Genomic DNA, 72,089 nt, shown 5'->3' with positions numbered 1-72,089 from the left:
TTATTATCATCATTTTTTTTCATTTTTCATTTTTTTTTTCATCATTTTTTTAATGGTTAATCGAACCTGATGTGGGTTGCCTACGTATCATGTGGGAATATGAATCAGATCTTGCGTAGTTCGGGAAGATCATGAATAAAGTAAATAAACTAACTTTTTTTGATTTTTTTCTTTTATTTTTTCGAAAGAAAGACTTATAAAGAAGAAAGGGAATATTTTGATTTTGATTTTTCTTCAGCATTTTTGCAAAGAAAGACTTCTAAAGAAGAAAGATTTTTTTTTTTGAATTTTTTCTGGAATTTCGAAAGAAAAACTTCTAAAGAAGAAAAAAAATATTTTTGGAATTTTATTTTGAATTTATGAAAGAAATGCTTCTAAAAAAATAAAATATTTTTGAATTTTGAATTTTCTTTTCAATTTTGAAAGAAGAATGAAAATATTTTTGGATTTTTGGAAGAAACTAAAAGAAAATATTTTTGTATATTTTTTAAAAAAAAACAATTAGGGTCTAAGAGAAAGGCTTTCTAAAGAAACAAGTAATGAAAAATATTTTTTTGGATTTTTGAAAATTGGGGTCTCAAGAAAAAAGACTTTTCTAGAGAGGAAGTAAAGAAAAATATTTTTGGATTTTTTTAAAATTGTGGGCCGGAACCGATGAGGTTTGCCTACGTATCTCACATCCAGTGAGAATCAAACCCGCGTAGTTCGCCCATTTTGGTGGAACAGAAAAATATGACTTATTTTGAAATGAATTTTCTTTTTTTTTTAAAAATTTCGGCAGAGTTTCAGGATATTTCGAATACCTACCTCTCACTCTCTTTTCTTTTTTCTCCTTTTTTTTGATTTTCTTTTTTTTCTCTTTTTTGTTCATTTTCTTTCCCTATTCTAGAAGCCAGTCAACATGCAAGCCGAAACAGACAGATACGCAAGTAGCACGTAAGATACATCAGGATGGTCTTTTAATTTGGGTACACTTGTCCTAGATGGACTCAACCCCTGTGTTGAGTCCCCAAAGTCAAATGCACATGATACAAACAAATGTTCCTAATAGGGATCCGGCATGAGGCTGAGTTATTCTAAACTAAAAACCTAGGTATATTGTTCTAGACTTGTGTACCCGAGCGGACAACTCGAGCCGAGGAGGGGGTTACGTACCGGGAACCAAAAGGCCATCCGGCTTTGTAAATTGTCTGAGCCTCTTTCTTGTTTCAAAGTATGACACTAACAGAATAGGGAGTCATGCCAGCGTGCACATCCCCGAAGTTGCAAAGAGAAGGGTTTCGTAGCAATTTATATATAGTTCAGACAATATCAAAGCGGTAAAAAGAAACACTTAGCACATTAGGCCCAAATACGTAAAAATCAGATAATAAACAAAGCCAACCATAATAATTATTCCAAGCTCGAATTCTGAACCCTGAACCAGAAGTTCTGGGTTATTTTCCCCAGCAGAGTCGCTAGAGCTGTCACACCTCCTTTTTACCTACACCCCCGGGAAGGGTGTATAAGGGAGTTTTTCCAACTTAAAGTGACAATCGAAACGGGATTATTTTATTAAAAATTCAGAGTCTCCACTTGGGATAATTTATGGTGTCCCAAGTCACCGGTTTAAAATCCCAAATCTAGGAAAGATTGACTCTGTATCACAGTCCGCGAACCAGAAATCCGAGTAAGGAATTCTGTTAACCCGGGAGAAGGTGTTAGGCATTCCTGAGTTCCGTGGTTCTAGCACGGTCGCTCAACTGTTATAATTGGCCTATTATCTGATTTTAGTACATGTTTTAACCTATGGTGCAATTTAAACCTTTAACCGCTTTTATTTATTTTTAAAGAAATTTCAATGTCATTTAAAATATGTTTTGAACCATGTCACATAAATGCACCCGTAGATCTTGACATATTCTATCTAACATTGTTGAGATTTAGATTTGGGTCACATAAATGCACACCCGAGTTTAATAATTAGGCATCATGACTATGCCACGGGAACCGTACCCATAATCACGATGGTTTATTAATCGCGCCTAAAGCAAGCTACGATATTCATGATTATTTTCCTAAGCTAATTTGAGATTATTGAGGCCAAGAGTTATGGAAGTCAATTATGAGAGCAAAAGGATTTATCTTATAAGGATATATTTGTAAGGCGAGGTTGTTCAATTTGGCTCACATTCTTTCAACTAACCCATCGATATAACTTGACAACAACAAACTTCACCTTCCTAAACAACCTAACTACTTAAAGTAAAAGAAAACTAAAATCATATTAAAATTCCATTTTATACTACTCAACATACATTTTTATCATACTTAATTGTTCAGGCATTTAGGAAATAAATTGAATACTCCAATTTCTAACGTAAACTATAAAACGTGATAGGAAAATATCGTCATATCCAAATTGGAATTCAGTTACACTCACCAAGACAAACAAATTCACACTAAGAGCCAAACTAATCTGACAAACTAGGTCCAAATCCCATTATCAAACATTCATTACCATAGATCAAATAATGAAGCAATTAATATCAAGAAAAATGAATAAATTAAGTGAGTCACAACGTAAATGTATATTATCACAAACAAAAAAAAAACAAAAAAAAGCATTCATCAACCTGATGAGATAACATGGATAAAGGGTGGACCTTGAATGTCTGACACTTTCTTCAATATTCAAATAAATACAAATCCTCCAACGAACAACTCACCAAAGAGAAAAGTCACAGGGACCTTCGACAGGAAATAAAATCGGCAAACATGAATCGCGTCGGGACCTCAGACGGAACTTCGGACTGACCGGAAAACCAAATTAATTGACGAAATCCCAGATACTAGGGAGTAAATAAAGGGCTGATAGCTCAAAATGGCACTGACAATATCATCAAATGCAGTTCAATTGTCCGATAATACCTTTCTAATTTCTCGACCCAATCCTTATCTCAAAAGTTCAGTTCCAGCTTCAAATTTATCATTTTTCTTTCCTCAGGTAATAATTTTAACAAACTCCATATTGGAGATGGAACAATTGTGGCTGACCTCTCTTTTTGTCTCAAGTGAAAGAAAAACGGGGAAGTTTTTGGGGTTCTGTGGCTCTCTTTTTTGTTTTTAGTCTTGTAAGCTAGATTAGGAATTGAAAACTTAGGGTAGGGTTTCTATAATTGGTATTTTATATGGAAGTGGGAAGGGATGATGGTCATTGGATTAGAAAGAAATAGATGGCTAGGATTAAATCTTGCACTTAAGTGGCCTAATGGGTTGGGAAGAATAGGCTAAGGGTAATTGGGCTGGACCATGTCTTTTTGTGTCTCAATTTTGGACTAAGAAGACTCCAAAAATTATTATTTAAAACCATAACTAAATTCCCTTAATATAAAATAACTATACTACATGATGCAAAAATAAATTCTAATTAATTAAACTAAACTATATTAAAACATGAAACTATTACATATTTTTTGTATTTTTCAAGATTATATAAAGATAAAAATAAGATACTATTTTTTGTATTTTTTTTACCTTTACTTTATGAAAGGTACATAAAATAAAATATTTTTGTAATTTTCATTTTCTTGTAATAAAATAGAGTAAAAGAGTGAAAATGAGTTGAAATAGCTATATCGGGCCTAAATTAAATATTTACGTGCTAAAATATGAAAAATCTTGGGGAGGGTCAAAAATTACATGTCTACATTGTCGAAGTAGAATCTCGTCGTGGTTCGAACGAGGTCGAACTTTCATTGTTGGAGATTTGATCGTATTCCCGTAGGAAGACATCACATGCCGACTAGTGGAGATCCAGTTCTGTACATACAATGGAGATTTGATTCCGTAAATACAATGGGGATTTGATTATCTATATGTAGTCCCTTCATTACTTCGGTCCGGATGTCATATCGAAGGGTCGAGGTAATGAACAACATGTCGTTCCTTAAGGTGTCCCCCCTTGCCGCCTTGTTAAAAACTTCCCCGGGAAAACCCGATTGGGACAAAACCCGGGTGAGGGAAAAAGAGTACGACTTAGGTGACGCCTTCTTGTAGAAGTGGAAGTACTTGAGATGGCGATGTTCCAGTTGTTTTGGAGTAGTTTTCCCTCCATTGTTTCTAGCTGGAACGCTCCTTTGTTTGTTGCTGCTACGATTTTGTACGGTCCATCCCAGTTCGTTCCCAATTTTCCCTCATTAGGGTCTTTTGACGCTTGTGTTTTGGCCTTGAGGACGTAGTCGCCAATTTTGAGTGGTCGCACCTTGGCTCTCTTGTTGTAGTATTTTTCTACTTGGTGCTTCTGGGCTACCATTCTTATGTGGGTCATGTCTCTTTGTTCTTCAACTTCATCCAAATCTTGTAGCCTACTTTCGTCGTTGTCTGTTCCGCTATCATTGGAGTATCTCAAACTGGGTTCCCCGACCTCGACGGGTATAACTTGGTCGGTCCCGTAGACCAATGAATATGGCTTTTCTCCTATGTTGGTTTTTGGCGTAGTGCGGTATGCCCATAATACTTCTGGTAGTAGTTCGGGCCATAGCCCTTTAGCTTCCTCAAGCTTCTTTTTCAATATGTTAAATATTACTTTATTGGAGGATTCGACTTGACCATTGGCGGCATGGTGGTATGGTATGGAGAGTATTCGTTTGTGCGCCACTTTTTGAAAAACTCAGTCGTTCTTTTTCCGACGAACTGAGGCCCGTTGTCGCAACTGATTTCTTTAGGGATGCCAAAGCGGCATATAATGTTTTTCCATATGAAGGCGGTGACCTCTTGCTCACGTATCTGAGTGTATGCACCTGCTTCTACCCATTTAGAGAAGTAGTCAGTTAAAACCAAAAGGAAGCGTACCTTACCTCGTCATGCTAGGAGGGGGCCAACTATGTCCATTCCCCATTTTATGAACGACCATGGCGAAGTGACGGAATGAAGGAGTTCTCTTGCTTGATGTATCATAGGGGCGTACTTTTGACATTGTTCACATCTCCTGACATAGTCGACGGCTTCGTTTTTCATGGTGGGCCAGTAATACTCGGTGCGAATGAGGCATCGGACGAGGGTGCGATTTCCCGTGTGGGCACCATAGTGCCCTTCGTGCACTTCTTCCAGTACTCCCCTTGTTTGATGTGGCCCAAGACATTTGGCTAGGGGGGCGCCGAACGTTCTTTTGTAGAGATCGTCGTTTACTAGGTTGTACCGGGCTGCCTGCACTTGGAGTTTTTTTGCTTCTTTTTTGTCTTGCGAGAGCGTTCCATTCTACAAATAGGCTACGGAGCGGTTACGTCAGTCCCAAGTTAAGTTTATAGAATGTACCTCGATGTGGTCTATTGCGGAATGAAGGAGGGTGACCACATTTTCTTTGTTGATATTCTTGGTGGCCGCAGCTAGTTTAGCGAGGTCGTCTGCTTCAATATTTTGTGCCCTAAGTATTTGGTCGAGACGACATTCATCGAATTCTGGCAGTAGTTTGTAGATTTCTGACTGGTATCTTTGTAGCCTCTGCTCTTTGTTTGGAAAGTCCTGGTGACCTGATTCACCACGAGTTGGGAGTCACAGTGGAGGACGAGTCGTCGAGCGCAATATTTGAGGGCTAACTTCAAACCTGCAATCACAGCTTTATACTCGGCCTCGTTGTTAGTCACCTCGGGGCATCGTATGGATTGGCGAATTACTTCGCATGTAGGGACCTTGAGGAAGAGTCCTAGTCCCGATCCCGAGGCGTTAAAGGCATCATCGGTGTAGAGGACCCAGAGGTCGGTATGCATAGAAGTGCTGAGTGATTCCTATTCTACCTCGGGCAATATTTTCGTGCTAAAATCAGCGACGAAGTCTGCCAGCACCTGCGACTTGATGGCAGTTCATGGTTGGTACGTTATGTCGTGCTTGCTTAGTTCTATGGCCCATTTGCTAATCTACCCGATAGTTCGGGTTTGTGTAGGATACCCCTTAGAGGGAAGGTTGTCACCACTTTTATGGGGTGACCTTGGAAGTACGGTCTAAGCTTCTATGAAGCTATGACCAATGCCAGAGCTAATTTTTCAAGGTGAGGGTACCTCGTCTCGGCATCGATTAAGGTTTTGCTGATATAGTAAATCGGAGATTGCGTACCTTTATTTTCATGGACTAAGACTGCGCTTACCGCAACTTCGAAAACTGCTAGATACATAAGTAGGCATTCACTTGGGTCCGCTTTGACGAATAGTGGTGGTGAGGATAGATATGTTTTCAGCTTTTTCAGGGCGCCGATGCATTCCTCATTCCATTGCAGCCCGTGGTCTTTCCTTCGTACATTAAAGAATTTATGGCATCTATCCGAGGATCATGAAATGAACCTTGATAGGGCGGCTATTCGTCCTATCAGTTTCTACACCTGCTTTTTGCTGGTCAGTATTTCCGGTATTGCGTCGATGGCCTTGATTTGATCCGGGTTGACCTCGATTCCCATTTGTGACACTAGGAAACCGAGGAACTTTCTAGAAGTCACGCTGAAGGCGCACTTTTCAGGATTCAGTTTCATTCCGTACTGCCTTAGTATTTCGAAGGCTTCCTTCAGGTGACCAATGTGATCTTCTTTCTTTGCCGACTTCACTAGCATGTCATCGATGTAAACCTCCATTGTCTTACCGAGTTGCTCTTTAAAACATTTTAGTGACTAACCTTTGGTACGTGGCCCCTGCGTTCTTAAGCCCGAACGACATCACCTTATTGCAGTATGTACCTCGGTGAGTGATGAAAGTAGTCTTTTCTTGATCATCTTCAGCCATGAGAATTTTGTTATAACCGGAGTACGCGTCCAGGAAGCTCAGCAGTTCGTGTCCCGCTGTTGCATCGATAAGTTGGTCGATATGGGGTAATGGGAAAGAGTCCTTCGGGCATGCTTTGTTTAATTCAGTGAATTCGACACACATTCGCCACTTCCCGTTCTTCTTTTTGACCATGACCACATTGGCGACCCACTAGGGGTATTTTGGTTCTTTGATGGAACCGTTGGCGAGTAATTTATCAACTTCCTCGCCGACTGCCTCATTGATTATGGCATTGAACTTCCTCCTTATTTGTCGTATCGGCGGATAGATTGGGTCGACATTCAGCTTATGTGTGGCGATCTCCCTTGGGATTCCTGGCAAATCTGAGTGGGAAAAAGTAAACAAATCGGCGTTGTTAGTTAAAAACTCACGATACTCACCTGGCTCCGAGAGGTTATGCCCAACATATGCCTTTTTGGTGTAGTCGATGTTTTCTAGCTGGACGGGGTCAAGATCTTCCATGTTTCCTTGCAAGCTTCTACAAGGTCCGGATCTTTGATGGCCTCTACTTGTATGTCAGGTTTGGTGCCCGACATGGCCGATTGCTTTGCTTCTGCACTTGCCCCTTTTAGCTATTTTTTGTGTGTGCAATCTTGGACGATCCGTAGCATTCTTGGGCGGTACGTGGCTCGCCTCGGATACTGAATATCCCCCATGCGGTGGGAAATTTGATGACTTGATAGAAGCTTGAGGGGACGGCTAGCATGGCGTGCATCCATGGTCGTCCTATGATGGCGTTGTAGGCCGTTTCCTGGTTCATGATGCGGAATGTTGTTTCCAGGGAGACCCCTCCTGCCAGGACAGGTAGCACTATTTCTCCAGATGTCCGCTCTAATGCATTATTAAAACCCGTTAGTGTTATGTAACACAGTATTATTTTATCCTCGAGCCTCATTTGCATGAGAACTCGCGGGTGAACAATACACGTGCCACTTCCGTCATCCACCATGATTCTTTTTACATAGGTATCAGCAATGCGTAAAGTTATAACTAAAGCATCATAGTGAGGGAAAGACAAACCGTCAGTATCTAACTTATCGAAGATGATATTATCTTCAAGGTCATCATACCGTTCGTGGGCGACTGTCTGTTTGAGTTTGTGTGTGGTGGTGAACTTCACATGGTTGATTACCATGTCATCACCACCCCCAATGGTCATTTGTATGGTACGGGCTGGTGATGGTGGCTTTGGAGGCCCTTGAGATGGGTCGCGCCCTCGAGCGAAGTTGGCCCTTCCTTTATCGCTTAGCAGTTCTTTCAGGTACAACTAGTTCAACATCCTAACTACTTCTTGCCGCAGACCTATGCAATCTTCGGTCTTGTGTCCTCTTTCTTGGTGGAATTCACAAAGGACGTTCGACCTCCTGGTGCTTGGATTCGATTTCATCTTTTGCGGCCACTGCACCTTCGTGCCCAACTTCTCCAGTGTGTACACTATCTCTAAAGGGGAAACACAAAAATTATGAGCAAATAGTAGTGGAGGCATACCTCTTTCGTTGTGGAGGGGTGAAGCATGTCGTGGCATGGCGTCCGCATGCCGTGGAAGGGGCGGGTTGGATGTTCGGATATAGGGCTGATGCCTTTCGCAATTGAAATGTGGTGGTTGATCTCTTCGCCCGTTGTTACGTCGATCTCTCCTCGTCTTGGTCTGGACTGATGTTAATTATTGAAGTGGGTCGTTCAGGTCATCCTCGTCTGCCCTCACCTCGGAGCAATAGGCATTGTGGATCTCTTCCCATGTGGTAGGGGGTACTTCATGAGTCTACTGAGCAGTTTTTTGGTTGCCTTTGACCCATTCCTATTTAACCCATTTTGAAAGGCTGCTAATGTCATCCCTTCTGACACGTTCGGTAGACTCATCCTTACTCTGTTGAATCGGGCCAGGAAATCCCGAAGTCCCTCCCCCGTCGTTTGCATGACGGCGAAGATATCATTGACCCTAGCCTTAGCCTTCTTCGCTCATGCATGAGAGGTAGCGAATTTATCCGCCATCTCTTCGAACGTCGATATCGATCACGCTCGTAGCTGGGAGTACCATGTCAATGCTCCACCTGTCAAGGTCTCACCGAACTTCTTTAGCAGCACAGACGGTTCCTATTCTTTTGATAAATCATTGCCCTTTACTGCAGTAACATAATGGATTAAGTGATCCTCCGGGTCCGTGGTCCCGTCATATATTTTTAAGTATAGCAGCATTTTGAAGGTCTTTGGAATAAAGTGTGGAGCAGCCCCTTCGCTATAAAGTTGTTCGACGAATCGGCCCATATCGCGTTTTGGTAATAGCTTCGGAGCACCTGGTATTTTGTTGACCCTCTCCTGATGTTCCTTCATCTGGTCGCATAACGTTTAGTTCTTGTTTTCCATCTCTTCCATTTTCTTTAGGATGGCCATAAATGCACCGTCACCTGCATTAGTAACAGTGTGTGTGTCACCTGCTCGTGTAGCGCTTGGCTCATCGGCGGTAGCTGAGATTTCTGTAGGTGATATGTCTTCGACATCTCCTTGAGTGGGTTTCTCGAGCATGTTGCTCAAAGCACTTGTTAACCATTCTTCAAGTAGCTTTTTGACTGTTGGTGGTGCTTCCCCCACCGTGGATGTTGAGGCTCCCCTTTCGCGCAAGATCGTTAGATCTCCGTGTGGAAGAGGTGAGATCTCCCCCTCCGGTGTAGCTCTTGGTGTTGTATTCTCATTGTCTTCTCTAACGGCTTCGTTGAGGGAGTTCAGGAGATTATTCAAGACATCTGCTACCGCCTTCAGCCTCGCTTCCTTTCCCACCATTGTTGGTTTTTATGAGGTTTGAAGAAAAGTAATTATCACTTTCAGGAATCTAGATGAGAACTATGATTTCAGCTATAAAAATCCCAACAGACAACGCCAAATTATTTTACTCAAAAGATGTTAAGACCTTTTTGAACAAATCAATCGAAGATGAAGGGGTAAATTGTAGCTGAAGCTAATAATCTCTAGAATAATAATAGGTAAAAAGAAGAGAGTTGCAAAGTTTCTTTTCATTCAAGATTGGTAAGTTTCCCGGAGTCCCGCTTTACAAGGTCTTTTTTTCCCCTTATATACTAGAGAAAAACCCTTCGGAATTGTAAGCAACCAAATACAGGGAAAATTCGGCGGAATATTCTTAATGGCCCCTAATGGGATTACACTACTACATGGGTCGTGCAGTTTCTTTTTTCGCCCTAAGGTCGTCTCCCTTGGGATGCCGATTCGAAGGTACTTGGTCGTTTGTCGTGCTCGTCATAGGTTGAGGTCGGTCAAATTTGGAACCATAAAATAATATCTATTAATTAATCATAGTTAAACGCTAAAAATTTATTTACAAACACCTATCAACTGGGGCAAACCTATGTATGATTTATATATTTAATAATTTTGTTTTTGAAAAATTAAAAGGTATTCATTAAACTGATCATTCTTAGCCAGTTGTAGCCCCACCCTTGATCATATATCTATTAATGTACTCTTTCCGGTCCACTTTAATTAATTTTGTGGCTATTTCATATATATTAAGGACTTCATTTTTTGGTATTAATTAACAATGAAATTGATTATATTAACCTTAATTTATTCATTGGAAATATAACAAATACTTTTAAGCTCTTTACTCTAAGGGCAACTTTAGAAAAAAAAAGTTAATTCTTGCTTGATATTCAGAAAAATCAAATATTATGAACTACAAAAGAAGCCAAAAAATTAATAAAATGGACAGGAAGGAACATATGCAAATAAATTTCTTGGCAATACATAGATGGCCATTGGGGTGAAAATAGCACGGGCTAGCTAGTTTCCGGACTGGTAATTGAAAAATAATTAGCGTTTGCAAAGTCATTAAAAAATAATAACTATTTTGCTGCAACACGAAAAGTTCCAGCATAATATACTGGAGATTGGTGCACCTATGTATGAACTTCCAGCATATTATGTTGGAACTCCAACACAAGGAAAGTTCCAATATAATATACTGGAGATCGGAGCACATGTGTATGAACTTTCAGCATATTATACTGGACCAATATATTATGCTGGAAGTTCACATGTAAAAAATTCATGCTATAGTATATTATGCTAGAATATTTTCCGGATGTTGAACAGTATTTTTGTTCAAATTTATCTTCATATGAAAAGTGGTTAAATTTCGATTACTTTTGAAATTATGGCTATTTTTCAATTATCACTTATAAATCTGGGTATTTTTGAATTTCACCCGATATTATTGGAGCAGAGTGGTGGGGGCCTCGGTCCAATGGGCGGTGAGTCGGCCTTCTTTGGACCACCCAATACGAAACGACCACATGACACTGCGCCAGCTCAATGTTGTTGCCTTAAGATTCTTTTTGGGCCCCCATTTTTTCTCATCAACAATTGCTGACAGGATAACTTTAAATGGATGAATCAGCCTATCATCTCCACTTATTCTTAAAGACAGTCAAAACTCAAATTTAAATTTCTTTGACTATCTTCAATTGCATATACTTTTCTAAATTATTCGATTGAACGAGAAAACAAAAATATAAAAAAGACACTACAAAGTGATAGGGTGAGAAAATAACCAAATTGTGGGGCTTTCCCTTGCTTGTTCTAATGCACCTAAATATTCTTAAGTGATTAGTTATTAGTAATCAAAGATAATTTATATTTTCTTTTGTTTCGCATGTGCTTGGTATCTGTTTTGAGGCACTGAGTAATCCAGATTCGCTTAAGGCACATTGAAATAGAAAGCAGATTTTTTTTATTCCTAAGGCTCGAACCGTGACCTCTAACTAAGGTAGAAGAATCTTATCCATCTCACTACAACTTGGATGGAAAAGATGATTTATACTGTTTGTACTATAAAAGATATACTCATTCCGATCAATGAATTTACTAATAGATGGTAAAAAATAAAAGCTCAAATCTCAAAAGAAGAAAGGAACAAAAACAAGTCGTATCAACTATCAAGTTGCAAGCCGTCCATCTAAAATTGCGCGGCCTGCTGAACGTGACACTTAGGCACTAACGTCTTTTTCTGAACTGGACATACTTCATGACTTTACTTGGATATGGTTGCCTATTTTTGTAGTAGAATGTTTGGTTTGAGTCAGGGTAGGGGCTGCGGATAAGTTTTTCTCCTTTTGGCATGATTGATTAGCAGCCCTATTTTCCTTCCCCTACCCTATTATATTTCATTTTCATTTTTACTACATATAGTAGGATTAGTCCCGTAAGTAAGCTAACATATGAATTTCGAAAATAGGTGGAAAATGTAGACAAAGATAGAAGCACATGCTAGGTAAATAATTGGAAACATTAGATATCAATCGAATGTCACCTTTGGTGTGCGAGTGCTATTCAAGCCCTCGTAGTCAGAAATTCCGTAAGCTTAGAAGATAATATCAACAAGATATCACTACCTAAATCAGTTAATTGTAGCACTAAACAAGTCAAGGAGCAGTGCATTACCAAAACGTAAAGCACCAATTACAAACTCAACCAGTAATACTATAAGTTCGGTAGCAAGTTCAGAATTTATAAACTTCAAATCCTAACTCCGCCTCTACTGCTAGAGTAAAAAAAGTTTAGACGATTCACCATTTTATCAAGTTATCAATTAGTACATATCATTGAGATTTTTCTGTAATTATTTTTTAAGTTATCCAATTGTGTAAATACTTTTTAAAACATAAGTATATAAAACATAAACTCAATACATTATGATATGTACTTATTCGATCTTTGAATCATCAAAGTGGTGAAATGTCTCTCTCACTTTTTCTTGTTCTTCTATGCATTATTGCATATTTAAGGAAGAAGGGAAAAAGAAAAAAGAATAAAACACAAACAGCTGAAATATTGCTATTTGCTTACCTTTATCCACCTAAAGGGGCGGCGAAAAAAGACAAACCATCTATTTTGTTTTTGATCGGTTTGATTGAGACCGTTCGTTGTTTAAAACCAATTACTTTTGCAATTTTGCACCAGCTCTACACATGCATGATGCATTCCGTTCCAATTCATTGATCCTAGTCATATTTTTAAACTTTATCAATTATTATTCTCGATTTTATGTAATAGTAATATGTACGATAAAATAATTTTTCCACGTCGATGAGTGACATGGAACATGGGACTTTCCTCTTAGTACACATCATCAATCTGTCATTTTGATTATATTAAGCTTAATAAGAAAAGAAAAAGGCTTCAGTTCTAAGAAGAATTTGGAGGTGTGGCCCCCGGCTTTGATATAGTGATGAGGGCATAGGCATAATGTAGACGCACGTCACAGGTTTGAATCCTATCACATGATAAGTGAGACTTGTTCAGTTGGTAAAGCACTTTCACTCACGACCGTTAGATCCTGAGTTCGAGTCACGCTGGAGGGGAGTGTGGAAACACTATAAATCCTCCTGAATTGGGAGGGATTAAAAAAAATCCTATCTCAGACAAAAACATGGTAACCCATTATTTATCGAGTTTCCCATTCCAAAGGATTTCCCTTACCTTGAGACCAGGAGTAAAATTAGCAAAGTTTTGCCTTTTTACCTTAGTTGACATCTTTTAAGCGCAAAGATGATTATGCCCTTTTATTACCTAGTTCCTTTTTGTCTCCCCCCCCCCCCTTACTCCTCTTTCCCTGTATCACTTACCTTTTCCATTCGTCATCTGTTTTGGGAAATTTGTCATGATGTTCGAGGACAGAGGACTCACTTGATACATCACAGTTCTCGCCTTCTCAGCTCAAACACAATAACTACAACTCAAATCCAAACAAATTTAGATTGACTTGTAGGGGAATTTAAGCTATTGTCAACTGCATTAAAATTCAAGCTAAAGTTTTCCAAGATCAAGTAATTCAACCGAACCAATTTTTAGGAAAACAGATTCAAACCATTGTGAACTCTGGCAATAAGACAGCTGACCACCTATCTAAGGAATTTTATGAAGGCATTACTCTCTTTAAAATAACATGTTGTACTATAAAGGAATTTATAACCAGACTTGTGACAAAGTAAAAAGTAATGTGCTCCTGGCAGTTTCTCCTTGTCAACTGCATAATCCTTAACAGTTATTGCGAAATAATTATCCGACTGTTTGATGACTAAAGCTATACTAGAGGGGCATGTGACTACTCATCACTCAAAAGGACCACCCATCTATGTCCAACTCACAATATTAGTAGGATTAACAAGTGGGGTTTTGTCATTTTCTCTCTACTGTACAACATGGTCATCAATTGATGATTATATAGCTATTATAATCCTACATTAACATATTGAGAGAATGTTTACTTATAGCAATGAGAATTTCCGATCCAGTCGAATTAAACAAAACACTCTCTTGTAGTCTTTAAGGAGGGGAAAATAAAGCTTAATACTACAATTCCGTGATCGGCTGCATAAGGAATGGAAATCGAAGCTGAAATTCTACAGAACAAAAGTGTAAGTTAAACTCACTTGTCAACCAGCTTTACTTTATGTGAGCATGCAACTTCATCGTCTTGTGTGTTTATCATTCTCATGTAGCCGCAACTGTTACTGATTCTCCTATAACATATGGCAGTAGTCAAGCTTGCTTTATGTGTAAAAAATTTGAAAGAGGAACCTTTACGTTTGTTCCATAAGGATTTACAGGATTACGAAGTCCCTAAGAAGTATAAATAGAGGGTAGTAGGTATCCTATTGATCAACTATAGATCTTGTATGAAGTATTCTATTCACTAGAGCACTAACCATTTGCTTCAAAGTTCAAAGTTTGTCACTAAAGAACCGGAATTAAGGGTATCCATCTTCATGTATGATTATTGTCATGCAGTCCTGAATACAAAAGAAAGTGTGTTTTATAGTTTTCCCTATCACCTAGTAGAGATTTCATGCTTCCAGGAACTGTATGTTGATTATGTCTACAAATTAGTAGATATTCAACTGCTCGAATTGTTTCTTTTGCAATAGAACTCACAACTTAATGTGGGACTTAGGAGTTAGAACCCTGCTAATTGAAGAGTATCCTGACCAAGCTGTATGTTCATATAAAGGTTCGCGAACAACTTTAGCTCTACATGAGATTCATTCTTGATACACTCCACAGTAGTTGTGATTCGCTTGTTAGGCAACAAAGGGTTGGATCCAGATATGTGTATGAAGGTAATATGATCCTAAAAGAATTAGTGCAGAAACAAAGCAATGCAGTTTTTTGTGCTCAACAAGATTTTGTTGAATAAATTAGTACTGAAAAACTTTGACTCTCCCCAAACGACCATAGTTACTCATAAAAGAATATCATTCAAAAACTTCGAATTAGCACGGAAATGAATCAATGCAATCTGATACAAAAATAACTCTTCTTAAATAAATAGTATTGAAAAACTTGACTCTCTCCAAAGGACAATAGTTATTCATCCAAAAGTGCTATTAAATAAAAAAACTATGCATGAAAACTTGGTTCAGTTCTATCTCTGACACACCATTTGGACCCATATTAGTTGAGAAACCAAATCCCCAAACATGTGGTTTTGCAACAAATTAGAGAGATGTTTTGATGTGACTAAAAGGATGAAGAAAGGGGTTCTTCAATACAGCTAACCGGCCTTAGTATACTTAAAATCAAAAAAAGGGTAAAATACGAATTAACTCCAGTTTTGGGATTGAGAAACCTCTTGACCTTCGAAATATACACAAGTGATTTAAATTATGCACAGTGACATGTAAACAACGCGGAATTGATACCTATTTTCTTTTTCCATTTGCTGTATATTTTAAAAAGAAGGTTCTTATGGTCTAAGGTGTGGTCTTTTAGGAGGGAAAAGGGCTTAGAACCAAAACTCGTTCCTCATTTTAATTGGGTGAGACAAACTTCTTATCCTGGAAAGAAAGCTGCACACTTCAGCACATACCAGGAGGAGATTATGAAAACATTTTTCAAATCAGTCTTCTCCTATTCTTGAAACTTTATAAGAACATTGGAGATAAATGGTGTAGCATGAGTACTTGTCATTGACCTCTAAAATTCTCAATAGGTGACAATGCACAGTGAAAAATTTGATTCAAATAAGATAGCTAAAATTCTTTGTCAGATCAAGCTAATATTGAAATACGAGATCCTACCGGTAATTTGTGTGTACAATTTCAGAAGTTAAGGAACTTGTTCCAAGGTCATATCTGCAAGTAAGCCAACTGAAAAACCACAATGTATCTTTCTTTAGGAGACCCTACCAAATCACTTGCAAGAAATAAACAGTACTGCACGTGCCTTCCAAAGCTTATTAGGAGTAACAACAACAACAACAACAGCCACCCAGTATAATCCCACTTAGTGGGGTTTGGGGAGGGTAGTGTGTAAGCAGACCTTACCCCTACCCTTGGGTAGAGAGGCTGTTTCCAAATAGACCCTCGGCATCCTTCCCTCCAAGAACTTCTCACCTTGCTCTTGGGGAAACTCGAACCCACAACCTCTTGGTTGGAAGTGGAGGTTGCTTACCATCAGAGCAACCCCTCTTGTCTCTTATTAGGAGTAAGATAACTTCAAATATCGTATATAGAAGTCTTCATGCATTTCCTATTGTTTTATTGTTTCCTATGGAAGTCACTTCATCAAAAAAAAATATCTGATACATTATTCAAAGAGAAAATAGGTCATGTTGGATATTGATTGGTTAATAAAGGGAGTAGCAGTAGCAACTACTTCTATGGGAATTCTCAAACATGGCAAAGAAAGTTCAGCGAGCAGGTCATACGTTGGGACTTAAAGGCTAGAGCAATAGGGATTTGACCACTAGGCCAGGGTTAGTAACTCCGTTTCAATTATAAACAGGAATCCAGCTAATATATGCAGTTTAATATGCTATGGTTATCCTGACAAAATTCATGTTTGAGTGCTGCTCTGTCAATATTAGATAAACACATTTCTTTTTTAATTTAGCTACAATAAAGCAAAACCATTTTTACTTCATGCAGAAAAAAGAAGAGAATTTGCTAGGCGAAGCATATGTAGTATCAGACAAACTGATCATGGAGGCAGACAACAAAGTCCATCCAATACCTGAGGTTGAAAGAACTTCAGAGGTTGAAAATGTTAAGGATCCCATTCAAGGTAGCAACGGAAAAGCTGAGGGTGAAAATATTTTTGAATCACCCTCAGTTGCCAAGGCTGTTGAAGAAATTAGCAGTTCAATGGAAGTCCATGTGTCAGTCGATACACCAAACAAGTCAGGCGAAGAGATGTCAGGGATTTCATTCCACTTTGGGGAGAAAACAGAAGACCAAAAAGTAGAAATCAGCTCAAATGAAAATATTTCTTCAGACGGATACACACAAAATGTAAAAGAATCAGCAACTAGCTCGGACAAGGATGAGGGATGCATGACACAAGAAAAACCCAATGGACATTTGACAAAGACAATCTCAAGTCAGATTGTACACATGCTAAGCTATGAAGAGAGTACCACAGGACATTTACTAGAGGATACAACAGAAAAAGAAAAAGTTTGTCATGAAGATGACAGCACAAAGCATGTACCTGATACCGACAAAGGAAGAGACTCATGTGAAACAATCATTGAAGGAAAAGAAGAAAAAGAGACAATGTCATCCATTTTAGAAAGAACAGAAGGGACAAACGCTGAAGCAATAAAATCACCTGGTCACACGAAGGATGAGAAAGCACTCAAAGATGAGAAAGACTACGATGATGATAGAAGTATTTTCATCTCCCCCCAAACAGAGTGCCAAACAGGAGAGGATGAGAAAAAAGTGACAGGAGATGGAGAGGGTGCAAGGAATCTGCTTGTTAACCCATTTGTTAATGTTGTAGAAGAAACCAGGTTAGATGATGCTGAATCAGATACGAGCAGGAAACATGGGGACAACTCAATTGAGAATGGAAACCAAGAAGCACATCAGTTTAACGAAATAATAATAAATACAACATCCAAGGACATTGATGATATTCAGAGCTCAGACATATTGGTATCTTCATTTACAGAAGAAAGAGAGGACATAGCCCCCAAAGAAGATACCAATTCTGCACCATTAAGAGATGTCATCAGAACTGTCTCAGAGAATGATACCAACACGAGCCGGCATGAAGAAGAAAACCAAACCAAGATGTTTGAGAATGCCGCTATAATTGATCGCAGAGCAAGTAAAGCAAATGAGTCTGAAAAAAACCATGTCCAAATTGTTGATGATTCACAGGTAGCGTGCGAGGAAAATGTGCAAAGGAAAACTGACCAGCTGGACATGCCAGAAGGCTCAAAAAGAGAAAGTAGAGATGACGAAGCATCAGAAATTGCAGCAGAAGGGCAGGAAATTGCTGAAATTCCAAAAGATAACAAGTCAAATGACATCCTTTTGGAAAATGAAGTGGAAAAGAATCTCACTGAACTCTTGCATGTCACTGGTGACGAGATTGGAAACTCATCTTTCGGGGAACTTATAGAGACAACATCCGACCATAAGCTTGATACAGCCACCAGTTCAGAAGATATCCATGGTGGTTTGAAGGGAAAATGCAACATGGATGACAATAAGGAAGAGGTAACTCTACTGGAAAAGATGAGGATCAAGCATTGTTACATAATTATTCTGTCCTATTAGTTCTATATGTGCAAGGAATTCACATCTGCTTATCTATTGAAAAACTAAGTGAAACTTTAAATTCTTCTTGCAGAATATGCCAGTTGTAGACTCGAACGACAAGACGAACAATGAAATTTCATGCAATACCAATCATGACGCTGTTGACTATCTAGCAGTTGAGGAAAAACTTGAAGAACCAGCAGTTGAAGAAAAACATGAAGAACCAACAGTTGAAGAGAAACCTAGAGAACCAGCAGTTACGGAGAAACATGAAGAACCAGCGATTGAGGAAAACCCAGCTGTGGAAGAAAAACTTGAAGAACCAGAGGTTGAGGAGAAACATGAAAAACCAGCAGCTGAAGAGAAACCTAGAGAACTAGTAGTTGAAGAAAAAGCTGAAGAACCAACACCGGAAGAACTAGAATTTGAAGAGAAACCTGAAGAACCAACTGCTGAAGAAATACCTGAACAATTAGTAGTTGAAGAGAAATCTGAAAAACCAGAGGTTAAAGAGGAGAAGTCTGAAAAGGTAACTCTCTTGGAAAAAGTGAGGATCAAGCACTATCACAAAGTTTATCCATCCTATTAGTTCTGTATGTGCAAAGATTCGTATCTACTTATCAATTGAAAGATTAAGTGAAACTTTAAATTCTTCTTGCAGAATATGTCAGTTGTAGATTTCAATGAGAAGACTGACAGTGAAATTCCATGCAATACCAACAATGATGTTGCCGACTATGTATCAGTTGAGGCAAACCTTGAAGAACCGGTAGTTGAAGAAAAACCTGAAGAAACAACGGTTGAGAAGAAACCTGAAGAACCATCAATTGAGGAGAAACGTGAAACACCAGCATTTGAGAAGAAACCTGAAGAACCAATAATTGAGGAGAAAACTGAAGAACAAACAATTGAAGAGGAGAAACATGAAAGGATAACTCTCCTGGAAAAGGTGAGGATCAAGCATTGTCACAAAGTTTATCCATCTTGTTAGTCGTGTATACGATACAATTTACATATGCTTACCTACTGAAAGACTAAGTAAGACTTTAAAGTTCTTCTTGCAGAGTATTCCAGTTGTAGTCCCGAACGACAAAACTGAAAGTAAAACTCCAAGCATTACAAACAATAATGCTGCTCACTTTTCAGAAGTTGAGGAAAACCCTGAAGAACCTGCAGTAAAAGAAAAAACTGAAAAACCAGTTCTTGAAGAGAAACCTGAAGAACCAACAGTTGAAGAGAAATCTGAAGAACCAGTTGAGGAGAAACCTGAAGAACCAACAGCTGAAGAGAAACCTGAAGAACCAGCAACTAAAGAAAAACAAGTGCTAGTAGGGGAGGAAACAGCTGAAGAACTAGCGCTTGAAGAGAAACCTGAAGAACTAACGATTGAACAGACAGATGAAGAACTAGTTGTTGAAGATAAAACTGAAAAACCACCAAATAAAGAGGAGAGACCTGAAACGGTAACTCTCCTTTAGCAGTGTCACAGAGTTTATCCATCCTATTAGTTCTATATGTGCAACGAATTCATATCTGTTTATCTATTGAAATACTAAGTGAAAATTCAAATTTTCTTGCAGAATTTGCCCATTGCAGACTCAAAGGACCAGACTGACAATGCAATTCCATGCGATACCAACAATGATATTGCTGACTATGCAACAGTTGAGGAAAAACCTGAAGAAACAGTAGTTGAAGAAAAACATGAAGAACCTGCAATTGAAAAGAAATTTGAAGAATCAACAGTTATGGAGAAACCTGAAGAACCAGCAGTGGAAGAAAAACCTGAAGAACCAACAGTTAAAGAGGAACCTGAAAAATCAGTGATGGAAGAGAAACCTGAAGAACCAATTGTTGAGGAGAAACTTGAAGAACCAACTGTTGAAGAGAAACCTGAAAAATCACTGATTGAAGAAACACCTGAAGAACCAATATGGGAAGAAACACCTAAAGAACTAGCATTTGAAGAGAAACCAGAAGAACCAGCAGTTGAAGAGGAGAAACCTGAAAAGGTAACTCTTTTGGAAGAGGTGAGTATCAAGCATTAGCACATAGTTTATCCATCATGTTATTTCTGTATGTGCATCGATTCACATCTGCTTATCTATTGAAAGTCTAAATGAGACTTTAAATTCTTCTTGCAGAATATACCAGCTGTAGATTTCAACGACAAGACTGACCGTGAAATTCCATGCGATACCAACAATGATATTGCTGACTATGCAACAGTTGAGGAAAAACCTGAAGAACCGGTAGTTGAAGAAAAACATGAAGAACCTGCAATTGAAAAGAAATTTGAAGAATCAACGGTTATGGAGAAACCTGAAAAACCAGTGGTTAAGGTACAACCTGAAGAACCAGCAGTGGAAGAAAAAGTTGAAGAACCAACAGTTAATGAGGAACCTGAAAAATCAGCGATGGAAGAGAACCCTGAAGAATCAATTGTTGAGGAGAAACTTGAAGAACCAACTGTTGAAGAGAAACCTGAAAAATCACTGATTGAAGAAACACCTGAAGAACCAATATGGAAAGAAACACCTAAAGAACTAGCATTTGAAGAGAAACCAGAAGAACCAGCAGTTGAAGAGGAGAAACCTGAAAAGGTATCTCTTTTGGAAGAGGTGAGTATCAAGCATTATCACATAGTTTATCCATCCTGTTATTTCTGTATGTGCGACGATTCACATCTGCTTATCTATTGAAAGACTAAATGAGACTTTAAATTCTTCTTGCAGAATATGCCAGCTGTAGATTTCAACGACAAGACTGACTGTGAAATTCCATGCAATACCAACAATGATGTTGCTGAATATGTAGCAATTGAGGAAAACCTTGAAGAACCAGCAGTTGAAGAAAAACATGAAGAACCAACAGTTGAGGAGAAACCTGAAGAACTAGCAGTTGAAGAGAAACCCGAAAAACCAACAATTGAGGAGAAACATGAAGAACCAATAGTTGAGAAGAAACCTGAAGAACCAGTAGTTGAGGAGAAACCAGAAGAACCACTAATTGAAGAGGAGAAATCTGAAAGGGTAACTTTCCTAGAAAAGGTGAGGATCAAGCATTGTCAAAAGGTTTATCCATCTTATTAGTTGTGTATGTGCGACGATTCACATCTGCTTACTTATTGAAAGACTAAGTGAAACTTCAAAATTCTTGCAGAGTATGCTAGTTGTAGACTCGAACGACAAGACTGACAGTGAAATTCCATGCAATACCAACAAAGATGCTGCCCACTTTCCCGAAGTTGAGGCAAACCCTGAAGAACCAGCAGTTGAAGGAAAACCTAAAGAACCCGTTGATGAAGAGAAACCAGATGTACCAGTGGTTGAGAAACCTGAAAAACAAATGGTTGAGGAGAAACTTGAAGAACCAATGATTGAGGAGAAATCTGACGAACTAGTCGAGGAGAAATCTCAACAACCAGCGGCTGAAAAGAAACCTGAAGAACCAGCAGCTAAAGAATCACTTAAAGAGCTAGCAGGGGAGGAAACAACTGAAGAACTAGCACTTGAAGAGAAACTTAGAGAACCAACAGTTGAAGAGAAACTTAGAGAACCAACAGTTGAAGAACTAGTTCTTGAAGATAAACCTGAAAACCCAGAAAATGAAGAGGATAAACTTGAAACAGTAACTCTCCAGGAAAAGGTAAGAAACAAGCAGTGTCACAGAGTTTATCCATCCTATTAGCTCTACATATGCAATGAATTCACATCTGTTTATCCACTGAAAGACTAAGTGAAACTTTAAATTTTTCTTGCAGAATTTACCAATTGCAGACTCAAACGACAAGACTGACAATGCAACTCCCTGCAATAACAACAATGATATTGCTGACTCTGCAGCAGTTAAGGAAAAAACTGAAGAACCAGTAGTTGAGGAAAAACATGAAGAACCGGCAACTGAAGAGAAATCTGAAGAATCAGAATTTATGAAAAAAACTGAAGAACCAGCGGTTGAGGTAAAACCTGAAGAACCATCAGTGGAAGAGAAGCCTGAAGAACCAGCGGTTAGGAAAAATCCTGAAGAACCAGCAGTTAATGAGGAACCTGCAAAATCAGCAACGGAAGAGAAACCTGAAGAACCAATTGCTGAGGAGAAACTTGAAGAACCAACTCTTAAAGAGAAACCTGGAAAACCAGTAATTGAAGAAACACCTGAAGAACCAACACTGGAAGTAACACCTAAAGAACAAGCAGAGAAACCTGAAGAACCAGTTGAAGAGGAAAAAACTGACAAGGTAACTCTTTTGGAAAAGGTGAGCATCAAACACTGTCACAAATTTTTGCCATCATATTAGTTCTGTATGTGCAACAATTCACATCTAATTATCCATTGAAAGACTAAGTGAAACTTTAATTCTTCTTGCAGAATATACCAGTTGTAGATTTCAATGATACGACTGACAGTGAAATTCCATGCAATACCAACGACGATGTTGCTGAAGACGTAGCAGTTGAGGAAAACCTTGAAGAACCATCAGTTGAGGAGAAACCTGAAGAATTAGCGGTTGAAGAGAAACCTGAAAAACCAGCAATTGAGGAGAAACGTGAAGAACCAATAATTGAGAAGAAACCTAAAGAACCAGCAGTTGAGGAGAAACCTGAAGAACAAACCGTTGAAGAGAGACTTGAAGAACCAACAATTGAAGATGAGAAACTTGAAGAACCAACAAATGAAGATGAGAAACTTGAAAGGGTAACTCTCCTAGGAAAGGTGAGGATCTAGCACTGTCACAAAGTTTGTCCATCCTAATAGTTTTATACGTGCAAGACTTTCAGATCTGCTTATTGAAAAACTAAATGAAACTTTAAATTCTTCTTACAGAATATGCAAGTTGTAGACTCCATCGACAAGACTGACTGTGAAATTCCATGCAACACCAACAATGATGTTGCTTACCATCCAGCAGTTGAGGAAAATCTAGAAAAAACAGCAATTGTGGAAACAACTGATGAACCAGTGGTTGAAGAGAAACCTGATGTACCAGCGATTAAGGAGAAACCTGAAGTACCAAATATTGAGCAGAAACTTGAAGAGTTAGCAGGAGAGGAAACACATGAAGAACTAGCAGTTGAAGAGAAACTAGAAGAACCAATTACTGAAGAGACACCTGCAGAACTAGTTATAGAAGAGAAACCTGAAAACCCAGCAGTTGAAGAGGAGAAACCTGAAACAGACGCTCTCCTAACGAAGGTCAGGATTAAACATTGTCACAAAATTTATCCATCCTATTAGCTTTATATGTGCAAGGAACTCACATATGCTAATCTATTGAAAGACTAAGTCAAACTTTAAATTTTTCTTGCAGAATATGCCAATTGTAGACTCAAAGGACAAGATTGACATTGAAAGTCCAGGCAATATCAACAATGATGGTGCTGACTATCCAGAAGTTGAAGATAAACCTGAAGAACTAGCAGTTGAAGAAAAACATGAAGAACAAGCAATTGAAGAGAAGCCTGAAGAACCAGCAATTAAGGAAAAAGCTGATGAACCAGCAGTGCAAGAAAAACTTGAAGAACCAGCTGTGGAAAAGAAACCTGAAGAACCAGTGGCTACGGAGAAACCTGAAGAACCAGCAATTAAGGAAAAAGCTGATGAACCAGCAGCGCAGGAGAAACCTGAAGAACCAGCTGTGGGAAAGAAACCTGAAGAACCAGTGGCTACGGAGAAACCTAAAGAACCAGCAATTAAGGAAAAAGCTGATGAACCAGCAGTGCAAGAGAAACCTGAAGAACCAGCTGTGGAAAAGATACCTGAAGAACCAGCAGTCGAGGAGAAATTTGACGAACCAGCAGTTGGAGAGAAATCAGAAGAACCAGTAGTTGAACAAACACCTGCAGGACCAGCATGGGAAGAAACACCTAAAGAACTAGCATTTGAAGAGAAACCTGAAGAACCAGCAGTTGAAGAAACACCTGAAGAACCAGCAGTTGAAGAAACACCTGAAGAACTAGCAGTTGAAAAGAACCCTGAAAAAACAGCAGTCGGAGAGAAACATGAAAAAGTAACTCTCTTGGAAAAGGTGAGGATCAAGCACAATCACAAATTTTATCCATCCTATTAGTTATGTATGTGCAACAATTCACATCCGCCTGGTGGAAGATTAAGTTAAACTTTAATTCTTCTTGCAGAATATACCAATTATAGAGTTAAACGAGAAGAATGACAGCTCAACTCCTTGCAATACCAACAATGATGTTGCTGACTATCTAGCAGTTGAGGAAAAACCTGAAGAACCAGCCATTGAGAAAAAACCTGAAGAACCAATGGCTAAGGAGAAACTTGAAGAACCGAATGTTGAGGATAAACCTGAAAAATCAGTGATAGAGGAGAAATCTGAAAAACTAGCAACTGAAGACATACTTGAAGAGCGAGCAGGGGAGGAAACACCTGAAGCACTAGCAGTTGAAGAGAAACCTGACGAATCAGCAGTTGAAGAGACAGTTGAAGAACTAGCTATTGAACAGAAATCTAAAAAAACAGCAACTGAAAAAGAGAAACCTGAAGCCGTAACTCTCCTGGAAAAGGTGATCAACCACTGTCACAGGGATTCCTTGCTCTATATGTGCAAGGAATTTACATCTACTTATCTATTGAAAGATTTAGTGAAACTTTAAATTCTTCTTGCAGAATATGCCAGTTGTAGATACAAAGGACGAGATTAACAGTGAAATTCCATGCAATGCCAGCAATGATGTTTCTGACTATCCAGCAGTTGAGGCAAAACCTGAAGAACTATCCGTTGAAAAAAAATATGAAGAACCACCAGCAGTTATATTGGAGAAACCTGCAGAACTAGCAGTTGAGGAGACACCTGAAAAAACACTAGTTGAAGAGAAGCCTGAAAACCCAGCAGCACGGGAAGAAACACTTGAAGAACCAGCATTGGAAGAAACACCTGAAGAACCAACAGTTGAAGAGAAACCTGAAGAAGTAGTAGTTGAAGAAAAACTTGATAAACCAGCAACTGAAAAAGAGAAACCTGAAAAGGTAACTTTCTGCGAAAAGGTGAGGATCAAGCACTACCACAAAGTTTGCCAATCCTAATAGTTTGTATGTGCAAGGAATTCACATATGCTTATTTATTGAAAGACTAAGTGAAACCTTAAATTCTTCTTGTAGAATATGCCTGTTGTAGACTCAAATGGTAAGACTGGCAGTAAAATTACATGCAACACCAATAAAGATGTTGCTGATAATCCAGCAGTTGAGGATGAAGAACCAGAAGTTGAGGAGAAACCTGAAGAACCAACAGTTGAAGAAAAACCTGAGGAACCAGCAATGGAAGGAAAACTTGAGAAACTGGCAGTTGAAGATAAACTTGAGGAACGAGCAGTTGAACAGAACCCTGAGGAAACAGCAGTTGAACCTGAAGAACCAACAGTTGAAGAAAAACCTGAAGAACCAGCAATGGAAGGAAAACTTGAGAAACTGGCAGTTGAAGATAAACTTGAGGAACGAGCAGTTGAAAAGAACACTGAGGAAACACCAGTTGAAGAAAAACTTGAGGAACCAGTAGTTGACAAAAAAGCTGAAGAACTAGCGGTTGAAGAGAAACTTGAAGAACCATTAGTTAAAGAAAAGCCGGAAGAACAAAGCAGGGAAGTAACTGAAGCTCCCATAAAAGAGGCAAAGCTTAACCAGAATGCAAATGAAGCAAGCAGCAGTCTGCCAACAGCTATTCTAAGCCATCCGCCTGCTCAAGGGACAACAATGACCAACCCAATATTGGGAGAACCAATTAGTATTGACAAACCTAAAAACGTGCAACAGCTAGATTCTCAAGAAATATCAGAAATTGATGAGGCAATGCAGAGAGATGAAGATAACATAAAGCAGAAGGATGAGGCTTCTTTCACTGAAGAGCAGAAGTTTACACCACAGAGTGAGTAATACTAGTTCACAGACATGCTTTCCCTATCCAATTGATTTTATTTGCAATGGAAAATGGTGATACTCTTTAGAGAACAGATCCAAGAGATTTAACCATAGTATCACTCGCAAAAAGTAGAAAAAACAATTATAAAAATGGAACCAATCTCTAAAAGGAAGCTGAAATGGAGAGAAGCACCAGAGACAAGCGCCTTTCTGGTTTGGAGAAACCTTGAAAAAATAGAATGCACATCCACAGTATTTAGCAATAATGATCATCTATCATTACATACATGAACATAATTAATTTATTACTACATGGATATAATAAAGAAATCCTATGATATGCTGTTGCTAAGATATTAGGACTAGCAGCATTCATTAAGTCGTAAATTGCTATATGAATGTAACAAGCACCTTTTTGGGGGTTCAAAGATTTCTAGTCACTTCAATAATGACTAGATGTGGTATTAACATCTACTACCGACATATTGCAGGTGATGAAAATCAAAATACTTCGACAGGGGATAGTTTCTTAAATAAGAACATGTTCGCTGAAGGTGAAGCTGTGCACATTAATAGTCAAGAGGATCTAATCAGGCAAGAAATTTCAGGAAGCACAAAATCTGAGATAAATCCAAATTCAAGTAAAGGAACAGAAAGTGAGGCAAGTGATATTGCTAATAGAGAAGGATCAAGCAGACTTGGTTAAGCAAATAATTTAGTTGCTCTTCATCCTTATTGTTCTAAACTTGATGAGCTACTTGGTTATGCAGGTAAACGAGCATCCAGAAGGACCAGAAGTACCAAAACAAAGTGATGAAAGGGGGAAATGTATAGTACAGAAGCAAGAAGATTCTGTTCGCAACCTGGAAGAACTGTTTGTTGAAGAAAAAATGAGATCTTGTGAAGAGGTTGAAACAGAGGTATTAAATGATCTGGCTTCTATTAATACTCTGATCTTTCCTGTCCATAGACTAATGATAGCCAAAACTATAACTTCAAACAGATAAACAAACTTAAAGATATAAATGCTGGTGATGGAACAAATAAAAACATTATGGAAAAAGAAGAAAAGACCCTGGACAAAATTCTGACGTCCACCAAAGAAGAAATTGGTACCAAGAACTCTGAAGAAGGCCAAGTGCTTTCAGAGATTCCCAGTCAAGAGGTTAAGTGACCATAGAAGCCTGTTCTTTATTCATATATGTAACTCGCAGATATAAAGATGCATCCTCTCTTTCTACTAAAATCACTTAAATACCCTCTTTTTCAAATCTGCAGAACTTTCAACAAGCTAATTTAATCAGAGATGAAGCTTTATTGAAAGATGAGCGTGGAATCGAGAACTTCATGGTAGTTTCTTCAGAAGAAATTAGCTGTGAAGGCTCTATTGAAAAGGTAAACGAAATGAGAACCTGAGAATGAATCAGCCAATTAACATCAAGGCATTCATATGGCAACCATTCACTGAGGGTCTTAAGTTTATTGCATGCATATGAATTCTCGTGCCACCTTGTCTTTCTGGAAGAAACATTGAAATTCAAGTCTGAAAGTATTCGAAGTATACAGTTCTTAGTAACTACTAACTACTATAAATTTAAAGTTCTCCGTACAAAACAAAATAAGTCTTCACTTCCTTTCCCAGAGTTTTTGTTTATTTTGTAGTTATTGCATAAAATGGGAAGCAATGCATGATAAGATGATATATACAAGAAATAGAAAATTAATTCTCTGCTGATAGAGTATATTCCATTGCACAAATGTAGACCATCTTTGATCTTTTATTTGTTTATTTATTTATTTTGTTCGAGGCTGTAACAAGTGAGACATCCTAGTATCATTGGGATTCTTATGTGCGACTTTTGAAAAATAAGCCGAAACAAAAATTAGCCAAATGCTGACAAATGGGTATGACTTATTTTTCTGAAAAAGAACTGACCATTGACATTGCAAATCGAGTATTCCTTTGAGTCTTTGAAACAATAAGTTGCAAGGGAAGGTTTAAGCAAATTTCAAATATTGCAGCTAGATGCCTTCATGCATTTATTCTAATCATTTTATTGGTTTTCTTCGGCAGACTCTTTAACATTGACAAAAAGAAAGAGATTCTTCTTGGAGAATTATCAGTTAATAAAGGAAGAGGCAGTGGAAACTCTTTCTGGGAGAAATTCCAAAATATGACCTTAAGAGAATTCACATGACGTTAAGCTAGAAACCAAGGACTTAAACCACTAGGCCACGGTAACTGTATTTCAGTTATAAACAGGAATCTTGCTAAAATTATAAGTCCCAAACCTCATCATGTAGATATCTGTTAACTTGATATAGTGCTCGGCAGTTGACAATTACTAAAACCACCTGGAGATTAAGATATGAACACCTTCTTCTCTCGTTAGAATGATTCTTAAATGCATAACTCCTTGTCCTTTTCTCACCAGTGTATGAAACATACTAAACAATGGTAGCACTCAAAATATTCTGAGCAATCACGATCATTGTTGCAGAACAGTTGAGCATGTGTAGTAATCCTATGCGAGATGAAACCAAAAGAATTTCACCATCCTATTAGTTCCGTATGTGTAAGGAATTCACATCTACTTAGCTATTGAAAGACTAAGTGAAACTTTAAATTCTTCTTGTAGAATATGCCAGTTGTAGACTCGAATGACAAGACTGACGGTGAAATTTCATGCGATACCAACAATGATGTTGCTGACCATCCGGCAGTTGCAGAAAAACTCGATGATTCAGCAGTTGAAGAGAAACCCAAGGAATGGATCGTTGAAGAGAAACTGGAAGAAACAGCCATTGAGGAGAAACTCGAAGAACCAGCAGTTGAGGAGAAACCTAACAAACCAGCGGTTAAAGAGACACCTGAAGAACCTGCAGTGAAAGAAACACCTGAACAACCAACGGTTGAAGAGAAACCTCAAGAACCAGCAATTCAAGAGAAACCTCAAGAACCAACAGTTGAAAAGAAACCTGAAGAACCAACAATTGATGAAGAACTTGAAGAGCCAACAGTTGCGGAGAAACCTGAAGAACCAGCAGTTAAAGAAAACCATGTAGAACCAGAAGTTGATGAAAAACGTGAAGAACCACAAGTTGAAGAAAAACATGAGGAACCAGCAGTTGAAGAAAAACCTAAAGAACCAAAAGTTGAGGAGAAACCGGAAGAACCAGCGGTTGAGGAGAAACCCGAAGAACCAGCAGTGAAAGAAACACCTGAAGAACCAGCGGTGAAAGAGACACCTGAGGAACTAGCAGTTGAAGAGAAACCTGAAGAACCAGTAGCTGACAAAAAACTTGAGGAACCAACAGTTGAGCAGAAACCTGAAGAACCAGCTGTTGATGAAAAAGGTGAAGAACCGTCAGTTGAAGAAATACCTGAGGAATCGGCAGTTGAAAATTTTGAAGAAGCAGCAGTAGAAGAGAAACCTGAAGAACCAACAGTTAAGGAAAAAACTGAAGAAGCACCCACTGAAGAAAAACCCGACGACCAAGCAGTTGAAGAGAAACCTAAAGAACCACCAGTTGGAGAAGAACCCAAAGAACAAAATAGGGAAGATACTGAAGCTGCCACAGAAAGAATTGATGAATCTGGAACACATATAGTAGAGAAAGAAAAAGCTTTGATTGGAAAACAGACAGAATTGTTTGTCGAAGAAACAACGAGACTTTGCGAAGAAGTTGAAACTGAGGTATTAAGTGGCCTTCTATCAATGCTTTGATAATCTTTCACGTGCCTAAACTGGTCATAACAAAACCTATTCCTACAAACAGATAAAAGAACTTAAAGATGTCAATGCTGGTGATGGGACAAATAAGAATGTCCTAGGAAAAGAAGAAACGACTCCAGATGAGCTTCTAAAATCAGCCAAAGAAGAGATGGCAGCAAATAACTTTGAAGAAGGCAAAGTGGTTTCAGAAACCCCCAATCAAGAGGTTAAGTGACCACACAAGCCTGTTTCCAATTCATATATCTAACCCCCAAGGTAAAACAGAAATGCTTGCTTTCTCTCTTTCTTCTAAATCACTGGATTGCTCTTTTTAATTTCTGCAGAACACTCAGCAAGCCAATCTGACAACAGAAGAGGTTAAAGACACGCATGGAGCAGAGAACTTCATTGCACTTTCTTCAGAAGAAAAGAGGGTGGAGGACTCTATTGAAAAGGTAAATGAACAAGACCTTACAATAGATTAGCTGATTAGCATCTACTGAGAATCTATGATCACATAAGCCTGTTTCAAATTCATATATCTAACCCAAGCAAGGTAAAATAAAAATGCTTGATTCTCTCTTTTTTCTAAAATCACTGGATTGCTCTTTTTTAATTGTGAAGAACTTTCAGCAAGACAATCTAACCCCAGAAGAGGTTAAAGACACGAGTGGAGCAAAGAACTTCATTGCACTTCCTTCAGAAGAAAAGAGGGTGGAGGACTCTACAGAAAAGGTAAACAAGCAAGATCTTACAAGGAATTAGCCGATAAGCATCTACTGGGAATCTATGAGTTTGTTGCATGCTTATGAGCCTAGAAGTTAAATTTTCCTGCTGCATGATATTTTCAGAACAACAACAACTAAGCCACAACTCCAAGTTAGTTAATGTCACAAATCCCTAGAGGAATATATTATTCTCAGTTTATGTTCCCTTCTGCAACGAGAGGATTGAGGAGATGTTGCTGTGAGAGCACTATGTACAGACAACTGCATGAAACATTTCATATAAGCAGGCAGAGTATGACATGAATGTCGATTTGCAACCTGCTACAAGAAACAAGCAATTCTAAATTTTAAAAGTTGGAACTAAATTATAACAGTAGAGGAAATAAGTTATAGAAAAACTAGCAAAACAGAACTTGATGTTTCCCCCTCCAATACAACCATTAAAGAAGCATGAATAGAACTTACGAATTATCTCAAGTTGGCAGCATATGCACTGCAATCATGTTAAGTCGCGTCATGCAATCCTGCTAGCAGTCTCCAGAAATTTCTCTATTTCCTCACCCTTTCAGTTATTTCTGAATACCAACCAAATTAGAAATGACTCATTCTACAGGTTGAAAGCTCTGATATTGGGTTCCAAAATCATAATAAGGACAACACAGCTGCAGATAAGCTTGAGATACAAAACAGAGAAACAGATATTGGCCATATGTTCGATACTCCGGTTGAAAAAGAAACAAATGGAAGAAACAGTGAAAAGATATCTGAATCCACACAAGAACTTATCCATCAGGCAGCTGAGATTTGTGAAGATAACGAAGCAGCAGTAGTTACGTACACCAATATGTTACAAAGCTGTGCAGATCCACAGGAACAACTGAAGCATCAGTTAGCTGAGGTATGTGAAGAGAAACAGGCAGTGGGAATAGCAGACACCAATTCTTTACAAAGGTCTGCAGACCATGAGAAGCCTTACAGTGCACCTGTTCAGGAGGTAAATTGTAATTAAGCTTTTTGTACCATGCATCAATTGATTAAATGTTAACCATTTCCTTTTTCTCCTGTATTTCATAAAAAATTGCTAATGTTGACTGGTCAAATTCCAGATTATTGACAAATCAGAAACAGAGGATGTTTCCTGTGCGGATTGCATTGAAGAAGAAAATAGCATCAGCACCAAACAGGAGAAGTTAAAACAGGAAGAAAATCCAGAAGTGAAGACAGATGAAAATTTTGACAAGAGAGAGGAAAACCAAAGCATAATGGTTAGAAACTGGATGCATTTATCATACATCTTCTTAAAAATGTGTGGAAGTTACCTATATCAGAAAAAATGTTTTTTCTGTAGATGTCAGAAGGAGCTGAAATGGATGATTACAAGCAGCATATAAAGTACAACATATGTGCAGTCATGAATACAGAAGAGCACACTGAAGATTCACCTGCTGGAAAACAAACATCCGAAAAACTAGAAGAACTGGGAAAAATTAATATCGATGACAACAACAATGTTAATCATGGAAGTACTGAGATAGACCTCCCAGAAGAGGCTAAGGAATCAAAGGGCGAATGTGTTATGATGGAAATCAAGACTCCAATTATAGAGGTCAGATTAAATAGCGCATCTATCTTCCATTTCAATATTTTACCTGCATGATTTGATCTGTTTTACTCCCTCCTGTAAGGAGGTTGCTGGCAGAAAATGACTGAACTCAAACTGCATAAAATATTCAGCACATAGGTTAACGAGAGAAAACAAAGTATTGATGTAAATAAAAAACTTGAATCATATATAGTAAATTGTTCGCTGGATACAGACTAACTTAAAATATACAGACATTATAAGGACAGTCAATAAAACTACTCTAGGAAAGATCACTAAGATGAAATCCCCATCTGCCACAGCTGGCTAAAGAAAAGTCTACTGAAGCCAACCGATGTCCAGGATGTCAAAGATGGAAAAGGCAAAACTAAAAAAATAAAAAAGCTAAAAGGTACAAGCAAAAATACATTCTTCCAATCTTTGCTTACTCCCCCCTGCCTCCTTCCCTGTTTACTTTACAATGTACACATTCAATCAAGATTCCTGACGGTAAAATATGAACTCACAGGAGGAACAAGAAGATTTAAGAGAGAGCACTGGCAAAGATTCCTCAAGCAACAACACAACACATGTGCAACAAGAGAAGGGAACAACAATAAGTGAACCTGAAAAAGGAACTTTGAAACCTTTTGGATCAGAACAAAAACCAGCAGCAGGTCTTGAAGAGATGATAACAAGCAATGGAACAAAAGAAACAGAGAAAGAAGAAAAGACTGAAAATATTCCAAGTGCCCAAGTAGGATGTGAACAAGAGGAAAAAACAAGAGATGAATGGGAAGAAATAACAGAACATTTCACATCATTGGAATTCGTTAAGGTTTCCGAAAAGGAGATAGCAACGGATAACATGGTGAGCAATGTAACTAAGCAGATACAAGAGCAAGCAGCATATCCTTTACTTGCATTGGAGAGGGTGGAAACTGAACCAACAGGCAGCACGGATGTCAATGGCACGCCCAAAGACAGTGTTACCCCACTAGCGCAACTGGGTGCAATGGCCAAAAGTAACCAGCACATGCAGGGAAAATGCAAAACTTCAGAAACAGAAGAGGATCAGGAAAATTACAAAAACGAGAAAGGTGTGGAATGTGATTTAAAAGAAGCACCAGAGGAATCCAGATCAAGAGAGACACAAGCTAAGGCCGCACTTTCTGACCTTCTGCATGAATCAGTAAAAGAGACATCAAAAATGGAGGAAAGTTTGACTGAAGAAAAAGCGGTAATGATCAATAAAGAAGACCTGCAGGCACACAAAACTGAAGAGTCTGAAGATGAAGAAGAAATAACTGATAAGGAAAAAGACAATGACAAAGATGAGGAAGGAAGTCAACAAACAAGAGAAGAGTCATGTTCTGAAGGTCCAGTCATTGTAGAAGTCTCGAGAGATGCTGATATCAGAGTTCCTCACAAGAAACATCAGAATATATTGTCAGGAGTTGGATCAAAAGTCAAGCACTCAATTGCAAAGGTGAAGAAAGCCATCACTGGTAAATCCTCTCAGAGCAAGCCACCATCACCCAAATAAGATGATAAAAGATGATCATGACTTTACATAATACAAAGTCATAAGTTCTCGAGAAAAGTAAGTGAAAAGATTTTTCAGCAATTCAAGTTCTCAATAATGTACAAAAGTTTGTCCACAATGTGAAATCTTATTGTATTACAGTATTAGGGATTCTTTAATTATCAAATACATGGTGGCAACTTCTCAATGACAACTCCAGTAATATAAAGATCAGAGCACTGAACCAACCCAACTACGCCACACAGTAAGTATTAGTTTGCCCCCCACCAAAAGAAAATTTATAACTTACTTTCCATGACCCACAGTTAACACTAAGAAGGAAGACCTGAAACAGTTTCTCCTAGCAAGACAACTATCAATACAAACGGTCTAAGCTTCCTCAAGTATACTGTAGTAACTTCTTTTATAACCTCTCAAATCAAACTTAAAAGGCTATAGTGTGTTTCCACTATACGACAAACTCTGCCTCAATCCTAAATTAGTTAGCGTCGGTTACTATTCGATGTAATCACTCCGCTCTATCCAGTTGCATTTTCTACTAGAAACAATAAAAAAAATTCCCATTCGGAAAAATATACAGGTGGGCTCTAAACCAACAAATGCCATTTGAAAGCACAGCGGATTAAAGGTATTTCAAAAAGAGCAAGGTTTTAACATTACGCAAGCATTAGTTTGTTGTTATAAGTATCACAACTTCAACAGACAACTCCAGCTAAAAGGACAGAATACAGCACGTGATCCCTAACATAACAATGACTCTCTTTTTTTCACCAACAGGCAACAATGACTCTGTAATGCAGATAAAATAAAACATGCCAATTAGGAAAATATAAGAGCAAAATTCAATAGAGTGTCCAAATTGGAACATATTTAGTGATTAACAGCGTAAAACTGTATCCTCCTAATTCATTTAATTACCTATCAAGTTGAATCATAAACAAAAGCAACAATCACTCACCGCAAGCTTATTTCTTATGGAAGATACTTTAAAAAACGTTTAAACCTTTCACGACATCGATGAAGAACTCTCTCGAAATTGCATTACAAACACATACCAAAATCTTCATCCACCTGCAACGGAAAAATGACCTAAGACTGAAAAAAGAAGTAGACACTATGTAATTCAAAACCTAAAATAAATGGGAGGAAACAATACAAAAAAAAAATTCGCACCTCTGGAGCCAATTCTTTGAAATCCTAGCCATGGCGGGATTTAATAGCTGTTAGATTCACACCGCACGCGGGGGCGACGCGGGGAAAAGGGAACGTTAGATTTAGAAGTTGGGATGTTCGCTTTTAGTTCCTTAAGTTTGTTCTTATGTCCAACCCATGCTGAAGCTTGCAGATTATAATTTTAAGTCCCTCGTTTGACCTTTTTTTTTTCCTTTTCCCATTAAATTGGAGGGGCTCTTTTCTACGAAAAAAACAACTAAAAAATAAAATAAAATTCTGAAAGGCACCAAATCATATCCCTAGTATCTACCAAGTACCAAGATCTCTAAGTTTATGGTCATAAAGAGTGTTAAAAAATTATATGAATATAGTAATTATAATAATAATTATTTTGAATATTAATATATATTTTTTCCTCCTCACTATATGAAATAAAAATAAAAAATAAATTTCTTTCAAACCAAAGAAGTATAGCATTACGGATAACAATGACAATCCAGAGGCGGATTCAGGATTTTCGGAGGATGGGTTCACCATTACTTTTTTAAAAAAAATTAAACCAAAAGGTTGATAGGGGATTTGATCCCCTGACCTTAGGCTATTGGAAATAAGAGACCAAAACCAGTGCAAGCTATGGGACCCACATTAGGCCAAATCTATTTACCCCCAATCACCCCCTCAAACCACCTACATCTATCATTTTATCCTCCTATGGTATTTCGAGTTTCGACCCAAAATAAATTAATTTATACAGTTATCACAAGTAAAGCAAGAACAAGATTATAGTTAAAAAAAATTAAAAATGATCCGAGAAAACATAGTTAAAGAAATGACTTTGATTTCCAAATAGTAATAATAACAAAGAATTGGCGGGGAACTAGCGAGTAATTATAAGTTATAAATTTCTAAGTAATAAATATGTGTTTACCATTTCATAAGCTTCACCTAGAGCCATAAACTAAACCACAGTGGGAAAATTGGAAAGTACTTGAATCGAGTTTATATAGCTTCCAAATTTCTAAGTTATAAATATGTGTTAAACATTTCATAAGCTTCGCCACAAACTACTGTGCCTTTGTTTAGCATACTATGTAGATGAGGTATTTTGGAAAAAATTGTGTGGGCTTATCCCAAAGCAGATAATATTCACACATGTTATGAGTATCTTTGGGCCGTTTTAATTCAACAACTGGTATTAGAGCGAATGATTTGACGGGACGAATATGAAGATAGTGCAGAGTTGAATAATCTTAATAATGTGAGATTTTTTGGAGAAAACCATGCAACCGTGGACAAAATTAAACAATATCACATCATATTAAGAGTGTCTTTATGCTGTTTTAGTCCAATATGTTGGTTTTCCTTGGATTGGTGCAGAGCTAATTGGCGATGCAAATATGAAATGTTTTAGTTATTATTGTCATTATATAAAAATGACACTACTTTTTATATCTCACTTTAGTACTTATAACTAATGACAAATAATTTAAAAAATTCGTAAAATATTTTTACAAGTGAAAGTTCATAGAATAGTACGATTAAAATCGTAAGATATCACAATGTATAATAAAATAATATAGCTTTATTTACATTGGGCCCGGGCAAAACCCGGACTACCCCTAACTGGTTTTTTAGATATGAGAATTTTGTATTGAAATAATAAAGCAGGATATACTCAAATCACATAAAAATATTTATTATTATGTAAATCAGTAATTTGAGTGACAACAATTTATAAGAAGATAATCACTTTGGTTTTAAGGAGTATCGATCGAACTTGAGATGCGTATAAGTTCAGTATGAAAAGTTTGACCCTTATTACTTGTAATTTTTCTTTAAATACACTTTTAGTGAAAGATCGAATATGTACATTTCGTTGACTAGTTTATTGAAAAGGAAAAAAAAAGCATATCAAACAATGATAACAAACTAAGTTTGAATATATTGCATCTTTAATTTATTTAGTTTATGAGGTATAGTAGCTCGTGCCAGCACGGGCCCAATATTATAAAAATTGAAGCTATTATTTTCTGTCAACTTTGCTTTGATAATAAATTGCAAATAATACAAAATGATCCATATAAGTTAGTATCAATTCAGATAGACACCATTGCATGCTCGGTTATTACATATATTTTGGAGCAAAATGTAACGACCCAGCCGGTCGTTTTAAAAGTTATAGCCCCGTTCCCCTATTTTCTGCTTCTTTTGTGTTCTTCAGCTATATTTTGACTTACCGGGTTAGTTGGTTCAGGTCCGGAGTGGTTTTGGAGTGAATTGGGACACGTATGTGTAAACGACCTCGGATTAAAATTTTGATGGTTCTGTTAGTCCCGTTAGGTGATTTTGGACTTAGGAGCGCGTCCGAAATTTGATTTGGAGGTCTATAGTAGAATTAGGATCGAATTGGCGAAAGTTAGAATTTTGGCGATTTTGGTCGGCAGTGAAAATTTTGATATCGGGGTCGGATAAGATTTCTGGAAGTTAGTAGGTCCCTGGTGTCATTTCTGACTTGTGTGCAAAATTTGAGGTCGTTCGGGCGTGTTTTGGTGGGTTTCGGCACCGTTTGTGGAATTCGGAAGTTTAGAGGTTCTTAAGTTTGAATCTGAGGGTATTTTGGAATTTCGATGTTGTTTTGAGTGATCCGAAAGTTCGACTAAGTTTGTATGATGTTGTTGGATATGTTGGTATGTTCGATTGAGGTCCCGAGGGCCTCGGGGTGATTTCAGGCAGTGATCGGAGTGTTTGGAGTTGGAAAAATGCAGCAGAAGTTGCTATTGCTAGTGTTTCCGCACTTGCGGAGTGGGAATCGCAGGTGCGAGGTTGCAGAAGCGGATTTTGAGGCGCAGGTGCGCAGTTGGATCGCAGGTGCGGCTTGGTCCCCGCATCTGCGACGACCTCAGAAGCGGAGTCTATTTTTTTTAATGAAATCCTGCATAAGTGGAGCCCTCTTCGCAGATGCGGTTCCGCAGGTGCGGTTTTACTGGGCAGAAAACCCCCAGCTCGAGGTTTTGTTCTCCATTTTTAATTTTGGACTTGAGGAACTCGGGAGAGAGGCAATTTTTCGAAGGATTTCAAGGAGCAACATTGGGGTAAGTGATTCTAACCCATAGTGGTACAAATTTCATGAATCTATGGCTTTATTCATCATCTAATTAGGGATTTGAGCTAGAAATTTGGGGATTTAGGGCTTGAGAATTGGAGAATGAATTTTGAGGATTTGAGTGACTAAATGAGGTCGGATTTTGATAAATTTGGTATGGTTAGACTCGTGAGTGAATGGGCTTTTGGGTTTTGTAACTTTTATCGTATTTCGAGACGTGGGCCCTGATAACTAGAGATTTTGATACATTTTATACTCCTTCATGCTTAAGTTTTGATTAGAAATGTGTACAAAATAATCTCAAAGGCTCACAAGTTATGCTTGATTGCAGGTTTGATCAACAAGGTGACAAGATGTCAAAGATCAGCTCAAAAAAGGAGTAAAACTTGCACAAGTATCAAGACAAGACAAAGATGAGGCAAAACAGGGCTTGTGCGGCCCACACAAGTGAGGTTCGGAGAGGCTGCTATTCAGGCAAAAAGGCAATACAGCCGCACGAGGTTTTGTGCGGTCCGCACTGGGATCAATGCGGCCGCACTCGATTTAGTGCGGTCCGCAGAGCCAAGGTTCAGAGAATAGCCAGTTCCAAGTTTGAAGCCCAATGCGGTCCGCGCTCCATTTCATGCGGACTACACTAGAAGTCATCATGGCCGCACTCGATTTTGTGTGGTCCGCATTGCCCGACTTCAGAGAGCCGTTTATTCAAATTCAGGGCCATAGTGCGGCCGCACGTGATTTTGTGCGGTCCGCACTAACCCCGCATGGGTATTTTTGTCCAGATTTTTCAGTTTAGTATAAATAGCTTCTTTTCCCATTTTTAGGTCATCAGATAGTTTGTACTGAAGGCTGCGCTCGTGACTTCGATATTTTTAGCTATTTTGAGTAATTTTAGCTTCATTTCAACATTGAATCTTCAAGTTTAATTTAGCAATTAATTAATATGAGTTTTTCTTCATCTATTTCTTTGTTTTCTTCTCTAATTATGAGTAGCTAGACCCATAAGCTAGGGTAGTGGCTCAACCCTAGTGTGGATAATTGATGGGTCTTGTGTTTTAGGGCTTGATTGACCATGGGTGTTTGATATTTGGACTAATTTCATGTTTGATTGCTGAATTAGTAGTTGCAAACACTAGCTTTTGTTTAGTTGATTTTGGCTCTTCTTGAGAAAGAGAGCCTAAGTCTCTGAAATTTGTCCAACAAGGAATTGGGGCGTGCTCAAGAGATTGATAGCCCCAATTAAAAGGTTAAACCTAGAGATAGTAATACCCGACTTGAACCTTGATTGCTTGTGCAAATTTGCATACCCAATTGGTCTTGAGAAAATCAATTCAGGAAAAATCACTCGAACTACCGAGAGGTGTAAAGTGAGTAGAATCGTGCAATAGTTATATCATACTCCCCAAATGTAACAATCATGTCTTAGACTCAAGTATCCGTCAATTGAGCACCTAGGTGAAAGTCACTACCCTAGTGCCTTTTATCCATTTGAACAACTCGCAATAGTTTAATCTTAGCTTATTTTAGTTTAATTGATCATTGTAGTTCTATACAATTAGAAGTAAATCAAAACCCAAAATGTTTAGAAGTGCAAGTAAGAGCAAATACACATTTCCACTTTAGATAGACACTCAACTCCAACTTCTAGCTCTCTGTGGAAATCGATCCCGACCTTAATCGGGTAAAAGTTGCTTCGACCTCTCTCGATATTCAATAGTAGTGCAGGGTTGACTTCGATCACTTTTTGGCGCCGTTGCCGGGGAACTAACGGTTTTGGCTATCTATCTAGATAGATTTGTGTATTGTTCTTCTTTCCTTCTTTGTTACTAATTTGTTTGTGTCACAACTTCAGGTATAAAATGGCAGCAAACTTAAACAATGCACCTCTTGGAGATCTCCCGTCGGGGAGGAAGTAGATGATAATGTTGAAGATAAGGTCCCTGTTGTGCCTCATGGACAAAGGAGAGGCCGCCAGGCCAATGATAATATTCCAGACCCTCCCCCGCCAACTCCAAGAGTGGCTCCTAGACTGCTTCCGAACCAGGGCTATGCAAGTGCTATTGTGCCACCCCGAATCCGGGCGGGCAATTTTCAAATAACCAATGTGATGCTAACTTTGCTAGAGCAACATGGGTATTTCACGGGCGCTGCAAATCAAAATGCTTACAAACATCTCAAGGGGTTCGTGGATATATGTTGGGGGAGCAAGCAAACTAACGTGTCCGAGGATGCTCTCCAGTTGAGACTCTTCCCATTTTCACTTAGAGGGAGAGCATTTGATTGGCTTGTGTGACTTCCAAACCATTCCATCACTACTTGGGATGAGTTGGCGGATAAGTTCATTGCGAAATTTTTCTCATCGGGGCATATGGCTGCATTGAGAGATGAGATCTTGGTGTTCAAGCAAGAGCCCACGGAACTTTTGCATGAAATTTGGGAGCGTTATAGAACAATGGTGAAGGAATATCCCAACAATAATATGACTGAGGCGATGATTCAACAAACCTTTTATCGGGGCATTAACACAACAAACCAATGCATAGTGAACCAACTTGCTGGAGGCAACTTTATGAAGTTGTCTTATGATGAGGCTTGTGACATTCTTGACGAGATGACTGACACTTCTTCTGCGTGGCAAAGTAGAGCCAACGTGCCCCAGGGTGACCCTACAGTCACTCATTTGCACAAAGAGTTACATGATCATGGGCAGGTTATAGCTGAGTTGACAACTACAATTAACCAACTAGCAAAGGCACAGTTGCAACAAGTTCAAAATCCTCGCCAAGTGAATGTCATGGAGGGTATTAACATGCTTGTCAACAAAAGAAGACAAAGAGGTCAACAGAACCAAGGGAATTCAGAGCAATTTGACAATGATTGTGGTGGATTTCAAGATGATGGTTTTGATGGACAAAGTGAAGAGGTGCAATACTTGAATAATTATCAAGGCCAAAGGGGCAATTCTTCCAACCAACAACAATGGAGACTCCAAGACAATTAGGGCAATCAACAACAACAAGGCAATAGTAATTGGGGGAACAACAACCACAACTCCAACTGGGGTAATCAGAACAACAATCAAAATAATCAAGGAAATTGGAATGGTAATAACAATTGGGGTGGCAACAACAATCAAGGTGGATGGAATAATGGAAACCAAGGAAATCAGGGGCAAGGCTTTCAAAGGCCCCCAATGTACCAACAACCGAACAATCCACCCCCTTTCTAACTCAAGGTCCCAGTTCTTCTAGCAATGATATGGGGAGAATTGAAATGATGTTTGAACAGATGATGAAAAAGAGTGCGGATTCCGATGCTCATTTTCTTCCCACAATACCTCGATTCGGAATTTGGAGGTTCAGTTGGGCCAAATTTCACAGTCCTTGAACACTCGACCTAAGGGTGCCCTACCAAGTGATGCGGTAGTAAACCTGAAGGGTGGGAACAATCATGTTATGGCGTTAACTACAAGGAATGGATGAGGCGATGATGTGAATGCCTCCAAACAAAAGCAATTTTTGAGTGATGATGTTGAGTTGCAAGAAAATGAAGTTCCTTTGTTGGTTGAAAATATGATTGATGACAATGTGAATGAAGAAGTGAGGATTGATATTCAAGATACCGAGGTGGAAACTCAAAATGATGTGAACCCGTCTAGGGAACACATAATAGACATGCAGGAGCCGGTTGTGCCTAAAGCCAAGGCTCCTTTGCCAAGGTCACCTCCACCTTATCCTCAAAGGCTCGCGAAGCAGAAAAATGAGAATCAGTTTAAAAAGTTCATTGGCATGATGAAGAGCTTATCCATTAATGAGCCTTTGGTGGAGGCTCTTGAACAAATGTTGGACTATGCTAAATTCATGAAGGACTTGGTGACAAAGAAGCAGTCTATGGATTGTGAAACTATAAAAATGACTCACCAAGTTAGTGCAATAGTGCATTCAATGGCCCCGAAGCTTGTAGATCTCGATGCTCTCACCATTCCTTGCACCATTGGGAGTGCGAATTTTTCCAAGACTCTATGTGACTTGGGGGCTAGTATCAATTTGATTGCCTACTCAGTTTTCAAAACTTTGGGTATTGGGCAACCTAGACCGACTTCCATGAGATTACAAATGGCGGATAGAACGATGAAGAGACCATTGGGTATTATTGATGACGTGCTTGTTCGGGTGGACAAATTTATCTTGCCAGATGACTTTGTGATTTTGGATTGTGAGGTGGATATGAAGTTCATATCATTTTTGGGAGACCCTTTCTTGCTACGGGGAAGGCCTTAGTTGATGTGGAAGCAGGGGAACTCACCTTCCAGGGTGGGTGATGAAAAAGTGGTCTTTCATGTTTGCAAATAAATGAAGCAGCCCAACAGTACCGAGGTGTGCTCTTTTGTGGAACTCGTCATAGCAGTGATAGTTGATGACACCAGTGCAATGATTAATGTGGAGGATCCATTGGAGGCTGTATTGTTGAATCTTAATGTCAATGATGATGAGGGCCGAGTGGAGTGCGTGAACGCTTTACATGGAATGGGATCTTACTCTTATGAGCCTAGGAAATTATCTTTGGACCTTGAAAATAGTAAGACTCTACCAACAAAACCTTTAATTGAGGAGCCTTTGATGTTGGAGTTGAAACCGCTGCCTCCACACATCAGGTATGAGTTCTTTGGCTCAAATTCTATTTTGCTAGTTATTCTTTTCTCTTGCCTTACTAACATGCAGGTTGATGCCATATTGGCGGTGCTTCAGAAGCGGAAAAAGGCAATTGGATGGACTTTAGTTGATATTCGGGGGATAAACCCCGCATTCTGTATGCACAAAATTATTCTGGAAGATGATGCAAAACCCTCCTTAGAGCATCAAAGGAGGTTGAACGAGGCAATGCAAGAAGCTGTGAAAAAGGAGGTGATCGTGGTTGGATGTCGGGGTTGTGTACCCCATCTCTGATAGCTCTTGGACTTCACCGGTACAATGTATACCGAAGAAGGGTGGTATGATCATGGTTGCAAATTCACAAAATGAGTTTATTCCTACCAGAACCGTCACCGGTTGGAGGGTATGTATGGATTACCGCAAGTTGAATAAAGTGACCCGCAAGGATCACTTTCCTTTGCCTTTTCTTGATCAGATGTTAGACCGACTTGTTGGGCGTGCCTTCTACTATTTCTTGGATGGGTATTCTCGGTACAGCCAAATCTTGATTTCTCCGGAAGATCAGGAAAAGACCATATTCACTTGTCCATATGGCACATTTGCTTTCTCTAGGATGCCTTTTGTATTGTGTAATGCACCGGCTACATTTCAGCGATGTATGATGGCCATTTTCACTGATATGGTGGAAGACATTTTGGAGGTGTTCATGGACGACTTTAGTGTTGTGGGAGACTCATTTGATGAATGCTTGAAGAATCTTGATAGAGTTTTGGCCCGTTGTGAAGAAACCAATCTTGTTCTCAATTGGGAGAAATGCCACTTTATGGTGGAAGAGGGCATAGTTCTTGGGCATAAAATTTCAAAGCATGGTATTGAGGTGTACAAAGAAAAAATTGATGCGATTTCAAGGCTCCCTCCCCCTACATCTGTCAAGGGAGTTCGAAGTTTTCTTGGGCATACGGGGTTCTACCGAAGATTTATCAAAGACTTTTCGAAGGTGGTGAATCCCTTGTGCAAGTTATTGGAAAAAGATGCCAAGTTCGTGTTTGATGAAAAATATATGCATGCCTTTGAACTTCTCAAGCATAAGTTGACCACCACTCATATCATTATTGCACCTAATTGGAGCTTGCCCTTTGAGCTCATGTGTGATGCGAGCGATGTTGCGGTTGGGGCGGTCTTGGGTCAAAGAGTGAACAAAATGTTTCATCCGGTGTACTATGCGAGCAAGACAATGAATGATGCTCAAGTGAACTACACAATGACCGAGAAAGAACTTTTGGCTATTGTGTTTGCAATGGAAAAATTTCAGTCGTATCTCATGGGTGCTAAGGTTATTATTCATACCGACCATGCCACACTCCGGTACTTGATGACGTAGAAGGATTCCAAAGCTAGACTGATGTGATGGGTCTTGTTACTTCAAGAGTTTGATTTGGAGATTATGGATCGGAAGAGTAGTGAAAACTAAGTGGCGGACCACTTGTCCCGCTTGGAGGAGGAAGGGAAGCCTTGTGATGGCCTAGAGATCAATGATTCATTTCCCGACGAACAACTCCCTTCAGTGTCGATGAATGATATGCCATGGTTTGCGGATATTGCTAATTTCCTTGTGACTGGTATAATCCCATGTGAGCTCTCTTCTAACCAAAGGAAGAAGCTCAAGCGGGATAGTTTGGATTTCTATTGGGATGAGTCGTACTTGTTCAAGATTTGCACGGATGGTGTGATCTGAAGGTGTGTCCCGGAGGAAGAGCAATTGAGTATCTTGGAGGTTTGTCATTCCTCTCCCTATGGTGGCCATCATGGTGGGGCGAGGACGGCTTCCAAAGTTCTTAGTTGTGGGTTTTATTGGTCAACTTTATACAAAGATGCAAGTGAACTTGTGAAGAGGTGTGACGAATGTCAAAGAGCGGGTGGAATTTCGAAGAAAGATGAGATGCCTCTCAATACCATCCTCGAGGTTGATATTTTTTATGTATGGGGCATTGATTTCATGGGCCTGTTTGTTAGCTCGTGTTGGAACACATACATTCTTGTAGCGGTGGACTATGTTTCAAAGTGGGTTGAAGCCGTGGCTTTGCCCAACAATGAGGCCCGGAGTATTGTTGCATTTCTCAAAAAGAGCATTTTTACAAGGTTTGGTACTCCTCGTGCAATCATAAGTGATGGGGGGTCTCAATTTTGCAATAGAGCTTTTGACACTTTGCTTGCGAAGTATGGTGTCACAAGGTTTCTACTCCCTATCATCCTCAAGCAAGTGGTCAAGTTGAAGTCTCCAACAGGGAAATCAAAAGTATATTGTCAAAGACGGTCAATGCTAATAGAACCGATTGGTCAAAGAAGTTGGATAATGCTCTATGAGTTTATAGGACTACTTACTAGACTCCGATTGGTATGTCTCCATATCAGTTGGTGTTTGGTAAAGCTTTCCATCTACCGGTTGAGTTAGAGCACAAGGCCATATGGGCTTTGAGGAAGCTAAATCTTTAATGCGATGTTACAGCCAATCTTCGTGTGGAGCAGCTTAATGAACTTGATGAAATCTGATTCCATGCCTACTCCAGTTCTTCCTTGTACAAGGACAAGATGAAGTACCTTCATGATAGATATGCTCGTAGCAAGGAGTTCAAAGTGGGTGATTTGGTTCTCTTGTTCAACTCTCGGTTACGTCTGTTTCCGAGAAAGCTTAAGTCAAAATAGAGTGGACCTTTTGAAGTAGTGTGTGTGACCCCGTTTGGTGCACTTGATTTAAAGAACAAAAATGGAGAAGTTTTCAGAGTGAATGGGCATAGGGTCAAGCAGTACTTGGGAAAGATTGATGACAACCACGTGGTGGCACTTCTTCGTCTCAAATGATTTGATGGTAGCCTGCGTCATGCCACGACGTTAAATCAGGCGCTTCTTGGGAGGCAACCCATGTGTTTTTCTTCTTGTTTTTCTTTGATTTACATTGTAGGATAGGATTTATTTTTGGACTGACTAGTTGTGAGATGTTATAGGTTTGTGTTAACATAGTGCAGGACATGGTAGAAAAATTGTTCAAGTCTTTGAAGTTTTCAATACGGACTGCACTACATTGTGTGCGGCCGCAACAAACTCAGTGCGGGGGCAAAAAATCAGTGTGGACCGCATTGATGAAGGATGAGAATACCAGCTATCTAAAGTTTGCCACCACGACTGCATTACATTTTGTGCGGTCCGTGGTGGACCACTGCGACGCATTACATTTTGTGCGGACCGTAGTGGTTTTGCATTACACTATGTGGTGCGGACCGCATTGCATTTTGTGTGGTCCACATTGGGGTAGGTAAGCTAGGCCCTATGTCCTTTTCTATAAATAGGACCTAAGGCCCTCCTTTTACACTTTTCGATCTTTTAACTCCCAGAACCCTAAAAAAATCATTGTTCATCACTAATCTTGCACAAATTCATCTGCATATCCTTGATTAATCATCAATAACTCTCACATCTGGTAACTTTTACTTCTTTTTGATTGTTTGATTTGATTATTGTCTTTTAATTTTTGTTTTCTTAGTTTCTTTCTTTTTCTTCCCGTATTTCTTTAAATTTGGTAGCTTAGGGTAGTTAATTTCTTGTTAAAGTTAGAATTAGGTAGTTAAAGTCACTAGGCAAACACTTGCAGACCTTTCTTAGGTGTAAAATTGGACTTAAAATCAAAATTTCTTGAACCCTAAGTTAGTGTTGCTTTTGGGTACTCAGTGCGGACCGCGGAGGAATTTGTGCGGTCCGCAATGGCATTTTGTGTGGACCACATTGAAGAATGTTTAGAAACTTGATCTTCGAGTACCGTGGTATCATTACCATTTTGTGCGGTCCGCGGAGCAAGTGTTCAGAGAGTTGGTAGTTTGAACCCCACCTCTGTGCGGACCGCATTAGCATTTTGTGCGATCCACATTGGCCTCGGTGCGGCCGCACTACATTTTATGCGGTTCGCACTCTGCAACATTTGATATTGTCTGCAATATTTTATTTCCTGCAACTGTGAACTTCACTGTCTTTCTGGATACTAACAAGCTTAATGAATGATGTTTGCAGATATGGTGAAATAAAGAGGCAAGGGTTCTAAACAAGTTGGTAGAGGAGAATCCTCCTGGGGAGGGAAATAGAAGATGCTAAGATTGACTCCCCGAGCCCGGTAAAACATTAAAAACATGAGGAAGCTCATTAAAACTGCTTATAGGGCCATTGACCAGTCTGGGAGTGAATACGAGCCCTCTCGGGATATATCTTCAGACTCAATCCTAGAGTACATCCCTGACTGGCCGGAGAGAAACATATTAAGAGACACTCCTCCACCTTCCCCCACTGCCCAAGTGTCAGTAAATGTATCTTCTGGGTCGTCTGAGGGCTCAGCTGAAGGCAGTGGGGATGAATACTCTACCTCTCCCACAGCTTCATTATCCGGAGAGGGTGCAGTAGGAGAAGATGAGGCAGCAGGAGAAGAAGAGGTAGTAGGATAAGGGGGTGAACCTCGGGTGGGAGGAATTGCTAGAACTAGTAATCGGAGGCGTGGCAAGACCGGTTTGTGAGTGAGGTTGCCTACCATAAATTCTGAGAATGGTGACATGTGAGGAAATTGATTCCGGAGAGGAGTTTTGTTGATCGAGACCTCTTGTGTCACAACCCCAATGTGAGAAGACATTTTAGAGAGAGAGTGGACTGGGAGTATTTCTTAAACAAATGTGAGGATGCAATCGAGCACCTGGTCAAGTAATTCTATTCCAGTGTTGCCCACATCAAGAAGGGCACCAAAATGACCAAGGTGCGCAATTTGAAAGTGTTGTTTGATGGGAAAACAAAAAATGACTAATTAGGCTTCGATGAGGAGGATGAGTCGTTGTATTTGGCAAAGATGGAATTAGGTGAGGAGGTCTGTCCTTGGTTGGCACAGTATATGGCAATCCCAGGTACCACCCCCGATTGGTTGAATACAGGAGTGAAGATTTTGAGAAGAAGTTTGAATTTCGAGGCCAATGGGTGGGAAACATCCGTGTGCAGAAGATTGGACCCCACTACTCATGACAACTCACTCCCTCTTTACCGGGCAGTATTGGTAGCATCAATCATGGCGGGGTACTCGATTAACATCGGGAATGTGATGTCTTGGGTGATTAAACAGGTAGGCAGTAAAGGTGACAGAAACTACCCCTTCCCCACCTTCTTAACCATGTACTTCACGGACCTAAAGGTAGAAAAATGGCCATTTGATATCAAAGTGAAAGCAAAGGCCCTGTTATCATGGTATAGCATGCAGGGTGATGACAACCCTAAAAGCAAGAACTACATGGGAACAACCACTGCTGCAACTGGCCAGTCTAAAGAGCTAGTAGCGGTAGTGGCTCCTACTCAACCTTCGTCCACCTCAGCAGACTTGCCCCTTGGTCCATCCACTTCAGCAGTTCCAGACATACCCTCTATCCCGGCCCACCCAGTGACTACCTACTGTCTGAGCCAAGCCCTTCTCAGCATCAACAACTAGATGCAGACAACTCCTCTAAGTTGTCTGTCCTTACATCTACAGTAGCAGCTCAGTCGGCACCTCCGCCTTCACAGGTCCCACAGTCTATTGAGGATGCCCTCAAGGATATCCTGGACAACTAGAACAAGATCCTGGACACTTAGAAAGTGCTTACAGAGGTTGTGGGTTCTCATGGAAAAGCTCTCAAATAGCTTGCTATGGAGGCCAAGAGGATGAGAAAAACTCAGGCTTCCAAGGAGTCCGTGAAGGAGTTGAGGGTTGAGGTTGACAGGTTGAAGGCAGATTATTTTCCTTTGGATTTATTGCTACAGGACCCTGTGCCAGCAGCTCATCCCTAGCTAGAGCAGTCCTAGAGGCCTCCCAAGAGGAAGAGGATGATTCCCCGAGTAGATAATGCAGTCATCCAGTTGGCAGACCCACCGGAGACCTCCTCCAATCAGCCACAGGATACAGCCCACAAGATTGTCCAGGTCAGGCCCAGGTCCCAGCAGCAAAGCAGAAGGCCATAGGGAACCAATCTGAGGTTCCCGAGCATATTGAGGACCCAGGGACCACTCAGGATCCCATGCAGACAGACGGGCCATAGGGAGTCTCTATATCCTTTTCCCTTTTATTTTTGATGCTTATTTGGTTTAGTTGGCATTAAGGATAATGCCAACTTTCATTTGAGGGGGTAGGCCCTACATTGATTTGTTGGATGATTGTATATATTTGACAGTTTTTATGCTTTCTTTATTTTTCATCTTTGGTATGTATATAATTTTAGCACTTTTTTACATTTTTCGTACTTTTTACTTTGGGCATGTATATAAAGTTTATGTTACATTGTAAATATTCATCCCCTCTATTGTATATTCGATTAAATCCTCTCTTGTAAATATTCATTTTACTTTCCGCATTTTTCTTTTCCGTAGCTTCTTATTTATGTTCGTAGCTTCTTGTTTTGAAGAGTTGCAATAAGCCTTTGGTTTTCTTAATGTCACGGTTCTTTCCAAAGGTAGAGTTTGTGTGAACCGGGTGGCTCTTCCCAATGATGGATGGCGTGACAACCTTCTTAAGAGTTTGAGTCCATTTTTTTTTGCTTTTAGTAGTTAGTGGTAAGGGTGCCTCAAGCAAAGCTTCACTTGGGCCTAGCACATTTACCTTTGATCTTATGGTCAAAAACAAAACGTTGTGTTTAGGATGGTGAAAGTCGTGACCTTGAGACTCTTGTGTTGACCGATAATCATCAAGTGGTTTTTCGGGACCATTGTGTGCTCAAATCTTATCTAAGGTCGTTGTGGGGCCCCGACTCTATGTCTTTAGCGATCCCATAGCTTGTGTGGTGAGAAATTGCATTGCAAGTCCAAGTCCCAAGCCATTGGTCTAGAACTTTCCCTGAATATTTGTTGAGGCAAAATCCTAAGTGAATTTAGACTTGAGACATGATTATAGGCTCTCCTTGATCCAAGTGATAGCTTGAACACGTCCATAGCCTACCAAGGATAAAATCCCTAGTCAACCCTTTTGAGCCTTAGACCTTTTTCCTTTAAGAACCATGATACATGCCTTTACCCGTTCTAAAAGATACCCTCTCTTGGCACCGATATTTCCTTAGCACATGGCAAAAGTATAAGTTTGGGGGGAGAGACGAGGATGGAAACAAAATGATAAAAAGGTACAAATGAAGAAAAGGAAAGACAATGAAAAAGAAAGAAAAGCAAAAAGACAAAAAGAATGCTTAATGTAGAATTGAATAAAAAGGGATTCAAGAAAAGCAAAGAATGAAAGGTGTGGAAAATTAAGAAAGAAGAAAAGATTTGAAATGTATAAGAAAGAATGACAGCGTGTCTCTCTAACCCCTTAGAAAGAAGTGAAAAGACTCAAAAAGTCAAGTGAATATGTGCCAAAATGAAACAAAAGAAGTGCTTGAGGGAATATGGAACCTACTTAGACCAAACATTGCCTATCCGGAACCAAAAACATTCACTATGTCTCCACAAAATCCCTATATGATCTTGAGTTGAATGAAAATTACATTAGTGTTGACTCACATAAGGGGCAAGCATATAGTACTTAGAGCCGGACTTGTGACTTTTCCTTGAGAGAGATGAGTGAATTTCCATTAATCTCATTCTGAGTGCCACTATTCTAAAGGTGAGGTTTGCTTAAGGAGAGCTGAGGATGTGTGAGTGGGTTCCACGATGACCAATGTAATAGAAAAAGTTCTTTGATGTATTGAGTCAACTCTTGATTCTCTTGTGTCGCACTTAATCCATGGTGTTTAAAAGGGTAAATATTGTTAATGATCCATTTTTATTGAGGGCAATTTTTAGTCCCAATTGAGGCTAGATGAGGTCACTTTAGGACAACTGAATTTTTTTGGATTTTCTCTTAAGGGGTGGGTCTTATTTTGTTTGCTTGAGGACAAGCAAAAGCTTAAGTTTGGGGGAGTTGATAACTAGGGATTGATACATTTTATACTCCTTCATGCTTAAGTTTTGATTAAAAATGTGTACAAAATAGTCCCAAAGGCTCACAAGTTGTGCTTGATTGCAGGTTTGATCAACAAGGTGACAAGATGTCAAAGATCAGCTCAAAAAAGGAGTGAAACTTGCACAAGTATCAAGACAAGACAAAGCTCAGGCAAAATAGGTCCAGTGCGGCCGCACACCATTCTGTGCGGCCACCACAAATAAGGTTCAGAGAGGCTGCTATTCAGGTAAAAAGGTAATGCGGCTGCACGAGGTTTTGTGCGGTTCGCACTAGGATCAATGCGGCCACACTCGATTTAGTGTGGTCCATAGAGCCAAGGTTCAGAGAGTAGCCAGTTCCAAGTTTGAAGCCCAATGCGGTCCGCGCTCCATTTCATGCGGACCGCAATAGAAGTCATTGCGACCACACTCGATTCTGTGCGGTCCGCATTGCCCGACTTCAGAGAGCCGTTTATTTAAGTTTAGAGCCCTAGTGCGGCCGCACGTGATTCAGTCCCCATTGCCAGTGACCGGTAGAGGTTGCTTTGAGTGTGGAGATCTGGGTCATATCAAGAGGTTTTGTCCTCGCCTTACGAGATGTTCATCCCAGCAGAGGAGTCATCCTTCGGCTTCAGCACCAGTTACTTCACCACCCGCCCTGCCAGCTCGGGGTGAAGGTCAGTCGCCTAGGGTTTGCCCTGGGGGGCCAATCAAGTGGCGGTTATGCCCGTTTTTATGCACTGCCTTCCAAACCAGATGGTATTTCTTTAGATGTTGTGATCACACGTATTATCTCAGTTTGCCATAGGGATGCCTCTGTATTATTTGATCCTAGTTCCACTTTTTCATATGTGTCATCGTATTTTGCTCATTATTTGGATACACCTCGCGATTCTCTTGTTTCATCTATTCATGTATCTACACTGGTGGGCGATACTATTATTATGGATCGTGTATATTAGTCATATGTGGTAACTATTGGGGGACTAAAGACTAGAGTGGATTTGTTGCTGCTTAATATGGTTGACTTTGATGTGATATTGGCATGGATTGGTTGTCTCCATGTCATGCTATTCTAGACTATCACGCTAAGACGGTGATGTTCGATATGCTGGGAGTGCCACGAATTGAGTGGTTAGGTTCGTCGGATTATGTTCCCAGTAGAGTGATTTCATTCTTGAAGGCCCGGTAGATGGTTGGGAAGGGTTGTCTTTCTTATTTGGCTTTTGTGAGGGACGTCAGTACCGAGACTCCTTCTATTTATTCAGTTCTAGTGGTGAGGGATTTTCTGGATGTGTTTCCTGCAGACCTATCGAGCATGTCGCTTGACAAGGATATTGACTTCGGTATTGATTTGGTGCCGGGTACTCAACCCATTTCTATTCTACCGTATTGTATGGCACCGGACGAGTTAAAGGAATTGAAGGAATAACTTCAGGAACTCCTTGATAAGGGGTTTATTCGGCCTAGTATGTCACCTTGGGGTGCACCAGTTCTACTTGTGAATAAGAAGGATGGCACCATGAGAATGTGCATTGATTACAGGCAGTTGAACAAAGTCACAATCAAGAACAAGTATCTCTTACCTCATATTGATGATTTATTTGACCAGCTTCAGGGAGCGAGGGTGTTCTCCAAGATTAATTTGAGGTCAGGGTATCACCAGTTGAAGATTAGGGACTTGGACATTCTTAAGACAACTTTCAGGACCCGATATGGTCATTATGAATTCCTTGTGATGTCTTTTGGGCTGACCAATGCCCCAACAACATTCATGCATTTGATGAACAATGTGTTCCAGCCTTATCTCGACTCGTTTGTTATTGTATTCATTGATAATATCCTGGTGTACTCTCGTAGCCGAGAGGAGCATGCCCAGCATTTGCAGATTGTGTTGCAGCGGTTGAGGGAGGAGAAGCTTTGAACTAAGTTCTCCTAGTGTGAGTTTTGGCTCAGTTCAGTGGTGTTCTTAGGGCATGTGGTGTCCAGTGAGGGTATTCAGGTGGATCCAAAGAAGATAGAGGCATCCAGATTTGGCCCAGACCGTCCTCAGCTATAGAGATTTGTAGCTTTCTTGGTTTGGCAGGTTATTACCATCGGTTCGTTTAGGATTTCTTGTCTATTGCATTACCCTTGACCAAATTGACCCAAAAGGGTGCTCCTTTCTAGTGGTCGGATAAGTGTGAGGTGAGCTTTTAGAAGCTCAAGACTGTCTTGACCACAGCTTTAGTGTTAGTTATGTCATCAGCTTCTGGATCTTATTCAGTATATTGTGATGCCTCGGATCGGTATCGGGTGTGTTTTGATGTAGGAGGGTAGAGTGATTGCTTATGCTTCACGTCGGTTGAGCCCCATGAGAAGAACTACACTATTCATGATTTGGAGTTGGCTACCTTCTATGGTGTGTCTTGTGAGGTGTTTACTGATCATCGCAGCCTCCAACACTTGTTCAAGCAGAAGGATCTCAATTTGAGGCAGCGGAGATGGTTAGAGTTGCTAAAGGACTATGATACTACCATTTTATACCATCCGGGAAAGGCCAATCTGGTGGCCGATACCTTGAGTAGGAAGGTAGTGAGTATGGTTAGTCTTGCATTCCTGCTTGTTGGGAAGAGACCTCTTGCAGTTGATGTTCAGGCTTTGGCCAATCGGCTTGTGAGATTGGATATTCCGGAGCCCAATCGGGTCCTAGCTTGTGTGGTTTCTCGGTCTTTCTTGTTTGATCATATCAGATAGCGCCAGTATAATGATCCTCATCTGCTTGTCTTCAAGGACAAAGTTTCGCATAATGAAGCTAGAGATGTGACTATTGGTGATGACGGGGTATTAAGGATGCAAGGCCAGATATGTGTGCCCAATATAGATAGGCTTGGGAAGTTGATTCTAGAGGAAGCCCACAGCTCGCAGTATTCCATCCATCTGAGTGTCGCGAAGATGTACCAGGATTTGAGACAACACTATTGGTGGAGGAGGATTGATCAAAACCAACCCTACACCACTATAGAGTGGCAAGAGCGGTCGATGCAACTTTTACCCGAGAAGGTGGGGATCGAATCTACAGGGAGCTAAGATATATTTGGAGTTGGATTCCTATCTAATCTAGCAATGTGTAGTGCTCTTGATTGCACTTTCAATTATTCTTTGTTTATTTGTTATTTCTAATTTAATACTAATGATGCACAAAATAAAGCTAAGTAGATATTTTTGTAAGGTTTTCTAAATTGGTAAAAAGGCACTAGGGAAGTGCCTTACTCCTAGGTGAGTATCTAACGAGATCTAAAACTTAGGGCAATATTGTTATAGTTAGGATCATGATATCGCCAATGCACGTAGCTACTCATTCTATACCTCTCGGTAGTTTGAGTGACTTTTCCCTAATTGGCTTTCTCAAACCCAATTGGGTGTTCAAATTGTGCAAGCAAAGTTGGCTCAAGTCGGGTATTACTATCTCTAGGTTTAACCCTTTAATTGGGGCTATCAATCTCTTGAATGCACCCCAATTCCTTGTTGGCCTGAATTTCCTAGACTTAGTCTCTCTTTCTCAAGAAGAATCTAAGTAAAAAAGGCACAAATCAGTATTTGTAACCACCAATTTAACATTTAAAGCATAAATCAGGCCAAATATCAATCACCCATAAATATTTAAGCGCTAAAATAGAAGACCTATTAAATACCCACACTAGGATTAAGCCACAACCCTAGATAATAGGTTTAGCTACTCATAATTGAAGAAGAAATCATAGATTGGGATGAAATAGAAGCCATAAAATGCAATTACAAGATAAGAATCCAAGATTAATTGTTAAACAAGCTCTAAGATTACTCAAAAAAAGTAAAAATGGCGGTTTCACGTGCTCAGCTAAACAAAAGATGACCTAAAAATCTGAAAAAGAAGTATTTATACACATCTAAATTTTTCGGACAAAAATGCCCCTACGGAGGTACTCTGACGGCGAAAAATGGACCGCTGCAGCGTTTGGACTTACCGTGGCCACGTACAATCAAACGCGGACCGCGGTCTTCAACTTTTAGCTCCAGAATAAGTTCTCTGAATCTCTCGTCCGCTGACCGCGATAAAAGGACGACTGTCGCGGTAGAGACACTGCTGTCGCACAAAAGCATTGCGGGCAGCAGGAACTTGCAATCCCAAAAATGCAGCTCTCCAAACCTTGCCACTACGAACCACGAGATCAAGACCGCCTCAGTGGTGGACCCTCTGCGTCCGCAATTGATTTTCCGCTGTCAGCGCTCAGTTGACTTAGCTTTGACTTGCGCAGGCTTCACTCCTTTTTTTAGCTGGTTTTGACTTTTTTGTCTCTTTTTGACCAAACACTGCAAACAAGCATAATAAGTTAGCTTTTGGAAATACTTGTACACACTTTTAATCCAAAACTTAAGCAAAAAAGGAGCATAAAATATACTAGAATCCCTAGTTATCAACTCCCCCAAACTTAAGCTTTTGCCTGTCCTCAAGCAAACAAAGTAATTCCCACCTCCTCAAGATACAAGAAAGAAAAATTCAGTTGTCCTAAATTATCAAGGAAACTCTTTCTGTTACATTGGTCGTTGTGGAACCCAAACTCATACTCCTTAACTTTCTATAAGAAAACCTCACTTTTTAATTGTAGCACTCAGAACGAGGATTGTGGAAAACAGACTCATCTCTCTCAAAGGAAGGTCACAAGTCTGACTCTAAGTACCATAAGCTTGCCCCTTATGTGAGTCACCACTAGTGTAAGCTCACTCAAATCAAGATCATATAGGGCTTTTGCGGGACTGTAATGAAGGCTTTTGGTTCAAGGTATGATATATTGGTCTATGAAGGTTTCATCTTTCCTTAATCACTTCATTTTCTTCATTTTGGCTCACATTTTCTTGACTCTTTGAGTCATTTACTTCTTCCTTTGGGGTTAGAGAGACACATTGTCACTCTTTCTTGTTCATTTCAATTCTTTTTCTCCTTTCTAATATATCCAAGCCTTTCATCTTTTGCTTTTATTGAATCCCTTCATTTCTTCTACATTGTTCACTTTCTTTTTGATTTTTTTTTGGCTTTTTCTTTCTTTTTTTGTTTTCCTTTCCTTTTCTTCATTTTGTATCTATTATAACTTTTTTATTCCTCGTCTCCCCCCCCCCAAACTTATGTTTTTGCCTTGTGTTAAGGAAAGATCGGGTGCCAAGAAAGGATCATTTTAGAATGGATAAAGGCTTGTATCATGGTTATTGAAAGAATAAGATCTATGGCTCAACAGGGTTGACTAGGGATATCATTCTTGGTGGGATATGGATGTTTTTAAGTCTCAATTTGGATCAAGGAGAGCCTATAATCATTTCTCAAGTCGAGCTACACTTAGGATTTCGCCTAGACAAACATTCAGGGCAAGTTCTAGACTTTTGGCACGGGACTTGGACTTGCAAATCAAAACCTCACCACACAAGCTATATGATTGCTAAAGAGACAGAGTCGAGGTCCCACAACAACCTTAGCTAAGATTTAAGCACACACATGGTTCCAAGGAACCACTCGTTGATTGTTTAGTCAACACAAGAGTCTCAAGGTCACAACTATCATCATCCTATACACAACAATTTGTTTTTAACCATAAGGTTAAAGGTAAATTTGTCAGGCCCAAGTGAAGCTTTGTCTGAGGCACCATTGCTCACTAACTACTATTTACACAAAAACGAAAAGAAAAACAGACTCAAACCCTTAAGAAGGTTTTCATGTCATCCATCATCGGGAAGAGCCACCCGATTCACACGAACTCCACATTTGGAAAGAAACGTGGCATTAAAAAAATCAAAGGCCTATTGATCGCAAAAAACTTGTAAAATAAAAAGCTATGAACCACAAAAAAGAAGCTACTAAATGACATAAGAAGCTATACTATTAAGGAAAGTTTCAAAATAAAATATGAAGTAAAATGTGGAAAGTAAACTAAATATGTACAATATGGGATTTAGATGAATATACATAAGAGGGAATGAATATATACATGAGAGAGTAACTTTATATACATACCATGATTGAAAATATAACGAAAAGTAAAATAAATGGTAAAGTTATATACATACCAAAAGTGAAAAATAAGCATAAAGAAAAAAAATAGTATCATCATTACAGACCAACTACCCTCAATTCCTTCACAGACTCCTTCGAGGCTCGAGTCTTTGTTAGCTTCTTTGTCTGCTTGCTCAGCTCCTTTAGTGTTCTTCCTTGATCTGCAAGAGCATCCATGATAATCTTTTGGTTCTCCAGGAGCTTTTTCTGGTTGTCCAGAAGCTCCTTGAGAGACTTCTCTACTAAAGCTGGGACCTGGGCTTGTGCGGGCACTGACTGGGCTGCCACTGAACTAGATAGCACAGACACCTTAGAAGTTCTGCCTGCATCCAGTTGTTGATGCTGGAGAGTGTTGGCTCAACCTGTGAGCAGTCAATGGGTATGCTGAGGAGGATGAAATTTATGAAGGCATAGCAGTAGATGGTCCGGAGGCAGGATCTGGTATGGCAGTGGGAGGCTCTAAGATTAATTGTTAAACAAGCTCTAAGATTACTTAAAAAAGTAAAAACGGCGGTTTCAAGTGCTCAGCTAAATAGTAGATGACCTAAAAATCTAAAAAAGAAGTATTTATACACAGTTAAATTTTTGGACAAAAATGCCCCTACGGAGGTACCGGTGACAGCGGAAAATGGACCGTTGCAGCGCTTGGACTTACCGCGACCGTGTAAAATCAAGCGCGGACCGCGGTTTTCAACTTTTAGCTTCAGAATAAGTTCTCTGAATCTCTCCTCTGCTGACCGCGATAAAAGGACCGCTGCCACGGTAAAGACACTTTTGTAGCACAAAAGCACCACGAGCAGCGGTAACTTGCAATTCCAAAAATGTAGCTCTCTGAACCATGCCACCGCGAACCACGAGATCAAGACCGTCTCAGTAGTGGACCCTCCGCATCCACGATTGATTTTCCACTGTCAGCGCTCAGTTGACTCAGCTTTTACTTGTGCAGGTTTCACTCCTTTTTTTAGTTGGTTTTGACTTTCTTGTATTTTTTTGACCAAACACTGCAAACAAGCACAATAAGTTAGTTTTTGGGAATACTTGTACACACTTTTAATCCAAAACTTAATAAAAAAAGAGTATAAAATAGAATAGAATCCCTAGTTATCAAGGATGAAGAAAGATATAGTTGGGTTTGTAGCTTGGTGTCTCAATTGTCAGTAGGTGATATATGAGCATCAGAGGCCGGGTGGTTTGCTTCAGCAGATAGAGATTCCAGAGTGGAAGTGGGAGCAGATCACCATGGATTTCGTAGTTGGGATCCCGCGGACTTCGAGGAAGTTTGATGCTATTTGGATGATTGTGGATCGGCTAACCAAGTTCGCGCACTTCATTCCTGTGAGCACCACCTATTCTTCAGAGCGGTTGGCTGATATTTACATCAGAGAGATTGTTCGCTTTCGTGGAGTGCCTGTTTCTATCATTTTAGACAGAGGCGCAGTTTACATTGTAGTTCTAGAGGGTCGTGCAGCGAGAGTTGGACACTCAGGTTGAGTTGAGCACAATATTTCACCCTCAGACGGATGGACAGTCCGAGCACACTATTCAGATATTGGAGGACATGCTACGCGCTTGTGTCATTGATTTTGGGGGTTCATAGGACCAATTTCTGCCACTCACGGAGTTTTCTTACAAAAACAATTATCAGTCGAGTATTCAGATGGCTCCGTATGAGGCTTTATATGGGAGGCGGGTGAGTCTAGGCTTTTTTGGCATAGACTTAGTTCAGGATGCATTGGATAAGGTGAAATTGATTCAGGAGCGGCTTCGCACGACGCAGTCAAGACAAAAGAGTTATGCCGACAGAAAGGTCTGTGATGTGTCTTACATGGTGGGGGAGAAGGTTTTGCTGAAGGTTTCACCTATGAAGGGTGTTATGAGATTTGAAAAGAAGGGCAAGTTGAGTCCTCAATTTATTGGGTCGTTTGAGGTGCTTTGGAGGATTGGGGAGGTGGCCTATAAGCTTGCTTTGCCACCTAGCCTATCAGGTGTGCATCCAGTATTTCATATTTCTATGCTCCGGATGTATATCGGTGATCCGTCTCATATTTTGGATTTTAGCACGGTTCAGTTGGATGGTGATTTGACTTATGATGTGGAGCCGGTGGCTATTTTGGAGCATCAGGTCCGGAAGTTGAGATCAAAGGATATAGCTTCAGTAAAAGTGCAGTAGAGAGGTCAGCGCATAGAGGAGGCTACTTGGGAGACCGAGCGGGAGATGCGGAGCAGATACCCATACCTATTTGAGACTTTAGGTATGTTTCTAGACCCGTTCGAGGACGAACGCTTGTTTAAGAGGGGGAGGATGTAACGACCCAGTTGGTCGTTTTGAGAGTTATAGCCCCGTTTCCTCCATTTTCTACTTCTTTTGTGTTCTTCAGCTGTATTTTGACTTACCGTTAGTTGGTTCAGGGTCCGGAGTGATTTTGGAGTGAATTGAGATAATTAGTCTCTTATGAGAAGGTTTAAGTTGGAAGAGTTGACCGGATGTTGATTTATGTGTAAACGACCTCGGATTTGAATTTTGATGGTTCCGTTAGTTCCATTAGGTGATTTTGGACTTAGGAGCGCGTCTAGAATGTGATTTGGAGGTCCGTAGTAGAATTAAGTTTGAATTGGCAAAAATTAGAATTTTGGCCACTTTGGTCAGCAATGAAAATTTTGATATCGGGGTCGGATTGGATTTCTGGAAGTTGGAGTAGGTCCGTGGTGTTTGTGTGCAAAGTTTGAGGTCATTCAGGTGTGTTTTGGTGGGTTTCGACATCGTTTGTGGAATTCAGAAGTTTAGAGGTTCTTAAGGTTGAATCCGAGGGTATTTTGGCATTTTGATGTTATTTTGAGTAATCTGAAAGCTCGACTAAGTTTGTATGATGTTGTTGGATATGTTGGTATGTTTGGTTGAGGTCCCGAGGGCCTCGGGGTGATTTTGGATAGTGTTTGGAGTTGGAAAAATGCAGCTGAAGCTGTTGTTGCTGGTGTTTCTGCACCTACGGAGTGGGAACGGCAGGTGCGAGGTTGCAGAAGCGGATTTTGAGGCGCAGGCGCGCAGTTGGATCGTAGGTGCGGCTTGGTCCCCACATCTGCGATGACCGCAGATGCGGTCAGGTGGTCGCAGAAGCGGAGTCTGTTTTTTTTAATGAAATTCCGCAGAAACGGAGCCCTCTTCGCAAATGCGGTTCCGCAGGTGCGGAAATAGGACCGCAACTGCGGTTTTGCTGGGCAGAAAAACCCCAGCTCGAGGTCTGGTTCTCCATTTTCAATTTTGGACTTGAGGAACTCGGGAGAGAGGCGATTTTTCGAAGGATTTCAAGGAGCAACGTTAGGGTAAGTGATTCTAACCCATAATGGTATAAATTTCATGAATCTATGGCTTTATTCATCATCTAATTAGGGATTTGAGCTAGAAATTTGGGGATTTAGGGCTTGAGAATGGAGAGTGAATTTTGAGGATTTGAGTGACCAAATGAGGTCGAATTTTGATAAATTTGGTATGGTTAGACCCGTAAGTGAATGGATTTTTGGGTTTTGTAACTTTTGTCGGATTTCGAGACGTGGGCCCAGGGGTTGGGTTTGAGCCGATTTCGTATTTTGGCTATGAATTGGGTTTTTTCTTGTGAAATTGATTCCTTTAGCCTATATTGATCGTATTATATTGCTTGTGGCTAGATTCGGGGCGTTTGGAGGTCGAGTCGAGAGGCAAGGGCATTGTGGAGTAGGATTTTTGCTCGGTTGAGGTAAGTAATGCTTTCAAACTTGGTTTTGAGGGTTTGAAACCCGAACTACGTGTTATATGGTTAGTATTGAGGTGACGCACATGCCAAGTGACGGGCGTGCGGGCGTGCACTGTGAGAATCGTGACTTGGTTCATTCCATGGCATCGTTTAATGACTCATTTTTGTTGATATCCGTGTTTCCATTATGTGATAAAGTAATTGAGCTGTAAACATGCTAGATATCATGTTAGGGCTTCATGCCAATACTATTGGGACCCCTAGTGGTCGTTTCTGGTTGTCACCTTACTGATTTCACTGTTATTTTGTACTCAGTCATATCATGCACTTCATATCATATCTCAGTTTCAGTTGTTATTATTGGCATAGCATATCATTATTTCCGGGCTAGTTTTTATTACATTGTGAGCCCGTAGGTGAGACTGGAGAGTGATGACTGAGTGAGGTCGAGAGCCTGATTATGAGTGATGGTTATGGGATCGGGTTGCACATCGCAATGGTTATATTGATTTATGATAGCGCTTGGGATGTAGGAGCCCTTCCAGAGTCCACACCCCCAGTGAACGTGGATGATATTATTGAGGGATGGATTTTCCGGACATAGATTTGTCCGAAGTATCGATATATGAAGATGGATTTCTCCACAGGGTTGGATTACCCTTTTTCCTCGGTACCGGGTGACTTACAATTAGTGTTGTATATGTTCCGGGATGAATTTCCCTAGGCCGAATGGCCATATACGGTGCTGAGTGGTTGGGTGTTTATATATACCTGGAGATGGATTTCTCCACAGCGTTGGTTGCCCTTTTTTCCTCGGTACTAAGTGATTTACAGTCATTGTTGTATATGTTCCGTGATGGATTTCCCTGGGCCGGATGGTCATATTCAGTACCTAGTGATTGAGCACTTGAGAGTGGGAGTACATTGTGCATTTCATATAGTTGGTACATTGGCATGTAGAGGTATTTGAATTATATATCTTAAATTGTTCAGATCTGTATTTACCATATTGCTTTGAGATGTCTATCTAACTGAAAGCATGTCTACGTTTATGTACGTTGACTCTATTATATCTGTTGAGGTTGAGTTCGTCACTACCTTTCAGTCTACAGTTTGGACTCGTTACTTACTGAGTTGGTATATTCACGTTACACCTTGCACCTTGTGTACAGATCCAGGCACTTTTGGTCCCAGTGGTAGTCGTTGATCGAGGCTGCAGGCTTAGGAGACTATTGAGGTATCTGCACGGTGTCCGCAGGCCTTAACTCTCCTTCTTTATATCTAGATGTATTTTAGTCTGTTTTCTTTAAAACATTGTAATAGACTATGTTCTTCTTTAGACGCTCATGAAATGAGTGACACCCCGGTTTTGGACAGTTGTATCGAAATTTGAATTTTATTTTGTTTTTCAAAAATGTTCCTTAATGAATTGTCGCTTTCGTGTTTATTGTTTAAAAATACTTATGCGGTGTTGGATTATTGAGTTGAAGCTGGCCTAGTTCCACGATAGGCGCCATCACGACGGGTCAGGTTTTGGATTGTAACAAAAAATATTCATCATGAGTTGAATAATTGGCAAATAAAAAATTCTTTACGCCCATTTTGTATTATGCTATTAGATGCTAAAGTGTAAAGAAGATAGTCTCTACATGTAAAGGAAGTACCTTGCCGATATTCTCTACGTGTTAAAGAACTACCCTACCCTACCCTGCTTTGCAAAGTTTCATTGTCATTACATTCCACTTTGTAGAAACTTCCCCTCAATCTCAACTATTTGGATTCAACTTTGCCAGAAAAGATTTCGTCTATCCACATGAGTGAGGTAATTTTTATAAGTAAAATACAAAAATTATCGAAGAAATATGTCAAATGCAAATTTAGCACGGTGTGAAGACTTCGAAATATGATTTTATTTTCTTCCAAACAAGAGACAAGTTGTACGAAAAGAAGATTAATGAAATCACTTGAAGAGCAAAAGGAAATTCTATCAGAATTTAGTATCTCCAAAGAGTAAGAAGATCATATCTGCATGTTGATGAATTACCCAATCCAAGTAATCTCCATCCTGAGTTAGCAAATTTTCATTGACAAGATTTATAATCCATAAATAGAACATGATCACCGAATAATTATGCTAGATGCAACTTTAGCATAGCGGTTGCCTAAAGGAACTCATTCTATTTCTCTTTCAAATAATATGAAAATCAGACGGAAAAAAAAGTGAGGAGCAAAAGTCACCCTGGAAGATCAATAGGAGACTAATAGAATTTAGTAATTCCAAAGAGCAAAGATGACCATACCTATATGTATGTTACCTCAAATATAAACTCACAATAAGCAGACATACACATGTGCATACTAAGTTATGCAGAAGCACAACTGCAAGTACACATGACATATTTGTACGAGAAGCTAATTTGCGTTTTGATTGATCTCTCAAGAAGGGAATGCCTAACAAGTGCAGAGTCAGAGATCTCATACTGCAAATAAAATGTAAAAGACTAAGTCTAAATGTGAATCCTTTTCTTTTCTTTATTAAAGGGATTTTTTGAAATCATAATTTGTATATAATTATAGGAAAACTGCCTAAGAACTTACTTTCAAAGAATTGAGATGGATAAATTAAAGAAACAATATTAAAAAATCATACTCTTTCATCAAAATTACAATTCAAAAATTTTTTGTCTGAAAAAGAACACATAACACGACATATAAAATCAAATTAGTCATATGAATTATAGAACTTACAGGCGCAAGAAGACTAAAGCTTCTGATATGGAAGCTCAGAATTTAATTGTCTCTTGGCGACTCCTTTTAGCCGATCCAATCAAACCATCCTCAAAACTAATTGTATTTTGGAAAAATACATGCTGGAAAGCATGAAATTTTCTAAAGCAATGGGCAGAGAGTATGCTAATTACAAATTAATAGCTTCAGTAGTTTTTTTATCAACAGTTTTAGCATCTTCTTACATGCTAAATACGATAAAACAACTGACAGATCCGACAAATAAAATGTTAAATGCCAAGAACAAAATGTCATCTTATCTGTTAAGCACATTTGTTGCTCTCATCTAATCAGAGTTGACTTGAATCTAAAGAAAAGCCAATTTACCAAATAAAATAACCAACAAAAAATAAAAAGAAAATAATTTGTATGAAAGACAGTTTAAGGACTATACCAGTCTACAAAAACACACTTTTGTTGATAGTGTGAGAGGAATCATGTGAGAGTTCATGAAAATTGTTCTCACTTTGATAAGAGTGAGTCTTGAAGGCCTTAAAAAACTCAAATGAAATGCCTATGACACACCATATCTCTTTTATTATATATCCTCATATATGGATAAACTTTTCCACAGCCAACAGTGCGGGTAAAGCTGTGTGTTTACACGACGGCTTTGTTGGCACAGAAACAAGAAAGTGCTATCGATTTGACGTTACTATTAGCATGACGAAGATGTAGAATTATTAAGTATTTTAGTAGAGTATTAATATATTTAATATATCTCAAAACTAGTTAATTATAGTTAATTACTAATAATACTAGTTAAATAAATAAACATGTGTTGATTGTTTAATGGCCGGATATAAACACTTAGTGCGGGTAAGTTTTTGTTGTATAAATGTTATTGTTATTAAGTAGTTTTCTTAATGTTATGTTAAAATCTTAAACCGCAAATATAGATGATCAGGGTGAAATAAAACACTTGTTAAATTGAAATATTTAAGGTAATCTATTTGTAGCCGAAAATAGGACAAAAAATGCAACTTTTACAATTTTCAAGACGGTGGTTTACTTTATTGTATCACAGAAGTAGTGCATTTTTAGAAAACTTAGATTTCATACCTAATATAGAGTCTTTTGCTCATGGAAAGCTATCTAATGACTTTCAAACTTTTCCCAATAATATAGTAGCAAATTTTTATGTAAGAATGATTAATGATAAAAGTATTATAGACTGGTTAATTAGATGCTATATATGTACACAACAAAGAGAAGAGTTTGCAAACTGTAATTATCATTCATCAGAAATAGAAGATGGAAAGTCCTTGAGATTACTGGCAATTCTAATCATTCTTTTTGCTGTTGTATCAGGTTTTTACATTAATTTTTTTTCTTTTTACCTAAAGTAGAGTTTTCTGTTAGATTTAATCTGTTCTTATCCTCAATTTCTTTTACTTAGTTATAAAGGAGATTGGAATCCAAAACCAAACAAGTGGTCTGGAGGCTGCCGAATTTTAAATCATATAGAGTCAAATCTTTTTATAACAGTCATTCTTTATAATAATATCCTTATTATAATGACCAAATTTGTTTTGGAACCATTTCAGGTTATCTTATATTACATGTTTTCTATATAACAACATTTTGTTATAGTAAAAAAACAAACGGAGCAAATAATGTTATTATAGAGAAATTTGATTGTTACTGCTATTCAAATTGTAGCCCTTCCCCTCACGCCCAGACCTGCAACTGGAGCATGGACAATATAAATGGGGGTCCAACATCGGTAACAATAAATTGGGATGGGCCTAACTCAACCCCAAAAACTAGCTTATAAGGTGAGGATTGCCCAATACCATATAAGAAGACCAAGACACTCATTACCCACCGATGTGGGACACAACTCAACATATATTGCCTTTTTTCGTCTTCTTGAACTGAGGGTCTATCAGAAACAACCTCTCTACCCCCTCGGAGTAGGGGTAAGGTCTGCGTACACTCTATCCTCCCCAGACCCCACTAGTAAAATTTCACTAGGTCGTCGTTGTTTGTTATGTTTGTATTTTTCTCCATTTTTCACATTCAAAGATGAGAAACTTATTTTAATTATGTGGATGCAGATGTCTATGGAATCAAGACATGCAGAGTTGATATAGGATTTTAAATATGCACAATAGGACCAAGAGATGGATGCTTTCGAAAATGTGTGGAAGGAACAGAACGTGCTGTCACTGAAGGAACTTGTATAATTAATGAACTTGGTGTAAGAACCTGCAAATGTGTATTTTATTGTGCCTCAAAACCCAGTATACATATTTCTATCCCTTAGATTTTTTTATTTATTTTTTAAATTAAGTTCCATCGGAAGTAGTATTTGTTATAGTTGTAGCTCTATAGTCAGTTGCAATAAATTACCAAAAAATAATGAGCATCTAATGTTTTCATTCAAAGAGTTATCTTTCTTGAATTAATATATTGATCTTTCTTCTAATTAATATCACCCTGCCTCTCTTTTTTATAACGTTGGGTAGGATTTGTTTCATCTTCTTTTTCTTCTCTCAATTTTGCCCAAATTTTCAGTCTCTTTTTATTCGTCTTTTTCCTCTCTTTTTTTGTGTATTTGTTGGATTCTCTTCAGACTTTTCATAGATATATTGTTAATTACTTCCTGCAAATGACAGAAACGAAAACAATTGTAGTTTCTTCCTTGAATCGTTTACACAACTTATTAGAGTCATTTATTTAGCAATTAAAAAAAAATAAGTGTCTTAATTTTCATGATGCGAGCAAACAAAACAAACACAATCTCTAGATTTAAGATTGAATTAATCATTGGTTCATGCTTATAAAATTGGTTGTAACTGCTTTCTAGGGGCTCTTTTCACTGCTTCACGTTGTTTTCTAAGCAAACCTATAAGAGGAAAAATGATTGTTGTAGCTCCTATCTTTTGAAATGGAGAGCAAAATCCAATATCACCAATGCTTCCATAACTATAGCAAGAAGATGACATAGCTTTCAACCAAAGCATAGTCTTTTCTCTTTTGAAAAATGCCTCATGTGGCATGAATAGATAGGAGGAAAACTTAATAGTTAGAAAAGCATATATAATTTTTCTTCCGGGGACATTCGATAAAAAGAAAAGCATATTTAATTGCGGTTGTAACATCACATTAGTAAAAGCAAGCAGAGGTAAAGAAATTTTTTGTGATATATCCAATATTTAGCTTGATCACTATTTCTTCGTTTTGGAATATTTCAACAAAAAATTTAAATGTGAATATGAGTAACATCAACTATGATGGCAAATATTTCATGTCTTAAAGTTTCTGCCATGTTTTCAGTAATTATAGCCTCCCAAATCCAAATCTAAAAATCTCGGTGAACAAGCACATTAGCTTATAATGAGAAAGAACCTACCTGCATAAATGCATTGAATTGTTTAATTAGATGAGAAAAACAATCCATAACTCTATAAATGAAATAGCTAGCGTAGAGTGAAATTTTTTCAATGGTCACGCTTACAAACGGACAATTATGAACTTAGTATTTAAACCACATCTCAGAAAATTCCTCCTAGTTTTTCTTTTATGATATCTTGGTTTATAGTGGTACATGGGAACAACATCTAGAACACCTAGCAGTTGTTCTTCGTCTACTGCGGGAGATCAGTTAGTCGCTAAACAATCCAAATGTCTGTTTGGACAACAGAGGATTGATTGCTTGGACCATGCCATATCTTCTCAAGGATTGGCTGTAGACCCTGCCAAAATTGAGGTGATCAAGAATTGGCCAGTTCCCAGGTCTATCAAAGAAGTGCGTAGTTTCTTGGGTCTTGCTGGGTATTACCGGCGTTTCGTTCGTCAATATGCATCGGTGGCTGGTCCGTTAACGGATTTGTTGAAAAAGGATGCCATTGGTTGGACTGAACGACAACAACATGCATTTGAGGCCTTGAAAAGTGCCCTTGGATCTGCTCCAGTCTTATCTTTGCCCGATTTCTCTAAAGAATTTCATGTGGAAACAGATGCTTCAGGTATAGGGGCTGGTGCAGTATTATAACAACAAGGCCACCCAATTGCCTATTTTAGTCAAAAGTTGCGTCAGCGTATGCAGAAAGCCTCAGCTTACCACAGAGAGATGTTCGCAATTGCACAGGCTGTTAGTAAATGGCGTCAATATTCGTTGGGTCGCCGTTTTGTCATTCACACAGATCAGCAGTCCCTTAAGAATTTAACAGAGCAGGTTATTCAGACCGCAACAAAAATGGTTGACTAAATTGGTTGGTTATGATTTTACCATTTTGTACAAGCCCGGGAAGACCAATTTAGCAGCTGATGCTTTATCTCGGACCCCTGCAGCTTCCTTTCATGCCATTTCTGGTCGCACCTTTGATTTAATAGCGGATTTACGGCAAGCAAATGCGAATCATCCTGAGTTGTTGGCTTGGAAACAGAGTATTCATGAGGAGGCAGAGACTCCTTCCGCTTTCCTCTTTAAAGATGGTCTTCTGTTGTATAACGGTAGATTGGTTATTCCTTCCGATTCCCCTCTTCGCATTCAATTGCTCAAGGAGCTTCATTCTTCGCCGGTTGGTGGTCACGCTGGGATATCCCGAACTTTCCAAAGAGTAGCTTCTAATTTTTTTTTGGAAGGGTTTACGACAAGATGTCAAAACCTTTGTTGCTTCTTGCAAGACCTGCCAACAGATGAAGGTATTTAGACATTTCGGTTTGGTATTTTCGGTATTCGGTTTTTTAAAATGCTATACCAATATTGTACATAATTAAATTCGGTATGGTTTGGTTTTTCTCCTTTCGGTTTCGGTTTATTTGGTTTGGTAACTTCGGTTTATTCGGTTTGAATACTAACTAGTGTTGATCATAGACTGTAATATTCTTAATTAAAGTACTTAAAAACACAAAATTAAAATTTTTTGTTGACAAAAGTTTTGTCCAAAACCGTCAAATATCAACCCAAAGAGAGAAAACTATACATAAAGGAATAAATTTGATCATTAGAAATGTGTTGTTACTAGCTAAGAGCTAATTGATAAACTTAGAGAATAAAAGAAAGTAAAATTTTAGATTTTTCATATTTATGTTATAATTAATAATATGTATATTGTGTAATATAATATATATTTCGGTACGGTATCGGTATTTTATTTTAAAATACCAAATACCATACTGAATACCAAAATATCAAATACAAAAATTTTCGATTTCGGTACGGTAATTCGGTATTTACCAAATTATGCATGGCTCTAGTTTAATCTATAGCCTCTTAAGGATATTTCCTATCTTGTAGCGCAAATACGTATTCAACGTATTCGTCTTCTCTGCGACTTAATTTTGCTGCAATAACTTTTAAATCTCACTTGGACCATAGAAAAAGAAGAAAAAAAAGTAACTCTAACCTCATAGAAGTAGTTCTGGCAGTGAGATCCCTAAGCGTGACATATGAATTTCTTCCACTTAGAAAAACTATCAACCTTTAATGGATGAACTGAAGAGGCCTGAGCACAACAACAACAACCCAGTGTAATTCCACAAGTGGGATCAGGGTAGGGTAGGATGTACGCAGCCTTACCCATACCCCTGGAAGTCATGTAATGTAAATATGGTTTAATATTGTATCACATTGACTTCAGAAATTAAGGTTCCAACTAACAATCTTGCGTCCATACCAGTGATTTTAAAATATTCACTTGGATGTTGAAAAAGGAATAAATACTACTCCATATGGCTAATGACACAAATAGTGGCATTGTCAAATGCAAAAATAAAGAGGTCAAACACAGGAATTTTCTTTTACAAATTATAAACTCTGAAGAAGACATCTTAGAGTTTCTTCCCCTGTTATCCCTTCAAATTTTTATCTTTCATCTTCAATGTACCATATGACTGTTTGAGAATTTCTCTAATATGTCAATATAACTCCATGGTATTTCACAGTTGTCATCTCCAATTCCAATTGAAATCAAGTGAGATTCTAAAGTCTAGTGTTATATTTTTCATAAAGTAATGGGTATTATTTTTTTCATAATTAGCACAGAGTACCAGACATGAAATTTGTTACTTTCCTTCTGCTTTCATGTAAAGAAAAAAACAATTTATTTCTTCCTCTACTAAGCAGTCAAATCTTTCACGAAACTCCAGTAAATCGCATTGGTCTCACTACAACAAAGAATTACAGAACAAAGAAATCAAAAGAATGACAGCAAAGCTTAATTACTGAAAATACCGAGACCTTACCCTCATCTCAGTATCCGTTTCTTCCGCAGTCTCTTCATCCTCACCATGTATTCCATCATAGAGTCCTCAACATCAGAAGCCAAAAACATATTGAAGTTTACTTTCTGTCAGTAGGCCAAGTAAGTCCGTTGACAAAAGGTTGTCTCAATCTAACTACAACAACAACAACAACAACCCAGTATGATCCCACTTAGTGGGATCTGGGTAGGGTAGTGTGTACGCAGACCTTACCCCTACCCTGATGTAGAGAGGCTGTTTCCAAATAGACCCCCGGCATCCTTCCCTCCAAGAACTTCCCACCTTGCTCTTGGGGAGACTCGAACTCACAACCTCTTGGTTGGAAGTGGAGGTTGCTTACCATCAGAGCAACCCCTCTTGACTCTATCTTACTATCTAACTATCATCATCAAATTACATATATTACGAAATTACAGTTTTTAATACAGGATAAACCACATATCGTATTAAACAGCATGATGTATAACATAATTTAGAAAAAGTAAAAAACTTACCTCTCATTGGCTGGTACATATCTTCTCATGAATGTTAGGATGAATTTATGCCACGATATGGAACTCATCTCTTTCACTTTCTTTCATGTTACTGAATCTCTTGGTAGTGTCTTACCAACAGAGATTACTCCGAAGGCATGCCAAGAAACCGGTTCTACGATGGGCTGGTGAACACAATGATGAAATTTAAATTAAATCTCACATGATCGTGCACTCTTCAAGCCTTCCATCTTGAGCCCATAACATGATGTCTCAATGTTCAACTATATTCCAATCCCTGCAAACATATTTAGATGCTTCCTAATCAAAATTAAAACAAACGTTGACAGTATAAAAGTAGTAATAAGCGATAATACAACAACAACATACCCAGTATAATACCACGGGTGGGGTCTGGGGAGGGTAGTGAGTACGCAAACCTTACCCTTACCTGGAGAGGTAGAGAGGTTGTTTCCGAAAGACCCTCGGGTCAGGAAAAGATGGAAAGGAAGAATGGGGGAGAAGAAGAAGAGGAAAAAGGGGGGGGGGGGAGAGAAAGGCGATAAGCAAAGAGGAGAAAAACTAGCATCAAATAGTAACCAACAGAGAGCAACAATATCCAGTAAAAGGGAAGAAAAAGTAGCATCAAACAGTAACAATCAGAGAGCAACAATCCCAGTAGCAATTTACAAAAACAAAGGATGTGGTTGCAAAATACCAGATACAATAACAAACTAGACGGAAGTAACTTTCAACCCACAACAAGAATATTACTAGTACTACTGGTGAACCTATGAAAAATTCGCAACTACCTGTCAACCCACCACTTAATCATCGACCTCCACACCTTTCTATCGCTAGCCATGTCCTCGGTTAGGTGAAGCACCGACAAGTCCTGCCTAATCACATCTCCCCAATACTTCTTAGGTCTACCCCTGCCCTTCCTCAAGCCCGCCACGGTCAACCTCACACCTCCTGACCGGGGCATCTATATCTCTCCTCTTCACGTGCCCAAATCATCGCAGCCTCGATTCCCGTAACTTGGCTTCCACATATGCCACTCCCACCTTGATCCTGATAACTTCATTCTTGATCTTGTCTTTCCTGGTATGACCACACATCCATCTCAATATTTCTGCAATGTTATCTTTTGGACATGGGACTTTTTGACGGTAATAAGCGATAATAGAAGAACAAAATAAGTGAATGAGAAAATTTCCTTTGGAGGTATAACTACAGAATGTGGAACTTTGTGAAGGAGCATATCTCTTCGTAACACTACAATAAGGGTCTTTTTGTTTAAGCCCGTTTGCTAAGCATTTTTTTAATTAGGGTACTTAATTTAAATAGGTTAATAATTAAAAGGGATATTTTGGTAATTTAACTTTTAACTTAAGGCCTTCCCACTTTTAATATAGTATAAATAGATAGATATAGATAATAAAAGTTTAGTCCATTATAAACTAGAGACCAGTAAATGCTTTTCGTTAAGAGAGAATCTCTGTGATCCAAATAAAAACAGATAGGAGGTAATCTCGAGACTTATTTCAACAAGGAAATAAGAGAATAGACATCCATGTAACTCACATTATTCAAGGTACTTCGATTTCACTTGGAAGTTTATTTATCTCTTTTATATGACTTTTACTGCCCAATACCCCCTTATTGTTGCCAAAAAGAAAAGGATGGAAGGAAGCCCTCAGGGCTTTGGTCTAGTGGTCAGAGCACAGCATATGAGGTGTGGGTTAGGTGCACGTCACACTGATTCTGACCATGCCGCATATAAAAGCCTGGTATTTAAGTGGAGAAGAATAAATAGACGGACCCCTTATACACCAAATTTCAAATTGTGGGCATAGTTTTCGGGGATTCCTCAATTATCAAAAGAAAGAAACGAAAAAAAAGAGATGGAAGGAACAGATAACTAAAGAGTTCCATTACATATTTCAGGAATAAGGTGAAATAGCTCATGGAGTTTTTTCTTCTGATGGATGACAGACATAAGGTGGAAGACAGGTTTACTTCGGACGGGTGACAAACACAAGGTGAAATCACAAATGCTTCATGGAGTAAACCTGCATGCCTATTCTCAAATATAAATAAAAGCTGAAAAGCAAGAATCTTAAGCGAAAAAGGAAACA

The 72,089-nt window shown here is 39.1% G+C and overlaps 2 protein-coding genes and 1 long non-coding RNA gene across 17 annotated transcripts in view; 1 reads left to right on the top strand and 2 right to left on the bottom strand.

Annotated features, from left to right (window-relative positions):
- The first annotated feature begins 14,008 nt into the window (after positions 1 to 14,008).
- On the top strand, positions 14,009 to 33,992 carry LOC104218754 (uncharacterized). Of its 7 annotated transcripts, none has more exons than XM_070167651.1 (28): positions 14,009 to 14,215; positions 16,727 to 18,307; positions 18,441 to 18,878; positions 19,011 to 19,298; positions 19,414 to 19,812; positions 19,930 to 20,379; positions 20,494 to 20,970; positions 21,085 to 21,399; positions 21,512 to 21,997; positions 22,113 to 22,607; positions 22,721 to 23,065; positions 23,177 to 23,545; positions 23,661 to 24,377; positions 24,487 to 24,882; positions 24,986 to 25,363; positions 25,478 to 26,240; positions 26,725 to 26,894; positions 27,004 to 27,153; positions 27,237 to 27,398; positions 27,512 to 27,628; positions 28,873 to 29,931; positions 30,014 to 30,175; positions 30,294 to 30,404; positions 30,574 to 30,684; positions 31,291 to 31,671; positions 31,784 to 31,942; positions 32,026 to 32,283; positions 32,789 to 33,992. In XM_070167651.1, the coding sequence occupies exons 1-28, from the start codon at positions 14,180 to 14,182 to the stop codon at positions 33,803 to 33,805; spliced, it is 11,790 nt and encodes a 3,929-aa protein (XP_070023752.1). In that variant the 5' UTR covers positions 14,009 to 14,179; the 3' UTR covers positions 33,806 to 33,992. The 7 variants fall into 7 exon arrangements, with proteins under 7 accessions (XP_070023752.1, XP_070023753.1, XP_070023754.1 ...); XM_070167652.1 differs by having other exon boundaries at positions 19,402 to 19,812; positions 22,113 to 22,589; XM_070167653.1 differs by having other exon boundaries at positions 19,402 to 19,812; positions 24,986 to 25,345.
- Positions 29,792 to 31,284, bottom strand: LOC138886479 (uncharacterized). Its single transcript, XR_011405212.1, has 2 exons — positions 31,143 to 31,284; positions 29,792 to 30,003 (listed from the first exon to the last, which is right to left on the bottom strand). It is a non-coding gene; the product is annotated as an uncharacterized lncRNA (long non-coding RNA).
- Positions 33,993 to 66,651: 32,659 nt separating the features above from the next.
- LOC104218751 (putative pentatricopeptide repeat-containing protein At1g12700, mitochondrial) overlaps positions 66,652 to 72,089 on the bottom strand; it is a 10,202-nt gene continuing 4,764 nt past the window's right edge. The window contains exons 2-6 of one of the 9 annotated variants that reach the window (XM_009769319.2): positions 69,970 to 70,246; positions 69,458 to 69,522; positions 68,620 to 68,718; positions 67,500 to 67,899; positions 66,652 to 67,424 (exon numbers count right to left, since the gene is read on the bottom strand). The gene's annotated coding sequence lies outside the window, so the exon portion shown is untranslated. Of the gene's footprint in view, positions 67,425 to 67,499; positions 67,900 to 68,619; positions 70,247 to 70,742; positions 71,053 to 72,089 lie in introns of those variants that run through there. The other 8 variants (XM_070167648.1, XM_070167646.1, XM_009769316.2 and 5 more) reach the window with 8 other exon arrangements.

The sequence above is a fragment of the Nicotiana sylvestris genome, chromosome 2 (genome assembly GCF_000393655.2).
Source record: "Nicotiana sylvestris chromosome 2, ASM39365v2, whole genome shotgun sequence".
NCBI classification, from domain to species: Eukaryota; Viridiplantae; Streptophyta; class Magnoliopsida; order Solanales; family Solanaceae; genus Nicotiana; species Nicotiana sylvestris.
The sequence above is the reverse complement of the archived record's forward strand: the minus strand, read 5'-3'. Positions and strand labels throughout refer to the sequence as shown.

Coding starts and splice junctions, on each gene's coding strand:
- LOC104218754 (XM_070167649.1), top strand. CDS start 14,180: ATGGAAATCGAAGCTGAAATTCTACAGAACAAAAGT. Junction 19,299..19,401: donor GGATAACTCTCCTGGAAAAG/GTGAGGATCAAG, acceptor AAGACTTTAAAG/TTCTTCTTGCAGAGTATTCC. Junction 30,176..30,293: donor CAGAAACCCCCAATCAAGAG/GTTAAGTGACCA, acceptor TAATTTCTGCAG/AACACTCAGCAAGCCAATCT.